Source organism: Nicotiana attenuata, chromosome 10 (genome assembly GCF_001879085.1).
Source record: "Nicotiana attenuata strain UT chromosome 10, NIATTr2, whole genome shotgun sequence".
Classification (NCBI taxonomy): Eukaryota; Viridiplantae; Streptophyta; class Magnoliopsida; order Solanales; family Solanaceae; genus Nicotiana; species Nicotiana attenuata.
The window spans coordinates 33,680,133-33,752,221 of NC_031998.1; positions in this window are offsets into that span (position 1 = coordinate 33,680,133).

The window sequence follows — 72,089 nt, forward strand, 5'->3', positions numbered from 1 at the left end:
CCGATAGTCCGAGCGAGTCCGTTTTATGATTCCAGACTTGTGGGTATGTTCGGGCGGGGCCTCGAGTGTCGATCAGACGAGGGTCAGACCATTTTTTGGGAGCTGAAGCAACAACTGAAGCTCCCAGATCTGTCAAGAACGCACCTGCGATTGGCCAGCCACAGGTGCGAGCTCGCAGCTGCGGGCCAAGTCTCGTAGATGCGGCCAAGGGAGGGCAGCCCAAATTCCGCAGGTGCGGCCCCTCCTCCGCAGAAGCGGTAAAACACTCGCAGAAGTGGCCCCAGCCGGCCCAGGAACTTCTGTAGAAGCAGACCCTTTGTCCGCAGAAGCGAGGGCGCAGGTGCGGCCCTATGACCGCAGATTCGGAAATCACTGGAGGCAGATAGCCTCATTTATTATGGGTTAGGGCCATTTTTATCACATTTTCCTCCACTCTTGGGCGATTTGAGAGCTTCTACGGAAAGGATCTCGACCTAGCTATGTGAGGTAAGTAATTTCTACTAAATGTGAGTTTAATACATAGATTATGGGTAGATTTCAACATGAAAATTGGTAGAAATCATGGGTTTAGATGAAAAACCTAGGGTTTAACAAAAATGAGATTTTACCAAGAAAATGATCATGAAACTTAGTGAAAATCATATATTTATGTTCCTTAGGTTGTGGGTAACAACTTCCTTCGAAAATTTCCGAAATCCGGGCACGTGGGCCCGAGGGTGAGTTTTAGGAATCTTGCAATTTGGGTTGGGAACTCATTTTAATAGTGGAGATATGAACTTTTGAGCATAGATTAATTAATTTATATAATGTTTAACTAGTTCCGAGTGTTCGGCACCAAATTTGGAGGTTTGAGCGCATTCTTTAATTGGGAAGTAGGCTTGGAGACGAGGTAAGTCTCCTTTCTAACCTTGTAAGATGGAAATCTCCCCATAGGCAAATTAAATATTGTGTGTGACTATTTGTGGGGGGCTACGTACGTACGAAGTGACGAGAGTCCGTGCGTAGCTACTATTTATGTCAAGTAGGGGTAGTGTAGGACCCCTATCATGCTATATTTGAAATAATTGCGCCATTTACTTGTTAATTTAATTGCTTAAACCATGATTCTGTAAATTGTAAAAGAACTCTAAAAGGATAAGTCTTCACTCAATCGAGGTTATGAAAAGAACTCTTTGGCTGTTATGGAATAATTGTGTTATCTAAGTGTTTCTATTGCGGAGCGTGCCGAACGCCTCGGCAGATTAAATAGATGCATCTATGGTTCGTGTCGTTCAACCATCGGCAGTGCACATTTAAATATTATCGTGTTGGTTCGGGCCGTACAACCTCGGCATTATTTGCGCATGTTGATTCTTGGTAATAATAATTGTGAAAAGATATTTATCATCTCTTATTGTAGAGTTAGTACATTCTTTGTAAACCATGTTTAATTATGATCTTGATTTATTATCATTAGCCCTAGTAAGTGTCAAGTCGACCCCTCGTCACTACTTCTTCGACGTTAGATTGGATACTTACTGGGTACATATTATTTTATGTACTCACTCTATACTTCTACACTTAACTGTGCAGGATCTGAGGCAGATGCATCTGGATACGCATCCGCCGTGCTTCCCTGACTTGATTTGAGATTCCACGGTGAGCTGCCCCTTCTGAGCCGTCCAGCAGTATCCCGGAGTCTTCCTTTTATTTTGGTTTCTGTCTAATCCTTTTCAGACAGTAGGATAGGCATTCTTTTGTTTAATCTACTAAGTTGCCCATACACTTGTGACACTAGATCTTGGCATGTATTAGTAGACTTATGGCTTTTGGGTTTTATCCATTTAATTATGATTATTTCTACTAGTTTCACCTATTAACCTAAATGGGTCTCATATTATATCTTCTAAATTAAGGAAAAATAACCATATGGATAATTAGGAAAAATGGAAATGTTAATAAGTTATTCGTTGTTGGCTTGTCTAGCAACGGTGCTGGACGCCATCACGACCTAATATGAAATTGGGTCGTGACAGTTAGCGAGGTGGATATAGCTGTTAGTAAAGTCTTGTATATATACATAGCTTGTACAAGTAATGAGATACAGAGTATTCATTTTGTTCTACTGTTACATTCATCATCATGCTCTTCTTCTCTCTTCTCGCTCGTTAGTTAGGGTTTCTATCTTATCAAATCTCCATTTCAGCAAAAAGCTGATGTGGCACATCTCCTCATCTAGGAAATGCAATTATCTATTTTCTTATATTTTTTAGAGTTTTCTCTCATTTTAATACAATATGTAATACATTATATAGATAAATGCATTTAAAGTGGAAGACTTTAATAAACAACCGTTTATTATAACAGTTCGTTTTTAGGAATTCTTGAAAAAATAATAAACTTTCTAAATGCATTAAAGGAAGAGACTTTAATACTAAACCGTTATGATGATGTTTTGTTTTCCAAAAACCAGTTCAGTTTCAAGAATCCTATATAATATATATGTTTCCATGGAAGAGAACATATAGCTGCTAACTAATTGCTCCTCATATACCTTGTCTACTTCTGGTTCTCATTATTTGCTTGTGCAGTTGTGCGGGTTTTTTTGTTTAAAAAAAAAATATAAAAGTGATATAGGTAATTTATTTTCTTTTGCAGATATTGGGCTTGGGTTCTAACGGCTATGCATTTACTTACTATTTCTTTGATGAGCTATTTTCTCTATTTTGTTTTTCCCTAGCTATACTGTTTGCTTTTTAAAAAAAATTATCTTTTCTTCGCTAATCAACTTTTGTGAACTTCTTGGATGGGTTAGGGGATCCTTCTTACAGGGCAACAGCCAGCAGCCAGCAGTGGAGAGTGGAAGGACAATGGAGGGAGACAATACAATATTTTGGAAAACTCCTCCGTACTTTGTTTTATATGCTTTCAATAAAGACAGATTAGCGGCAATCGCTATATGATCTACCCTATGTTATGTAATAACTAAACTTCTTATGCTTTAATATAAAGTATCCCTTTCATTAGCACAAAAAGAAAGCATTGTTGTTTATCACTTCTTTTTCAAATTAGAAAGAAAGTTATCGTTGGCATGCCAAATTCTTCAAACTATATGTGGATAGATATCTTATACTTATGTCTTTCTTGTATTTTTTTTAATGAAAATTAAAAGGATAGACTTTTTCTTTTTCTTTTTCAAAGTTAGGTTCGTTATTTAAAATTGTTGCTATCTGTACTTGTAACAGATAATAAGATTTTTATGACTTTTTTGTGTTCTTTTCTTTTTATGAAATTTCATTGGATGAATATATTTGGAATATTAATGACCATATTAGTTTTTGAGCATCTGATATGTTCTTTTTTTCTCTACTTCTAATAAAAATATCTGTAATATTTTGATGGACGCTGTTTAATCTAATTCATTGTAATAATGCAGATATTATCCTTGCCAATCCATCAGAACCCTCTCAGAACGCTGTTAATTTTTATCTGTTTATATCTGGTTGTAATACTTTCTTATTAACAAGATATTGTTTGATAAATTCACTCAACCTTTGAGAAATGTGTTTAACTCTTTAAGGGAGAGCATAATACATAAATATTATGATCGTGTTCCTCTTTAAGAGTCTGGGCATAAAACAAAAGGCTATGGAATGCAGCGCTAGAGGTAGACCTTCTTCAACTAGCGGAGCGCCAAAGTCCAAAATAGACTGCAAATACCTACATAAATTGTAATATCTTTGTGTTAGCTTTGTTGTAGATTAGAAAATTTCTCTTCCTTATCATTTATTTCCCATGGAAAAGGGAAAAAAAATAAAACAGTGTTCCATACTTCCATCAGAACAATAAAGAGAATACCTGACGTCCACTTTTGTAAGTTTAGTAGTAGAAAAATTATGGTTTTTCTACATTTTGTAAATAAACCATCTTATTTGGCAATTACGTCGAATATGCATAGTTGAAAGATTATTGTACTCTTGTTTGCTTCTTTTATGAGATTTTGGAGCACCCTTACTTATTCCGTGGAAAGAAAAATAAAAGTAAAATAGAAATCGAAAGAGAAAAAAAGGAAAGAAGAAGACAAGAGAATAGAAAAGATAAGAAAGAAGTCAAAATTTGTTTCCCCTTTTCGTTTCTTTCTATTTCTTTCTTTTCTTTTCAATAATTAGTATATAGGAAATTTGGTCGTTAACATCTTAATACTTCGATCATCATTCTCTTGCCATCGATCTAATATATCTATGTTCATCACTTAGTAATGACAATCTTAAAATGATACAAGTAAAAACAAAATCACTTTATTACCTTTCTGATCTTACTCTATTAATGTTATTACAAGTAAGACATCAAAATATTTTCATTCGTTATGCTTCTAAAAAGAAAATACATTTCACTAGATAATCACACAATCAGTATCAAAATATAACTAAGATATGAATAGGGGTTTTTGGTCTTTTTTTTTTTTTTGATAACTGGATACCAATATATATATATATATATATATATATTATTATTATTATTATTATTATTATGAAAGCATGAATACAATGTTGGATTACAAAAATAACCTTTTAATATTAAGCATAATAGCTCACAATAAAAGGACATAATCGGAATTCTAGACATTAGCATTATAATCCTATTAGTTTTAGGACATACATGTATACTATACGTTAGTCATATAAACCAATTACCTTTAGGAATACCAATTACCTTTATTAGGGAACACGTACCATGTAAACATATTACCTTTTGGATCCTAAATTCCTTCTTAATCCTATTAGTAATTTCTTGTCAAACATAGACATACTTCTTTTTGGACCGTATACCTATAATCCTATTCATGTCTGGACAACAACGATAATAAGTACCCATATCAATTTAAATAACTTAATTTCCTTTCCCTTTTTTATTTGAACTATATTTTCAATTTTGTTTGAGAACGTATTATAAGAATTCATTCAAAAAAGAAAAGAAAAAGATGGACCAAACACTTCTAATAAAGTCACTTACTCCATATTCTCCATCATAAACTTTTTAAAGGTTATTTATTTTTATTAAAATCGACATGATTTGGAATTTATGTTATTTATTAAAAAAGCATGAATACAATGTCGGTTTACAAAAATAACCTTATAATATAAAGCATAATAACTCACAATGAAAGGACATAACTGAAATTCTAGGCACTAGGCTTATAATCCTATTAGTTTTAGGACACAATACTACACGTTAGGAATCCTATTAGTATAAGTACTTTCGAGCATAGACACGTTAAATTTTTCTTTTACAAATTAATTTGAAAACATATTATAATGTCCTATTACTAATTCATATTGTCCAAATCTATTTAGAAAAATGAGAGCCTATATTATTATAAAAGTATGAATACAATATTGAAAGATCAAAATAGTCTTAAATATTAAATAGAAGAACTCATAGGTAGGATATAACTAAAATAACCTTCTTCTTTTTTGGACTACCGGACCTTCTATGTTGATTTTTTTAATATTTAAGATTTTTAAATTAATAAAATTTTATCTATTAAATTCTTATTAAAAGTATGTAAAAATTAAATTAATTTTATAAGAATCCTCCATATTGGCAGTACATTACCACTCCATAACATCCAATACCAAGAAAAAATAAAAATACTATTAAATAAATTGCATAAAGCGTTGGAATTGAGAAAAAAATATATCCCCATAATATACTCTTATACTATATTTGAATTATTTTTATAATCAAATAATATATTTTTAATTGATTTTTCGTGTCATATCAACAACTAAGAAATTATTTAAGAATATAAATTTGTGAGAAAGAGAAAAAAAATGGTTGTTAAGAGTCAATATCACTAATGAGTCTGCAAACATAAAGATCTAAAAGTGAAATGTCAGATCATCTATTTACTCTTTGAAAATAGCATTTATGGTGGATAAAATTATAATTATGATTAAACTTTAACTAATAGTAAGAATCTAAATCAACATAAAATAGATTATTTGTGGTGTTAAGACCAAACAATAATAAATTTTAATTAATTATTTAGCAAGATAATCCAATTTAATTATTTTTTAAACTCATCATGTGAGAAATTATTTTTCAAGTTAAAAAAAAAATCTTAGGGTAAATACCTTTATTGCATAAAAAGAGCGTTATAGATTAAAATTTAGAACACAAACTAAAAAATGTTAGTATAGTATTAAGAATCAAACGACCATACAATTGTCTGTGGAAACATAATCAAAAGCTAAATCCTGAACAAGAATAAGCTTTCAAGACTATATTATAAAGAGTTGACTTTGGTATAGCGGAATTATCCTTTGTAGATGCCTCCAACGAAATCGAAATAATATTTCTATGTCATGCATTACTTGAAAATGTCAATCAAGAGGCATGATATATTGTTAGCAAAATAACAAATGGTGTACCAACAAGAATTTTATTATGAGGTCACTCACTTTAGATTCGATATACCTTTTCAAACAACTGAAATAACCATCACAAATATATCAAAGCAGAGCAAATGTTGCTAAATTTATAAGGAAAGTAAAATTGATAATATGGGATGAAGCTCTTATGGCTAAGTGTCAAACGATCGAAATAATTGCCCGGAGTTCTATAGATATATATTGAATATCAATGAAGTGCTTGGTGAAAAGTTAATTATTTGGTAGGTGATTTCTGTCAAGTACTACCAATAGTTCCAAAATCGACAAAAGCAGGGACTATAAAAACTAGCTTGTCAAAATTATACTTATGGCCTCAAATGAAAAAAAGTCAATTAACAAGAAATATAAAGTAAGAACAAATCCAGTTTTCGGTGACTTCTTGATTCGTGTCGGAAACGAAGAAGAGCATCTAATAAAGATGATTTTATAGCAATAATGCATTTAATAAGAAAAATATTTCTATCATTATATTAAAACACACTTTGTGAAAATTGCATGATAGAAATTAAAGGTATCTTAGCTGGCAGAAATAAATATATTGATCAACTAAATAAAAGGGTGATTGCAAAATTTTATGGTAAAAATAAAATATTTTTTAGTTTTTGACTCAGCAGAAGATGATACCAACAATTACTATCATAAAAAATATTTAAATACTTTAATACCAAATGGCTTTCTACCACAAAGGTTTGTTGTCAAGTTTATTAATTCTTGCTTATGTTACTATCACCATATGTCACACCTCCTTTTTACCTACACCCCCGGAAGAGCGTAAAGGAGTTTTTCCACTTAAAGGACAATCAGAACGGGATTTATTATTAAGATTTCAGAGTCGCCACTTGGGAGATTAATGGTGTCCCAAGCCACCGGTCGAATCCCGATCCGAGAAAATTATGACTCTGTTAACAGTCCGCGAACCAGAAATCCGAGTAAGGAATTCTGTTAACCCGGGAGAAGGTGTTAGGCATTCCTGGGTTCCGTGGTTCTAGCACGGTCGCTCAACTGTTGTATTTGATTTTATCTGATTTCACAACGTGTTCTAGCTTATGTGCTTTTAATAGTAAACCGCTTTTAATTTATTTTTAATAAGAATTGCAACGTCGTGAAAATGTATCTCGAACCACGTCACACCAGTGCACCCGTGGCTTTTGACGCATTTCGACTTCGTTGAGATTTAGATTTGGGTCACATAAATGTGCACCCGTGTTTAGGAAGGTAATATTATTAAAATACGCGCCTAAAGCAACTACGCGTTTATTATCTTTGGGGAAAAACCGTGAAATTCGCTAGACGGTTCACCCGAATTCTAAATATTTTTATAGCATTTATGAGGCCCGCGCAATTTGCAGTTCATTCGGCGAGGCTAGTCACATTTTAGTTAAGGGTCAGTCCTAGAACAATCTACAATCCTCTACTCAATTTGTCTCTAAAAGTAAAAGAACTGCTAATCAATTCAAAATTCTGAATTTGCTACTGGGCCTCGACGCCAGTTCCTGGACAGGAAGTCATTTGGGCCCAACGTGGGCAAAGACAGGCCCAGAAGTTGGGCGTCTAGACCATGGTCGATTTCCAGGCAAAGATGGGAGATGCCATAATTCAACTATGAACCATTTAAGAAGTTTGTCAGAACTCAAGCCATTCGTGAACTGAACCAATTTTTCAGAGTATTCAGATCATTTTGAGACACCTACACTCTAGCTGCTTTTAATCCTTGACTTTGGATTAATGTGTGACAGTAGCACAATTCAATTATGATTTCACTTAACCTTGCATACACATATCAACGACTTCAATAATCATGAACTAATTTTAACAATGCTGGAAACTGGAACTGCATCATACTACATTATACTAGTAGCACACATTAAACTCATACAACTATTAACTACTGAACTCCACATATACGTACTCGACTAACTAAAACTTACACATAGTAACTTNTGAAATGGCCCAAAACTGAGTATTATTAAAGCACCCTTTTTTAAATGCTTTTGTTTTCATTTTTATTTCCTTTGTTTTTTTTTTGTAATTCGTTTTATATATATATTTTTTTTCTGATTTTATAAAAATGCAAAGATTAAAATGAGACCTAATTTATTTCCCAAAATTTAGCTAATTAATTCCTATTTAAAGTAAACTCAAGACCAATTCAACAACTATCAATTAAAATGCAAAAAATAGACTATTTTTGGTTATTTTCCTTAAAAGAAACAACTTGACCACTAAGTAATCCTTAAATATGAAATTAGATCCTAAATGCAAATGTCGGGCATATATTTTTTATATTTTTAATATGAAATAAAGATGCGCAAATAAAATGCAACAATTAACAGAAAATGACACAAAATTCACAAAAGTGTAAAATAATGAAAGAGAAATTATTTTGTTTGAATTTTTGGGAATAATTCATATATAGGGCAAAAATCACGTGCTCATACCATATATATAATATACTAAGTTAAACTTGATCTTCCATTGCATATATATTGATTCTGGAAAAAAAAAATATGTCTGTCATGCTACTGAAAAACTTCCGCCGAATAGCTTATGGCATATAGAAGTTTTGACAATAACGTCATACATGGAAAAATTATGATACTGGTCAATGTACTTCTAAGTATATTTTTATCCCTGAATTCAACTTTCGTCTTCCGAAACTAAAGAATATCTTTTTACATTTGTGTGAAAATAATGTTAGATATATTTATATTTTGCAATTATAATAAATAAAGCACAAGAAAAAATATACTAAATATAAGGGTATATTTATTGCAATATGTTTTCTGCACGAATAACTATATGTTGAATATGAATATCGACAACAAGAGTTCTGGTTATGGCAGAGCAACCAAGACATTAGAAGGAAGCATACACAAAAAAAACATCATCTACAAAGAAGTATACGGTAAGATACCATCACATTAAATACTTTTAAACTATAATACATAGTTATCTAACTAACATTACTAAATTGATCATTTGTGTAAGTTCTAATGATGTCCTTTCATTTTGAATTCACATATTATGTTAATGCAATAATATTTTCTAACTGTTAGATGATTTAAATGTTTAAACCATCACGTGCCATTATTAACGTGCAGCGCACGTACATAGATACTAGTATATATAAACATTCAAAAATTTACATCATTATAGGGTAGGGATGAGAGGGCTGTCATCAATGTCTAGCATTGTATTAATATTACAGACGTTATTTTTCCTTTCAAATATAGTTCCTATAGTGTCTTCCCACACTGTGTCGTTTGTAAATATCGGAGGAACTGCCAAAAACTGGGTTATTTCAAAAATTTCTTTCCTAGCTCCTTCCTTTGCGAGGAGATCCGTTACTGGTTCTACTCCCTGTAGCTATGGTCTATTACTGGATTGCTCAGTTGCTCCATAAGATATCTGCATTCATAGATGATGGGATTATGAGTCAAGTTACCATGTTTTAACATTTTTAGCACCATTTCAGAATCTGTGTCTATCAGAAGTGGTGTTAAACCCTACTTTAAGGCCCATTCATAGGCCCTGGAGTTATGCCCTTAAACTATCAGTATTTGAGAGGCCCCTCTTGTAGCCCAAACCCCAGTAACCTCTGCTATTTCTGAAGACGGACCCCCCCCCCCCCCCCCCACAAAAATCCCCTTTTCCTGTAGTGGTGCTATCATCCCCATCAGTATTCAACTTGTAAAACCCAACATTTGGTGTAAAACCCAACTTGTAAGATCTTAGTATTGGTGGTTGTTTTGTGTGTGATAGCCACATGATGATATTCAACTTCCCTAGCAATAGTTTGGTTCACATTAATGTGGTTCTTCTTCTTATCAAAAATATTAGAGTTTTTGGTTAGACAAATGCTCTAGAGACAGAAAGGCAGGAGTTGTTTCCAACTAATGCAGGCATTGAAATCTATATGTTGAAGCTTTTTCCGGGTGTTCTCCAAGTTTGGCATTCAAAAGGGTGCGACGGGAAGGTTTTCCAGATGGGTGCACAGCTGCAGTAGTTGCTGCCAGAATTCATTTGCATTAGTGCAATCAAAAAAGATGTGGTTAATGTCTTATATCTCAGGTCCACATCAATAGCATATTTGATTGATTCTCAGGCCTATGTAGTGTAGGTGATTCCCTATAGTCTGTTCTGTTGCATGATCCAAATAAAGAATTTGATATTATTAGGGGTCCTTAGCTTCTAGAACTAACTGAAGTGATCTTCCTGGGTAGGGTTGTGGTCCATGTGTGAGTCTAGAAATGAGTTGGCAGACTTAGCACTAAACAGCCTATTGGAATTGAGATTCCAGATGAGCTTGTCATTAGCCATGGTAGAATTGGGATGAAGGTGCTTTCGATTATGGTGTTGATATGATAAAAGATTGGGTAATGGATGATGGTGAAATCTCAAACCCTATTGCAATACATGGCATTGATCTTTGTGTTCAGGTCATTCTGCTACCATGATCCCCTAAGGATTTAGTGATTTCATGTTAGGTAGCCAGGTGTCATTGAGGAAATTAACCATATCCCCTTTGTGAACCACCAACTTATAAGACTTTATGCAAACCTTCCAACTTTTTTGGACACACTACCAAGTTCTAGTTTTTACCTTAACCCTATTTCCCGTTCCACTACAGTGCTTAACCATAGCCCAAATGAAGTTTGTGTTGTTATAAAGCCTTCATGCTAGGCTGGTGTGGCAAGTCCTATTTTTTAATTGATCTTGTTGAAGACCTAAGCCCCCCCTCCCCCTACCCCCCCCCCTCCCCCCCCGATTTTATGGTTTGGTAATAGTATCCCATTTAACCATATGGAGCTTTCTTTTGATGAGGTAGTGCCCCAAAAATTCCTTTGGATTCTGTCAATTTGGTTGGTAATATGGGAAGACATTTGGATGTATTGCATTACATGGTTGGGGATACTACTCATGCAAAACTTGACTAAGATAGTGCTCCCAGCCATGTTTAGAAACTTGGTTTTCCAACCTGCCATCCTGCTGTTAAGGTTATCAAGAATAAATTGTAAGTCACTATTGGTAGGCATTTTATGAAAGATAGGGAATCCTAGATATTTGCTAAAAGCATTGGCATTCTTAATACCTAGGATGGTGCTGCATGTTTTGGCCCACTTTTCATTACAATTGGAAGAGAAGATCACCTTAGATTTTTGGAAGTCCACCTTTTGCCTAGAGGAAGCATTGAAATCATCCAAGATAGTTAAAATGATTATATCATTTTTCCTGTTGGCCCTGGCAAACATAGCTTATCAGCAAAGAACAGATGAGAGATTTTTGGCCCTCTCCCTGTTGATGCTGATAGGGAACCAATCCTTGTTAACTACATCACTGTCAATATTTCTGGATAGTCTTTCTATGCATATGATGAGCAAGTATGGAGATATGGGGTCTCCCTCTCTAATACCTTGTAACAATTCGATCGGTCGTTTTGAGAAATTGCACTTTGCTTCGTAGTTTACGGGAATGAGTACCTTTGTATGATGTATTATGACTTATGTGAATTATTGGTTTTGGTTTTCAGGTTATTTAGAATCGAATTGGAAGAATGTATTTTATTGTTGAAGCTTTAAGTTGGGAGAGTTGACCAAGTTTGAGTTTATGTGAATTTAACCTGGAACGGAGTTTTGATGGTTCCGGTAGGTCCGGATGGTGATTTTGGACTTGGGCGTATGCCCGAATTCGCATTAGAATGTTTCTAGAAGGTTTCGGTACAAATTGACGAAAATTGGAAATTTGAAGGTTTGAAAAGTTCAAAAGTTTGACCGAGAGTTGATTTTGTGGATATTGGGATTGTATTGTGGTTTCGGGATTTGGAATAGCTTCGTTATGTCATTTGGGACGTGTGCGCAAAATTGGGTTCATTCCGGGTCTGTTTGCTATGTTACGGCATGAGTTATGAAAATTTAAAAGTTCAAAGTTCATTAAGTTCGATTATGTCACGACCCAAACCGATGGGCCGCGACGGGCACCCGGTACCATACTCCACCGAGTACCAACATAACGTATCTTTTCATATCATACTATCATAGATAACTGAGCCGAAAGGCTGCCGTGAGATAATTAGAATACAACATGTGATACCAACTTTTACATAAGACATACGGGCCTATAAGACCAAAATAACCACTCGTATACTGAACATAGGCCGACAAGGCCATACAATCTTTTACGTACATGACATCTGTCTACAAGCCTCTAAGAATACATTATTTTCATAAAGGTTGGGACAGGGTCCCGCCATACCAAACAATACACGTCTAAATCACACTACCTACACAAGCAACTCCGAAGCAAATGGAGCGCACCAACATCATTCGCTGAGATGATAGCCTACTTGGAGGGCTCTTGACCTGTTTATCGGGACCTGCGGGCATGAAACACAGTGTGCCCAGGTAAAAGGGACGTCAATACGAATAATGTACCGAGTATGTAAGGCACATAAAAAAAGTACATAACATACATGGAAGAAATATATAGTAAATGACTCAACCTGTAAGTCTGGATAACTCTGTAAATCATAAAATAATTATAGTGTCATGCATATGCGTATGAATATCATGTCGTGCATAGGTACATGTTTCATAACATCATTAGGCCTCTGAGGGTATCCCATCATATCATCTCAGCCACTGTGGGCAAAATCATCAACGTATACCAGCTGATCAGGTGGTGGTGCGTATATAACGCCATAACCTCTCCCATATCCCATATACATATATATATATATATATATATATATATATATATATATATATATATATATATATATACACGTATATATCGCCATCTGGTCATGGGTCAATGTGCATATATAAATCCATGATATGCATATGAAATACATTAATAAAATCTCTCAGTACGCATAAGGCCATTATGCTTCTGATTAATATCATGAAATAAACTTTACCAACATACGTATTTTTGAGACCCATGAACAGATGATATAATAATAAGACACATGGGAATTCAAGAACATAGGCACCTCTAATACTTCTATGAATAGAGTCATTAATGAAAGTTGTGGATTTTCTCGTTTCGCTCATTTTGTATAGATCATGCCGAAAGAAAGAAGGGATAATCACCATTCCTTCAAGGCATTGCTGCTACGATGGTTGCTTAAATTCTTATCCAATTAATTAATCAACCAAAATTATTAATTAACTAGGTAATTTCTCATTGCCCAATAATTAACCAATTAACCACATAATTAAGAATTATCTCCACTTACTTTTAACAAACCTTATACACCTTATGTCACGACCCCAGTTCGCCCTCCGTGAACTATCGTGACGGCACCTAGTCTCTATGACTAGGTAAGCCTAACAAATTGCGAAAAAAGAAACAACAGAATAAAACTAGTCAAAAGCTGGGGAATAACATAATGAAACATTTAAGATGCCGCTCGTTATATACAATACAAACTCTCAAACTGATACTACATTTCCCAAAACCCGGAATCTCATGAAATAACAAGCTATGGAATAACTACAAAGTGTCCTAGCTCCAGAGTGTCTAAACAAAAGAAGAAATACAGAAGGGCAATAACGAAAAAAGAGAGTAGATAGGGACTCCTCAGTCTGCGGACGTGGCAGATATACCTCAAAGTCTCTAGAGATCGGCTCACCTCGCTAACGATATGGCTGAGTCGATGTACCTGGATCTGCACACGAAAAACATGTGCAGGAAAGGGCATGAGTACACCACAGCGGTACCCAGTAAGTGCCAAGCCTAACCTCGGTTGGGTAGTGACGAGGAAGGTCAGGGCCCTACCGGTTATAAAATATAAAGCAAGATAAGACAGTGTAAGGTGCAACAGTATAATCAAAACAGTATCAGGAGAAGAAATCAGAGACAAATATACACTCAGTACATAGAAACATCGACATGGGAGCTGCCGGGATCCCGTCCCATAGTCCCAAACGTAAATACTCGGGGATCTCTCAGTATCCTCAATATATGTGCTAGGGATCTCTTGGTATCCCGAGGATCTCTTGGTATCCTCAATATATGTACTGGGGATCTCTTGGTATTCCGAGGATCTATTGGTATCCTCAATATATGTGATGGGGATCTCTTGGTATCCCGAGGATCTCTTGGTATCCTCAGTATATGTCCTGGGGATCTCTTGGTATCCCGAGGATCTCTTGGTATCCTCAATATATGTGCTGGGGATCTCTTGGTATCCTCAGTATATGTACTGGGGATTTCTTGGTATCCCAAGGATCTCTTTGTATCCTCAATATATGTACTGGGGAACTCTTGGTATCCCGAGGATCTCTTGGTATCCTCAATATATGTGCTAGAGATCTCTTGGTATCCCGCACTACAGTCAAAATCAATATATGCGCAGGGGATCTCCCGAAATACTCATCCGTAGTCCAAAAATAAAAAGACAACAATATCAAGGAAGGAATCCACAATTTCATTCAAGAGCAAAACAGTATGAAGTAACACAGTATAATGATAAGAATAACAACAATTACAATAGAGAAAGTATCGCGGAAAGAATACAGCTCAACACAGAGATAGCAACCGGGGATCTATCGTCTTGTAGCCCCCAAATGTAAATATCTAGCAATCGGGGATCTACTAGGATACCGTCCTGTAGCCCCCAAATGTAAATATCCAGTGGATCTCCCGGGATACCGTCCTGTAGTCCAACTCATAGTGCGTGGGGATCTACCGGAATCCCGATCCGTAGTCCCAAATGTAAATACCCAGTACTGGGGGAATCTACCGGGTGCAGTCCCGTAGTTCCAATATAAAAGTGCAGGGGGAGCTCCCGGAATACCACATCCGTAGTCCCAAATAAACAAACAAGGGGGATCTACCGGGAACCGCCCGTAATCCCAATGTAAACACGCATCAACACAAGGATAATCAACTCAAACCAATTAATATCAAAATGGACAGGTAATTCTAACCTAACATGCTGCATAGAGTTCACATAAACAGTTTAAGCAGATAGGACAATTGATACACTTAAGCATGTTTCCCTAAACTACGCAGTAGGCTTAAAATACAAGTAATGTTCAAGAAGAAAGAAACACAGTTAGTTTACTTAATGAAAAACGGGTTTCCAACAATTAGCACGTGCACACACTCGTCACCTCACGTGCACGACATTCATATAACAACAATACCAAATCCTAGGGGGAATGTCCCCCATACAAGGTTAGACAAGCCACTTATCTCGAACCAACTCAATCAAATCTATACCACGTTCTTGCCATGCGTATCCGACTCTGAATGGTCCAAATCTATTCAAAGTAATTGCATAACGTAAATAACACTTCAAGTAACTAATTTAACTAATAAATTCTAAGCTAATACGCGAAATTAGGAAAAATGACCAAAACGCCCTCGGGCCCACGTCTCGGAATCGGGTAAAATTTACAAATTCAGAATCCTCATGCTCTCATGAGTTCATTTATACCAAAATTATTCCAATCCGACATCAAAATCTAGGTCAAAACCCCAAAATTAGGCCTAAGAATTTTTCTCCACTTTTCCTCAATTTTTCATCCCAAATCCGAAATTAAACGACAAAACTAAGATTAGATTATAGGATTACAACTAGAAAGGGATTAGGAATCGTTACCCACTGATTTTCTCTTCAAAATCCTCCCAAAATCGCCCTCAACCGAGCTCCAAATCGTTTTTCCAAGTTTTGATTTCAAACCCTCGAAATTTCCTATTTCTGCCCAGCTATTTCCGCATCTGCGATCCACTGACCGCACCTGCGGTCCCGCACCTGCGGAAAAGGCATTGCAGGTGCGTAAATCACTTAACTGGCTGGGTCCGCATCTGCAGTTCGTTGGCCGCATCTGCGGTCTCGCATTTGCGGTCACCCAGCCGCACCTGCGGTTTCCTGGAGCCTAGCCAATTCCGCTTCTGCAGTCCATAAGTCACTTTTGCGGCGCCGCACCTGCGGTCCTATTCCCGCAGGTGCGGTTATGACAGAAAACTCAGCAGCTTCAGCTGCAATTCCCAACTCCAAACTTCCCGTTAACCATCCGAAATCACCCCGAGGCCCCCAGGACCTCAACCAAAAGCTCGAACAAGTAATATACCACTATCCAAACTTATACCAATATTCAAAACACCTCAAATAACATCGAAACACCAAATCATCATCGAATTCAAGCCTAAGAATTTGAAAAAACTTCCAAATTCCGCTTTCGATCAGAAAGTCTATCAAACCTCGTCCGAATGACCTAAAATTTTGCACACACATCACATATGACCCAACGAACCTACTGCAACTTCCGGAATTCCATTCCGACCCCTATATCAAAATCTCACCTATCAACCCGAAACTTTAAAAATTCGACTTTCGGCATTTCAAGCCTAATTAAGCTACAGACCTCCAAAACACAATCCGGACACGCCCTAAGCCCGAAATCACCCAACGGAGCTAATGGAACCATCGGAATTCCATTCCTAGGCTGTCTTCACACTGCTCCGACTACGGTCCAAATTTTAAAGCTTACTCTCTCTCCTTTAGGGACTAATGTTTTGATTTCAAACCCTCAAAATTTCCTATTTCTGCCCAGCTATTTCCGCATCTGCGAACCACTGACCGCACCTGCGGTCCCGCACCGGCGGAAAAGGCATTGCAGGTGCGTAAATCACGTAACTGGCTGGGTCCGCATCTGCGGTCCTTTCGCTGCATCTACGGTCTCGCATTTACGGTCACCCAGCCGCACCTACGGTTTCTTGGGGCCTAGCCAGTTCCGCTTCTGCGGTCCATAAGGCGCTTCTGCGGCGCCGCACCCGCGGTCCTATTCCCGTAGGTGCGGTTATGACAGGAAACTCAGCAGCTTCAGCTGCAATTCCCAACTCCAAACTTCCCGTTAACCATCCAAAATCATCCCGAGGCCCCCGGGACCTCAACGAAAAGCACGAACAAGTCATATACCACTATCCAAACTTATTCCAATCTTCAAAACACCTAAAACAACATCGAAACACCAAATCATCATCGAGTTCAAGCCTAAGAATTCCAAAAAACTTCCAAATTCTGCTTTCGATCAGAAAGTCTATCAAACCTCGTCCGAATGACCTGAAATTTTGGACACACATCACATATGACCCAACAAACCTACTGCAACTTTCGAAATTCCATTCCGATCCCTATATTAAAATCTCTCCTATCAACCGAAAACTTCAAAAAACGACTTTCAGCATTTCAAGCCTAATTAAGCTACGAACCTCCTAAACACAATCCGGACGCGCCCCTAAGCCCGAAATCACCCAACGGAGCTAACGAAACCATCAGAATTGCATTCCGAGGATGTTTTCACACTGCTCTGACTATGGTCCAAATTCTAAAGCTTACTCTTTCTCCTTTAGGGACTAAGTGTCCCAAAATACTCTAAAACTCAAAACAAAACCTCCCAGCAACTCAGGATAGCAGAAATAAACACGGGGAAAATAGTTAATAGCGGATCGGGGCGTTAATTCTTAAAACAATCGGCCGGGTCGTTACACCTTACTATCATGGTCATGTGGTACCTTGTATAGCACTAGTCCATAAATACCGAGTATTTTAGCTCGGGACGTATTTTATTCCAACATGTCAAACTTGTACGAAAATTCATTTTCTTTGACTTTGCTTTCTATCTTACCTTCACGAATTTACTCATCACTTGTTTGAAATAGCATAATGTTTATAATCTCAAAATAATCTCATTCCCGAATTTCCATTAATTTACTTATGGCGTACTTTCACGAAAACATGGGGTGTAACATCATTCCCCCCTTTGGAACATTCGTCCTCGAATGTTGACTGATGTACTTATCATTGTCATAGCCTATAGCTCTTGCAAATGCTTTAGTATTTTCCTTGCCATCTAGGCAACTGTTCTGTGAAGGAATCCCAAAGGCTAAGGCTTTCCCCCCTTTAGGCCTCTTTCTCACACCACAACTCGTGGTCGGAATCTTTCCAATCTCGTAACTATGCTACCTTCTATCATGCAGCCTGTACGACACTGACCTTGTACGTGTGCCTATGCAACTCTTTTCTCTCTTTTGCTCCAGCTTCTAGCCAATCTCTAGGCCTCACTTTGAAAACATATACAGAGCATGATAAAATGTCCCTCTGGGCATCTATAGGTATACTGAAGGTCTTCACTCGGTACTCTATTGAACATACGAATATTGCTATACCTTATTTCCTAGATCTGTTTTTCCATCCGTATGACTTTACTGCATCTAAGTGGGTCATACTATACCATAACTTTTACTTTGACTTGTGTCACGACCCAAGTTCGCCCTCCGTGAACTATCGTGACGGCACCTAGTCTCTACGACTAGGTAAGCCTAACAATTTGCGGAAGAGAAACGAAATACGAAAACAATGAAAACTGAAGATAAAACAGAATAAAACGTTTAAGATGCCGCTCGGCATAAGCCAATACATGTTCTCAAAAACTGAAACAACTCCCAAAACCCGGAATCTCATGACATCACAAGCTGAGAAAGATTACATAAAGTTCTAACTCCAGAATATCTAGTCAGCAGAAAGTACAGAAGACCTAAAGCAAATAGAGGGAATAGAGAGAGACTCCTCGGTCTATGGATGCGGCAGATATACCTCAAATTCTCTAGAGATCGTCTCGCCTCGCTAACAGTATGGCTGAGCCGATAAACCTGGATCTGCACACGAAAAACATGTGCAGGAAAGGGCATGAGTACACCACGGCGGTACCCAGTAAGTGCCAAGCCTAACCTCGGTCGAGTAGTGATGAGGAAGGTCAGGGTCATACCGGTCATATACATATATATATATATATATAAAGAAATGAAACAGTATGAAGTAACACAGGATAATAAGGATAGCAACAAATACAACAGAGAGAAAATCACAGAAAGAATGTAACTCCACACAGAGATAGTAACCGGGGATCTACCAGGGTACCGTCCGGTAGTCCCCAAATGTAAATATCCAGCAACGGGGGATCTCTAGGATACCGTCCTGTAGTCCCCAAATGTAAATATCCAGTGGGTCTACCGGGTGTCGTCCCGTAGTCCAATACATAGTGCGCGGGGGATCTACCGGAATCCCGATCCGTAGTCCCCAACTATAAATACCAAGTACTGGGGGAATCTACCGGGTGCAGTCCAGTAGTTCCAATATAACTATGCAGGGGGATCTACCGAAATACCAATCCGTAGTCCCAAATAAACAGGCAAGGGGGATCTACCGGGATATCGCTCGCAGTCCAAAAGTAAACACACAGCAGCAACACGAAGAATATTCAACTCAATCCAATTTCATACCAAGGTAAGACAGGTATTTCTAACCTAGCATGCTGCACATAATTGAAATGAAGCAGTTTGAGCAAGAAAAGCAATTAAGTCACTTAGACATGCTTCCCCAAGCTAACAGTAGGCTTAAATTGCAAGTAGTATAAACAGGAAAGAAAACACAGTTATAGTTACTTAATGAAAATAGGATTTTCAACAATTAGCACATATACGCACTCGTCACCTCACGTACAAGGCATTTCATGTATCAACAATACCATATCCTAAGGGGAGTTCCCCCACACAAGGTTAGTCAAGCCACTTACCTCGAACCAGCTCAATCAACTCGATATCACATTCTTGCCACGAGTACCCGACTCCAAATGGCCCAAATCTATTCAAAGTAATTGCATAATGTAAATATAAATTCAAGTAACTAATTCAACTAATTAATTCGAAGATAACACGCGAAATTAGGAAAATCCCCAAAAAGTCCCCCGGGCCCACGTCTCGGAATCAGATAAAATTCACAAAACTAGAATCCTCACACTCTCACGAGTTCATACATACCAAATACACGAATATTGGACCACAAACAACCCCTCAAATCCCCAATTCCAAGTCTCTAATTTCAAACCCTAAACCCCCAAATTTAACCCTTATTTTCCATAAATTTCTTGCCAAATTAGTAGAAAAATACCATAATAACGAGTTTGGGTTCCAAAAACCTTACCTCCTCGAAGCTCCCTTGAATTCTCTCTCAAAAAGCTCCCAAAAAGCTCAAAATTCGGATGAAAATGGTGAAAGAATGGGCAAAAATCACGACTGAAACCTTATATAGGTTCTGGCCCAGGGTTTCCGCACCTGCGGCCTTGAGCTCGCACCTGCGATCCCAGGTGCGCATCTGTGAGAATTCACTTAAAGCACCAAGCCACAAATGCGTTTCTTCTACCGCACATGCGGTCTCGCAGGTGCACTCCAGCTCTCGCACCTGCGACTTCAGAGGTACAAACGCCCAGCCACATCTCCGGATTCTCCATCGCTTCTGCGGGGCCGCACCTGCGGTCCCATGCACGCAAGTGCGGTTATGACAGATCCAGCCAACTTCAGATTTTTTCTAAGTCCAATTCAACTTCCGTTAAGCACCCGAAACTCACCCTAGGCCACCGGGACCTCAACCAAACATGCCAGCCAATCCTAAAACATCATACAAACTTATTCCAACCCTTGAAACACATCAAACAACGCTAAAACCACAAATCACCCTCCAATCCAAGCTTAAGGATTCCAAAACTTTCAATTTCCGCTTTCGATCAAAAATTCTATCAAATCTCGTCCGAGTGACCTGAAATTTTCCACACACGTCCCAAATGACACAACGGACCTACTCCAACTTCCGGAATTCCATTCCGACCCCGGTATCAAAATCGCACTATCGAACCGAAAACTTTAAAAATTTGACTTTTGGCATTTCAAGCCTAAATAAGCTACGGACCTCCAAAACACAATCCAAACACGCCCCTAAGCTCGAAATCACCCAACGGAGCTAACAGAACCAACGAAATTCCATTTTGAGGCCGTCTCCGCACTGCTCCGACTACGGTCCAAATTCTAAAGCTTAAACTCTCATTTAGGGACTAAGTGTCCCAAAACTGTCCGAAACTCCAAACGAATCCTCCCGGCAACTCACAATAGCAGAAATAAACACGGTGAAAGCAGTTAATAGGGGAACGAGGCATTAATTTATAAAACAACCGGCCGGGTCGTTGTAACTTGTCGTTACTGAGGTATGCTACCAAACTCCAAGTTACTTTCGTTGCGTATCCTTAACACTGATGGCCTAATCTCGTTTCATACTTTGTAACTTTTATCCATCCATTGTTGATTCACCTCAATATTGATCTACAATCTACCACTGGTAACTTGAAATTTCTTACGTAATCACTAGGGGTGACATCTCATCGGGGGACATCTGAAATGACTAGACTAATCCATTCGGGGCGATACCATGCATAGCACCCCAATGTGATTTACCTTACGTGAGTATTCATGAATACCTTCTTTTACTTTTTTTTCTTCAAATCATTACTCAATCTACGACCCAAATGTCATCCTTTAACTACCACAATTACACCTTTATTCTACTATCAGGGCAGCATTCCATCTCTTTTAAATGCTACTTATGATGAGTAACTCTTTTGAGTTAATTCAGGATATACTGAGCTTTCTATAACTTCGAGAAATCATCAGTTCCCTTCTTTTCATGGGCTTAATCCCGAGAACTTATCCGCTTTCTTCACCTTCTCACTTGCCTTTTTGTATCCTTACTCGTGTCTTCCTAAAACTTTGTCCCATTGCCATACTTAAGCTTGCGACCTACCCACATCTATTTATATGTCATTCTAGAACATCAAGCGAGACATCACATCGCCTCTAACTCTTCTTTGCTGTCCTAATTAGCCTCCTCGATACCTAGAAGCCATAGGCTGGAAGATATGCCACTGACGACGCTGCTATCATTCCTGGATACTGAATCCCAGTGCTTCTAGCATTCTATCCGAAGCATGGTCTATTCACGGTATCCTGCCTTTGAGTATCTTGTATGTTGTTCACCTTTACCTTACTTACCTTAAAATCTCGCATCACATCTTCTATCTCTTTCATGACCTCCCTTCCACATAGGTATAATTCACGTCCGTAACTTGAAGCTCTATTATAATACTTGCACCTCTGGTGCATACACAATCCGGTGGGAGCTTCGTACTGACTTCTTATGAGGCTGGTACTACCGACTTTGCCGTAGGGCCGTTATAGAATATAGTTGTTTTACTATCCCTTTGGCATCTCTGATATTAAGAGTGATCGTGTAATGTTCTCAATCACGATTTTTATAATTTTCTGGATCCAATAATCAGATTCCTAATTTACTTCGTTGATGTAACTCTTTAGTTTCCTCCTTCTTCTAATCAGCCTTTATGTAGGCTTAAGCTACCTCCCGATCTGCGATGCATGGTATTAGTTATTACGTTTAGCCTTTTTATACACGCTGAGGAATATCCATGATACAATCCTTTAATAATTCAATCCTTCGTCTATGACCTGGGCTCAATTCTTTCTTTTAACTTATACCGATATCTTCTACGGTTGTATATGCTGCAAGTATAAAACTCCAAACTCTTAAGTGCATTCATAACGTTACTAACTTTGGATCATGATAATTCATTTTGTTCCATCTCGGCTTTCGTCAAACGTAAGCTATTAATTTTCTTTATCTTTCTGCCCCCTTTTTGCGTGCAAACTTAGCTTATCTTGGTGCCTATGCATATTGGAATTCCATACAACTCATATGATCTTGAATATCACTTTTGATTTTACTTCCCGTTCATCAGCCATGGTAGGTGCCATTTTATTATAGAGTGGATACAATGTTGTTGTGAGACTGTTGTTATAAGACCATTTCCTCCTTAGGTCACCCAGCTTAGGTTAAAGCTTCCTTCCTTACTTCCTCAGCCAGTTTTTCATTGTAGTACTTAGGGAGGACCCTCTGATTCTTGCAAGGCTGCGAGCTTATTATATCGTATACTCGATAGAGTTTTTGCTGCCCTTCCTCGCCTATAATTGTCTGTAGTTACTTACCTCCACACCCTTGTACTTGTAGGGTTGATTCTGAGCTGATATTTTGATTGTCTTTCCGGTGGCCCTCTCTTTTATTCTCGTAACATTCATACGGTACCTTTAACTACCCCGACTCCTATCTGAATATATCTCAAGTATGATAATGATATTACTGCGAGGCTGAATTCACTATATTGGGTTTTACTATGTTTATCTTGCATGGTCTCCTGATTCGTCGGTAACCACCTGTCTAGCCATAACTAGGCTCTTCCTGAATCAACTGCTAATTACTTGTTGGCCCATTCTCATATTAATATTCCACGTAATCTTTCTTGGGTTACTCCTTTTTTCTTAACTTACTTCTCGCACTGGCTCCTTGTTTATCAAAAACATCCCGGGCCAGAACCCTTACTTCCTCTCCTTGACGTTGTGCTTGCATAATGTTCTGGAATCGTAGCATATCTTTAGGCTTTGAATAAGTGCAATCTCATCCCTTTCTCATTTTTATTGCATTCTTCCTTTACCATTCCATAGTTACTAGAACCACTTAATTCTGACTTAATGACATATCACTCCATATTCCCCCCTTTAGGGGAGAACTAAGAGTTGGAGCCACGATGATCTACCCATAGATGTTTTACCTCTTTATCTTTGGCTTCTTTTCACATCATCAATGACCCTTACTCGCCTTGCGGTAATCCTTCTGCACCAAGGATAACGAAATTCCTTACTCACCAGAGTGACACTTAGTATAACTGGAAATACAGTCCCTTGAGCTTAACTCCGCTCACATTGCTTGCTTTAGGGAAGCGTCTTCCTGAATGACCATTCTCTGAATTTCTCATGAATCTTCTTCGGTTGTACCTTCTACTATCGGCGGAACGCAATCTAAAATTCTCATAATGCTGACTATTATCAAAGCACTTAGTCCCTAATTCATGTTTAGTTCATCTTGTTCACCAGCCCATACTGATTTCTATTACTCTGGGTTTAACTCTCCTTTCTGGTAGTCGCGTTGGAGTCACGAACTTATTCCTCGAAATGAGGATATGACTCTATGGCCTATACTCTTTTGTTGTCTCAAGGCCTGTCACCTTTCATCTTTTCCTTCACTTGACTGTAGACTCTGTAATACTGTCATTTTTTGACCTATCATTGTCATTCATGTATCACATCTTGAGTATCATCCATCACATCTTACTCATAATGCTTCATTAACTCTCTTCTTATTTCCCGCTAACATCTATGTGTATTACTTTATTCTGAAAACTCGAACAGAACATTCTTTTGCTTTTAGCTCCCCTTGCTCCATCCACTAGCTCTTTGAATCGCCTAACATTCTCTCCCGACTAGGGACGGGAGCCATACTAAGGTAATGTTTATCCCTTCAAGGCTTCCAGTGCCTATCTTTGTAGTACTCATATCTAGTTGTACTATTTTATAGTGCACCATCTGGGTGTCTCACTAGGAGATCTATGAGAACATTTAAAATATCCTTCGGAAATGTCAATTAACACAAACAATCTATTCACCATTCTGGGTTACTCTAACCCTTAGCCAGATCCTGATATCTGTCCTTCTCTTATACTACTTCTGTTAGCCCCCATAGGGCGTAGCTGAGATGGGTGTGGCCAATTTTACATACCTCTGTTATTGTTGAAGGTAACTCAAAAGTCTTATATTCCTCTGCCTGAATTGTGAATACTGATAATCTTTATTAACTGGGCGCCTCGTACCCTTCTTCACCTTGCTTCTTTTACTTGTTGAAACTTGTATCTACCTTCTGAATCTCTCATTATCTTTCACCATATGGGTGGATAGATATTCTTACCTTAAGGTTCCTTGTCAAGAAGCTTACACGTGTTAGTACACACATGTTCTGCTGAATACCTCATATTTATCCATCATAAGCATGATGCAAAAAAATCGAGTTCCTTTGACTCAACTCTTCCACAGCTATATCTCTTATCAACCGTCTTTCTAGATGTAGGAATCATCCTATTATGAATAATATAGAGTTTAGGAAATTGAGTTCTTACAACTGAGCTCTACCACATGATCTAGAGTAAGAAGAAAGAGTGACAGTTCTAAATGCCCTGTAGCCACCTGCTTATAAGTGTGGTGCACGACACACCCATAAATAAGACTCTACTAGACACAGCTTGTAGACTCCCTAGGACAGAACTGCTCTGATAACACTTTTGTCACGACCAAAACCGATGGGCCGCGACGGGCACCCGGTACCTTACTCCACCGAGTACCAACATAATGTATCTTTTCATGTCATGCTATCATAGATAACTGAGCCGGAAGGGTGCCATGAGATAAGTAGAATATAACATGTGATACCAACTTTTACATTTGACATACTGACCTATAAGACCAAAATAACCACTCGCATACTGAACATAGGCCAACAAGGCCAAACAATCTTTTACATAAGTGACATCTATCTACAAACCTCTAGAATACATAATTTTCATAAAGGTCGGGACAGGGTCCCGCCATACCAAACAATACACGTCTAAATCACACTAACTACACAAGTAACTCCGAAGCAAATGGAGCGCACCAACATCTTTCGCTGAGCTGATAGCCTACTTGGAGGGCTCTCGACCTGTCTATCAGGACCTGCGAGCATGAAACGCAGCATCCCCAGGCAGAAGGGACGTCAGTACGAATTATGTACCGAGTATGTAAGGCACATAAATAAGTACATAACAGACATGGAAGAGATATAGAGTAAATGACCCAACCTGTAAGTCTGGATAACTCTGTAAATCATGAAATAATTATTGTGTCATGCATATACAAATGAATGTCATATCGTGCATAGGTACATGTTTCATAACATCATCAGGCCTCTGAGGGCATCCCATCATATCATCTCGGCCATTGTGGGCAAAATCAACTATGTATACTAGCTGATCAGGTGGTGGTGCATATATAACGCCATAACCTCTCCCATATCCCATATACATATATATATATATATATATATATATATATAACGCCATCTGATCATGGGTCAATGTGCATGCATAAATGCATGAAATGCATATGAAATATGTTAATAAAATCTTTTGGTACGTCATAAGGCCATTATGCCTCAGATTGATATCATGAAATAAAATTTACCAACCTACGTATTTTTGAGACCCATGAACAGATGATATAATAATAAGACACATGGGAATTCAAGAACTAGGAGCCTCTAATACTTCTATGAATAGAGTCATTTATGGAAGTTGTGCATTTGCTCGTTTCGCTCATTTTGTATAGATCATGCCAAAAGAAAGAAGGGATAGCCTTAACATGCCTAAGCCGATTCTCCTGACGACCCCCTAACACACGTCAATTGCGATAACACATAACGGCGAACCATTGTAGGAAAATAATCCATATGATATTCTTGAGAAAGATTATACCGGGCTCTCTTAAAATTGCAAATCCCGTTACTATTATGTCGTATAGCTTTGCATGAATTCCTTGTTGGAACAGTAACGTTTCCATTCTTATCTTCATGAATTGTTGAAGATGTTGAAGATGCTTAATGAATTGTTGAAGACGTTGAAGATGTTTCCTTAAAATTGTTGAATTGTTGATGTTGAAGACGTTTCCTTTCCATTGTTCTTTGCAGAATGTCTTTTAAGAGTTTAGGGAAATGATTCTTGAACTAGGAAGGTTATATTTACATTCTTCTTAGGTGGTCCCCACTTTTGGAATTTAATTAATCCAAAATTGCCCTATATTGCCACCTAACTTTCAAGACCAAATAGTTACCATTCCTTCAAGGTATTGCTTCCAGGATGGTTGCTTAAGTTGTTATCCAATTAATTAATCAACTAGAATTATTAATTAACTAGGTAATTGTCACGACCCAAACTGGAGGGCCATGACTAGCACCCGGCCATACTTACCGAGCACCAATATACATTTTATCTAACCTTCTTTATTAACTTTTAGGGCTGACGAGATCAATATAAATGGTAGACAGGGGTCGTGGACAACCAACAATAAAATATGATGGCATGAACATACATAACATGGGATGACTAGACAATCAAGAAACTATATATAAGGTACGAGCTACCACGCTACCATGAGAGACTATACAACAAAAATCAGCCGACAAGGCCTACCAAACTATACATGAGTTGACACCTGTCTATGAGCCTCTAAAGGAACATAAGTGTTGCAACATAGCCGGAACAGGGTCCCGACATACCCATAATGTCTATAACAAAAATGCATACCAAGACCACGACAAGTCCGAAGAAGGGATCTCGCCAACCACCGCTGAACTGGACAGCCTACTATGGTGGGGGAGCTGCGCCTGCCTGTTTATCAGGACCTGCAACACGACATGCAGCGTCCACAAATAAAAGGACGTCAGTACGAATAAAGTACTGAGTATGTAATGCAGGGAACCATAAGTACGAACAGTAATGTAAGCAGGGATAGAGAATAAACAACCTGTAACATCTCGTACCTCCGAGGGCTACTGACATGAAATGCGTGATACATATGTATATATACATAAACTTTTAAAACATAAGCCTCTGTGGGCATCATCATCATCATATCGTACCCGGCCGTAATAGGCTCAGTAAAAACGTACCCGGCCATCAAAGGCTCGGTAGAATCGTACCCGGCCACGTCGAGCTCGGTAAAACCCAATTGATCAGTGGTTGCACAATAGGTGCCATACCCGGCCGTCTATAGCGCGGCTCGGTAGAGTAAAATAGATACATATATATAATGTATGCTCGACACATGGACTCACGTTCTAAACTTTTCGGAGTGACGTAAGGTCGGTATCCTGTGTACACGTTATTAGGACTAACTCTTCACCATGAACCTTATGAGAATCAGGAAGTACCAATAACATTGATAACATAAGAATAAGAGAAGCAACATCAACATCATTCATTCCATAAGAGGGGAAACAATGTAAGTACTGCTAGCTTCTAAGAGTATAGTATCTTTGGAAGCTCGTTCATTACATTATGTACAATCGGAGTCGTGCAAAGGAAGGAAAGGGACAGCCTCACATACCTTGTATATACTGCCCCAATCTCAAGCTATGCAATTTTCACGACTCCTTAGTCTACAATAAGAGAAACGATACTATAGTTACCATTCAAGCGTCATAACTATTATGTATCGACCACAACCTATTTCACGATGAAACGGACAGCACCTCCCCTATATATATGACTTCACACAATTCTAAACAATCACCAAACAGCCTAAACAACATCAATAATAATCATATTGAGCCTCCCAAAATAGTCCACGCACAACCTAATTACTTCATACATACGACGGCCACCGTAGTCGTGTCAAACGGCCCGGAAATGTTACGAAGAACTACCAGCCCACAACCCTACATCTATATGGTGTTTCTCCACACCCTTCCTCCTCCAAAACTCCACAAAATAGTAGTAAAACATGCAGCCTAACAGCAACACAAAACAATCCACAAAACAGTCCGCTACAAGTGAATAACTCGAACTCACGGCTTCCGATCACCGTCCCGTGAGTTCTTACATGTATAGAACGAATTACCATGAATTCACAGCAGAATAAATGTATGAAAGATAGCAGTAAACTCACCTTACTTGTTGGATAACTCAGCCCTTCCCTTGGTTCTTCAAATTCTAGGTTTTACCCCTAATTAGAACTTGAAAGAGAGGGAAAATCGATTAGGGTTTGTGGATAATTTTTAGGAGGAAGTTTGCAGGGGTTCAGGTCTGGTTATTTGTGAAATATAATGAGGGATATATTGCAGAAGATAAGCCTTTTAATGGGCTCTTTGTCTGACCCGAAATTGCCTCTTTTTGGGCTATCATTTAACCAAGTAGGTGACCCACCTACTTGTCACCTAGCAGCTTGTGCAGTCTCGCAAAAATGTCTATATCTCTCTACTCCAATGTCGTATTGATAAACGGTTTAATGCGTTGGAAACTAGACTCATAGATATTCAATTTGGTAGGTAGATCACCCCGTAATTCCAAGTATATTGGGAGAAAAGCTTAATAACATTTGACCTAAAGTTTAAGTAAAACTATGAACCTAAGTTGCAACAACTCTTGTCGACTTTTGTTTCATAACTCGTTTGACTTCAAGACTATGATACGGATATTTTATAATTCATATACCTTAAAATACGACCTCTTGAGAGTATTAAGCACCCCTAGGTTTACCCAAAAATACGGCTGACAACATCCTTATTTCGTTTAACTTCTAATACTTGTTAACCACCCTTATACACCTTTGTATCATTTAAGACCAATAGGATTAATCTCTTATCATCTCAAAGATAATCTCCTCATGGATTTACGTCGACGACCTTATGGCATGAACTAACGTATGTGAATATGGGTTGTAACACCCTCCCCCCTTAGGAACATTCGTCCTCGAATGTAAGGGTTTATGGGGAGTCCAAATCATCGTGGATTCCAACGGAAATTCCCGGTCAATTTTCCCCTATAAAATGGTTACTAGCAAAACTTGCAAGCAGTTAAGCCCAACGTATGGCCTCACAAGGCTACACAAAGCATTATGGACATGTACATTATCTGCATATCACCATTTTGTATTAAGGAAGAGTATTCTCAAGTTATTGCTTACCTCATAGAGCCGTTTCACCTTCTAATGTATCATGCGTTCCACCAGCATCCTTGTTATCTTCATTCTGGAATAGGTAAGGGTATTTAGACCTCATCTCCTCTTCCGCTTCCCATGTCATTTCTTCCATATTCTTGTTCCTCCACAATACTTTGACAGAAGCTACATCTTTTGTTCTCAGCTTGCGGACTTGTCGATCTAATATAGCCACTGGCACTTCATCATATGATAGATCCTCTGTAACTTGTACATCTTTGATAGGGACAACTCGAGAAGGGTCTCCAATACATTTCCTCAACATAGATACATGGAATACTGGATGGACAAATTCCAATTCGGATGGCAATTCTAACTCATAAGCAACCTGTCCAATTCGTCGAAGAATTTTGTACGGACCGATATACCGTGGACTCAGCTTACCCTTTTTCCCAAAACGCATAACACCCTTCATCGGCGAGATCCTCAGGAAAACCCAATCACCAACCTCAAACTCCAGATCACGACGTCGGACATCAGAATAAGACTTTTGCCTGCTTTGTGTCGTCCTCAATCGCTCCTTTATCACTTTCACCTTCTCAATGGCTTGGTGAATCAAATCTGGCCCATATAATTCTGTTTCACCGACTTCGAACCATCCAACTGGTGATTTACATCTCCTCCCGTATAGTGCCTCGTATGGGGCCATTTTAATACTGGAATGGTAGCTATTATTGTAGGCAAATTCTATGAGTGGAAGATGGTCATCCCAATTTCCCTTAAAATCTAGAACACATGCTCGTAGCATATCTTCAAGTGTCTGAATGGTACGTTCAGCCTGTCCGTCAGTCTGTGGATGAAATGCAGTGCTGAGATTCACTTGTGTGCCTAAACCCTTCTGAAAAGACCTCCAAAAGTTAGCCGTAAATTGAGTTCCTCGGTCTGATATAATAGATATTGGTACACCATGAAGCCTAACAATCTCCTTGATATACAACTTCGCATAATCTCCAGCCGTGTAAGTTGTCTTAACTGGCAGAAAATGGGCACATTGTGTAAGTCGATCAACTATCACCCAGATGGAGTCAAACTTATGATAAGAGCGAGGTAACCCAATAATGAAGTCCATATTAATCACCTCCCATTTCCAGGTCGGAATCTCTATATTCTGAAGCAATCCACCGGGTTTCTGATGTTCGATCTTTACTTGTTGACAATTAGGACACTGGGCTACAAATTCTGCAATAGACTTCTTCATGTTATCCCACCAATACTGCTCCTTAATGTCATGATACATCTTTGTCGAGCCGGGATGGATGGAATATCGGGATTGATGAATCTCATTCATAATCTTCTCTCGCAACCCTGCCACATTAGGCACACATAATCGACCCTGGTATCTCAGTGCCCCATCTCCTCCGATCTCAAAAGCCGTAATTTTACACTGCTGAATGCTCTCTCTCAATCGTACTAAGATATGATCTTCATATTGCCGTGCTTTTACCTCGGCTACCAAAGATGATTCTGATGTATTATGTACAGTAACACCTCCGTCATCAGAGTCTAACAATCTGATTCTCATATTGGCTAGCTGATGAAGCTCTTTAGTCAACCCCCATCTACCTGCCTCAATATGTACTAAGCTTCTCATTGACTTACAGCTGAGAGCGTCTGCCACAACATTGGCTTTACCGGGATGATACAATATCTCGACGTCGTAGTCTTTCAGTAATTCAAGCCACCTACGCTGCCTCAAATTCAACTCTTTCTGCTTGAAGATGTATTGTAAACTCTTGTGATCTGTGTAGATGTCAACATGGACGCCGTATAAGTAGTGCCGCCATATCTTCAAAGCATATATTACTGCAGCCAATTCCAAATCATGGGTTGGATAATTCTTTTCATGCTTCTTCAATTGTCTTGATGCATAAGCTATCACCTTCTCACGTTGCATCAATACACACCTTAAAGCTATACCTGAGGCATCACAATATACCACATAACCTTCTGGTCTTTCAGGAAGAGTGAGCACCGGTGCGGATGTCAATCGATTCTTCAACTCCTAAAAACTTCGTTCACAAGCGTCGGACCACTGGAATTTAGTAGCTTTCTGTGTTAACTTAGTCAATGGTGCCGATATAGAGGAAAACCCTTCAACAAATCGCCTATAATATCCTGCTAGCCCCAGGAAGCTGCGGACTTCTGATGGTGTTGTAGGTCTCGGTCAATTCATTACTGTATCGATCTTCTGAGTGTCGGCACTAATACCCTCGTCAAATATCACATGGCCAAGGAATGCTACTGAGTTCAACCAGAATTCACATTTGGAGAGCTTAGCATATAACTTACCATCCTGAAGTGTCTGTAATGCTATCCGCAAGTGGCCCGCATGTTCAGCCTCCGAACGAGAATACACCAAAATGTCATCAATGAATACGATCACGAACACATCAAGATAGGGCTTGAATACAGTATTCATGAGATCCATAAAAACTGCTGGGGCATTTGTTAGCCCGAACGACATCACTAAGAACTCAAAGTGCCCATATCTTGTCAGGAAGGCCGTCTTTGGAATATACTTCTCCTTGACCCTCACCTGATGATACCCTGAACGTAAGTCAATCTTGGAGAAATACTTGGCACCCTGGAGTTGGTCAAACAGGTTGTTAATCCTTGGAAGTGGATACTTGTTCTTTACAGTAAACTTATTCAACTGTCGATAGTCGATACACATCCGTAACGACCCGTCTTTCTTCCGCACGAACAGGACTGGCGCACCCCAAGGTGAAGTGCTAGGCCTAATGAAGCCCTTATCCAGTAAGTCCTTCAACTGCGCCTTCAACTCTTGCAACTCTGCCGGGGCCATTTTGTATGGAGGGATAGAGATCGGTTGAGTGTCATGCAACACATCAATGCTAAACTCAATCTCCCTCTCAGGAGGAAGGCCTGGGAGTTCATCTGGGAAAACATCTGGAAATTCATTGACCACGGGGATTGATTGTAGAGTAGGAGGCTTCGTCTCCGCATCCCTAATGCAAACGAGATGATAAATGTAACCTTTTGAGATCATCTTCCTTGCCTTAAGATAGGAAATAAACCTACCTTTCGACGTAGCAATGTTCCCCTTCCATTCAATGACGGGTTCACCAGGAAACTGAAACCTAACCATCTTCGTACGACAGTCAACATTTGCATAGCATGAGGCCAACCAATCCATTCCCATTATCACATCGAAATCAACCATTTATAACTCAAATAAATTTGCCGAGGTTTGACGACTGCAAATCATCACAGTGCAACCTCTATATACCCTTCTAGCAATCACAAAATCTCCTATCGGAGTAGATATGGGTTTACTTATCAATTCAGGTTCAATGCCAAACTTATTAGCCACAAAGGGTGTAACATATGATAATGTAGATCCCGGATTAATCAGCACGTATACATCATAAGAAAACACAGACAATATACCTGTAACAACATCTGGAGATGACTCAAGATCCTGTTGACCTACTAGAGAATAGGTTCGATTTTGAGCACCACTCGAACTCTGCACTGCACCTCTACCTCTACCTCGACCTGTCGACTGCTGAAAACCCCGTGCTGGAGGTCGAATTGATGAGGAAGAACCAGACACAGATCCAGTCGGCTGAGCCATACCACCACCTCCTCTGTTAGGACAATCCCGTATCATATGGCCAGGCTGTCCGCAAGAATAACATGCATCAGAACCTCGACGGCACAGTCCAAAGTGGGCCTTACTGCACTAATCACAACGTGGTGTTGGGGGTCTCGTCTGATTAGTATCTCTGTGATATTGCAAGTCTGATGCCCGCGAACTCTGACCTGGACCTGAATAGGTAAATCGATCATATCGAGGCCTCTGGAATTGTGGAGGAGCACTAGCTACAGATGGCGCCGAACTCCTCAAAGATTGGGGCCTGACATTGCCTCTGAAGTCATCAGAATACCCTGCAAATCTCGCCCGTTTATGCTGGCCCCTATCCTGCTCCCTATCTGCCCTTTGCTGGTGCTTACGATCCTCTAGGGTCTGGGCATAAGCCTGAATACGGGAAATATCCATGCCCTCCACCAAGGAGGCTGTTGTGCACTCATTTATCAGATGTGGTCCCAACCCGTTTACGAATAGATGTACCCTATCACTCATCTCTGCTACCATATGGGGAGCATACCTTGCTAAAGAATCAAACTGCATACTATACTCTCGCACACTCATATTACCTTGTCTAAGGATCAAGAACTTATCAGCTCTAGCTCGTCGTATCTCAACTGGCAAGTAGTGACGAAGAAAGGCCTCAGAAAATTCCTTCCACACAGCTGGAGGAGCATTCGGACCCTTGGATCTCTCCCAACTATCATACCAGAGAACTGCTAAATCCCGTAGCCGATAGGAAGCCAACTCTACTGCCTCTGTATCACTAGTATGCATAACCCGCAGTGTACGATGAACCTGATCAATAAAAGTCTGCGGGTCCTCCTTCGGATCTGATCCGGTAAACACAGGAGGGTCTAAATTAATAAAATCACGAACTCTCATACTAACTGGTTTATCAACAACACCAGTATTCTGCCTCTGAGCCTGAGCAGCTACCAACTAGTCAACAACTACACCGCACTCCGCATATCCTGGTCTATAGGGCCAGACGGAGGAACTGGTGGTGCTGGGTTCCTCCTAATATCCTCTGGAGGAGACGGAGTAGATGAGGTATGAGACGGCATCTCACTCTAAGCCTCACTTTGGCATGCTCTGGCATGGGGCACCTGACTGGTACCCTCTCCCGCAGCTGTATCAAGCCGTCTACTAATTGTTTGCTTCCTAGTTGAAGGCATCGCTGAAAGAAAACAAGGTGAATATTAAAGATGAACACTTACGACTCAACTCTACGCACGATCTAGATTCAGGAAGAAGGTAACAACCCTAGACGTCATGTAGCCTCCTGATTATAAATGTGGCACGCTACACATCCATAATCAAGACTCTACTAGACACGGCTCATAGACAATCCCTAGGACAGACTTGCTCTGATACCAAGTTTGTCACGACCCAAACTGGAGGTCCATGACTAGCACCCGGCCATACTTACCGAGCACCAACATACATTTTATCCAATCTTCTTTATTATCTTTTAGGGCTGACGAGATCAATATAAATGGTAGACATGGATCGTGGACAACCAACAATAAAATATGATGGCATGAACATACATAACATGGGATGACTAGACAATCAAGAAACTATATATAAGGTACGAGCTACCACGCTACCATGAGAGACTATACAACAAAAACCAGCCGACAAGGCCTACCAAACTATACATGAGTCGACACCTGTCTATGAGCCTCTAAAGGAACATAAGTGTTGCAACATAGCCGGAACAGGGCCCCGACATACCCATAATGTCTATAACAAAAATGCATACCAAGACCACGGCAAGCCCGAAGAAGGGATCTCGCCAATCACCGCTGAACTGGACAACCTACTATGGTGGGGGAGCTGCGCCTGCCTGTCTATCAGGACCCGCAGCACGACATGCAGCGTCCACAAATAAAAGGACGTCAGTACGAATAAAGTATTGAGTATGTAAGGTAGGGAACCATAAGTATGAACAGTAATGTAAGCAGGGATAGAGAATAAACAACCTGTAACATCTGGGTACCTCCGAGGGCTACTGACATGAAATGCGTGATACATATGTATATATACATAAACTTTTAAAACATACGCCTCTGTGGGCATCATCATCATCATATCGTACCCGGCCATAATAGGCTCGGTAAAAACGTATCCGGCCATCATAAGGCTCGGTAGAATCGTACCCGGCCACGTGGAGCTCGGTAAAACCCAACTGATCAGTGGTTGCACAATAGGTGCCATACCAGGCCGTCTATAGCGCGGCTCGGTAGAGTAAAATAGATACATATATATAATGCATGCTCGACTCATGGACTCACGATCTAAATCTTTCGGAGTGACGTAAGGTCGGTATCCTGTGTACACGTTATTAGGACTAACTCTTCACCATGAACCTTATAAGAATCAAGAAGTACCAATAACATTGATAACATAAGAATAAGAGAAGCAACATCAACATCATTCATTCCATAAGAGGGGAAACAATGTAAGCACTGCTAGCTTCTAAGAGTAGAGTATCTTTAGAAGCTCGTTCATTACATTATGTACAATCGGAGTCGTGCAAAGGAAGGAAAGGGATAGCCTCACATACCTTGTATATACTGCCCCAATCTCAAGCTATGCAATTTTCACAACTCCTTAGTCTACAATAATAGAAACGATACTATAGTTACCATTCAAGCGTCATAACTATTATGTATCGACCACAACCTATTTTACGATGAAACGGACAGCACCTCCCCTATATATATGACTTCACACAATTCCAAACAATCACCAAACAGCCTAAACAACATCAATAATAATCATATTGAGCCTCCCAAAACAGTCCACGCACAACCAAATCACTTCATACATACGACGGCCACCGTAGTCGTGTCAAACGACCCGGAAATGTTACGAAGAACTACCAGCCCACAACCCTACATCTATATGGTGTTTCTCCACGCCCTTCCTCCTCCAAAACTCCACAAAACAGTAGTAAAACACGCAGCCCAACAGCAACACAAAACAGTCCACAAAACAGTCTGCTACAAGTGAATAACTCGAACTCACGGCTTCCGATCACCGTCCCGTGAGTTCTTACATGTATAGAACGAATTACCATGAATTCACAGCAGAATAAATGTATGAAAGATAGCAGTAAACTCACCTTACTTGTTGGATAACTCAGCCCTTATCTTGGTTCTTCAAACTCTAGGGTTTACCCCCAATTTGAACTTGAAAGAGAGGGAAAATCAATTAGGGTTTGTGGATAATTTTTAGGAGGAAGTTTGCAGGGGTTCAGGTCTGGTTATTTGTGAAATATAATGAGGGATATATTGCAGAAGATGAGCCTTTTAATGGGATCTTTGTCTGACCCGAAATTGCCTCTTTTTGGGCTATCATTTAACCAAGTAGGTGACCCACCTACTTGTCACCTAGCAGCTTGTGCAGTCTCGCAAAAATGTCTATATCTCTCTACTCCAATGTCGTATTGATAAACGGTTTAATGCGTTGGAAACTAGACTCATAGATATTCAATATGGTGGGTAGATCACCCCGTAATTCCTAGTATATTGGGAGAAAAGCTTAATAACATTTGACCTAAAGTTTAAGTAAAACTATGAACCTAAGTTGCAACAACTCTTGTCGACTTTTGTTTCATAACTCGTTTGACTTCAAGACTATGATACGGATATTTTATGATTCATATACCTTAAAATACGACTTCTTGAGAGTATTAATCACCCCTAGGTTTACCCAAAAATACGGCTGACAACATTCTTGATTCGTTTAACTTCTAATACTTGTTAACCACCCTTATACACCTTTGTATCATTTAAGACCAATAGGATTAACCTCTTATCATCATAAAGATAATCTCTTCATGGATTTACGTCGGTGACCTTATGGCATGAACTAACATATGTGAATATGGGTTGTATCAGTAATGTCCCATTACCCAATAATTAATCAATTAACCACATAATTAAAAATTATCTCCACTTGCTTAAAATACTACTTTCTTTTAACATACCTTATACACCTTGCTATCATGGTCATGTGGTACCTTGTATAGCACTAGTCCATAAATACCGAGTATTTTAGCTCGGGCCGTATTTTATTCCAACATGTCAAACTTGGACAAAAATTCATTTTCTTTTACTTGCTTCCCATCTTACCTTCACGAGTTTACTCATCACTTATTTGAAATAGCATAATGTTTATTATCTCAAAATAATCTCATTCCCGAACTTCCATTAATTTACTTATGGCGTACTTTCACGTACGAAAACATGGGGTGTAACAGATTAGAGGTGCGATTCATCGTTTCGAAGTTGTCATGCGTGATTTGAGGTCTCGAGTAGGTTTGTGTTATGTTATTCGACTTATTTGCATGTTCGAACGGGGTCTCGAGGGGCTCGAGTGAGTTTCAGATAGATTTGGGTTGTGTTGCGTTCGTTTTTTATGTTTCGACGTCGTTTCTTCAAGCATAAATGACACCACAGTAAGCAAATGAGCTTTAATTTCTATTTTGATTGAAGCATTAGATCCGTATCGTAATGACGGAGCCATAGAAAAAAAGAGTCATCGAATTTGGACATCGTATGAGGGATTTATGCTCATTTTAGTGTCGGAGAAGATAGCTGGTACGGGTGCTTCGCAGATGCGAAGTTGGGTCTGCATCTGCGGCCAGGTAGGTGCGAAAAATGGTCCGCAAAAGCGGAAAAGATAGCTGAAAATGCGCAGGTGCGGAGTTTTTGTCTCTAAAGCGAAAATCCTTGTGTATAAAAAACCGTACTGCGTTCTTTTGGTATTTTGAGTATTTTGATGAGTTGTAGAGCTTCAATTGAGGTGATTTTTGTGGCGTTCTTCTCGTTTTTTCATGGCGGTCAGTATCCAACTACAGCTTTTGTATTTTAATATGATCACAAAAGTTTATTTTTGAATTAGTCCATATTTTTATCGGAAATGGATGAAATTAGTATGGTTGGACTCGTAATTGAATGGGTTGACGGATTTTGAGAGTTTTGTCGAATTCCGTGGTGCAGGCCCGGGTTGGGATTTTTGGCTAATTTTGGGCTTTTGATTCAAGATTTGATCTTTTTCGATCGAGATTGGTTTCTTTAGCATTGATTGATGTATTTGAGTTTTTTTTGGTTAGTTTCGAACCGTCCGGAGGTCGGAACGTGCGGGATGGCATTTTTAGAGCATCGCCTGCATTGCTCGGCATTGGAATTGGCTTGTTCGAGGTAAGTAACTCTTTTAAACTTAGCGCTGAGGGTATGAAACCTCGAATTACGTGTTGTGTGATTTGTATGGAGGTGACGCACATGCTAGGTGACGGGACTGTGGGCGTGCACCCTGTGAATTGTTACTCCATTGTTTCCATGGCTGTAACGACCCGACCAGTTGATTTGAGCTGTCACGACCCAAATCGATGGGCCGCGACGGGCACCCAGTGCCTTACTCAACCGAGTACCAACATAACGTATTTTTCATATCATTCTATCATAGGTAAATGAACCGGAGTAAAGCATGAGGGAACACAAACTTATACATACGATGTACGGGCCTATAAGGCCGGCATGATTCTTTATATACTCGAAACATAGGCCGACAAGTCCATACAAGAATCCGTATACATGACATATGTTTACAAGCCTCTAAGAGTACATACTTATCACAAAGGTCGGGATAGGGCCCCGCCATACAAAACAATACGCGTCTAAACTGACCAACAAGCAACTCCGGAGCAAATGCCAACATCTTCCGCTGAGCTGATACCCCACTTGGAGGACTCTCGACCTGTCTATCAGGACCTATGGGCATGAAACACAGCATCCCCAAGCAAAAGGGACGTCAGTACGAATAATTTACTGAGTATGTAAGGCACATAAATAAGTACATAAAAGACATGGAAGAAATATAGAGTACATGACTCAACCTATAAGTCTGGATAACTTTGTAAATCATAAAATACTTATAGTGTCATGCATATGCGCATGAATGTCATGTCGTGCATAGGTACATGTGTTCATAACATCATCAAGCCTCTGAGGGCATCCCATCATATCATCTCGGCCACTGTGGGCAAAATCATCAACGTATACCAGCTGATCAGGTGGTGGTGCGTATATAATGCCGTAACCTTTGCCCATAACCCATATACATATATTAACATATATACACGTATATAACGCCATCTGGTCATGGGTCAGTGTAAACGAATGCAATGCATGATAAGTATGTCAATAAAATCTTTCGGAGTGTCATAAGACCATTTTGCCTCTGATTAATATCATGAAATAGACTTTATCCACTTACGTATTTTTAAGACCCATGAATAGATGATAGAGTAATATGACACATGGAGAATCAAGAACATACGTATCTCTAGTATTTCTAATAATAGAGTCATTTATGAAAATTGTGCATTTGCTCGTTTCGTTTGTGTCGTATAGATCATGCCAAAAGAAAGAAGGGATAGCCTTAACATACCTGAGTCAATTCTCTTGACAATTCTTCTAACACACGTTAATTTCGACAAAACACGTAACGGCAAGATTGTAGTAGGGAAAAAAATCCATATGATATGCTTGATAAAGATTGCACCGTATTCCCTTAGAACTGCAAAATCCCGTTGCCATAAGTTATGAAATCTCGTATGGATTTTTGTAGAAAATTCCATATGATCACTTTGTTAATTTGATCACAACATAGCAAGGTAGTTACCGAAGCAATACATTAGAGCCTTTATGGCTTTTCTTGTGAATTCCATCCTTTTATGAGTAATGTAAGGCTTGGATTTAGAAAGTAATTTTTCAATCCCTTCTTTAAGGATTGCCACCTTGCAAAATTGATCAAGAGTCACTTAATGACTCATGCGTTTGGCTGCCACGTTTTGGCTAAGTAACCTTATCCAATATCTTTAGAAATTTAATCCCTAATTCCTTATTTAATTGTTAATCTCCCACTAAAATCAGTAATTACCCGATTATCTATATAATAAAAAATTATCTCAAATTATTTAAAATACTACTCACCTTTAACATACCTTATACACCTTACTACCATGGCCATGTGGTATCTTATATGGTACTAGCCCATAAATACCGGGTATTTTAGCTCAACCCGTATTTTTATCCTAAAATGCCAAACATCGACGAAACTCATTTTTTTGATTTGCTCACCCTCTCACCTTCACAAATATACTTATCCCTTGTTTGAAATAGCATAATACTTATAATCTGTAACGACCCGGTCGGTTGTTTTGAGAATTTAAGCTCCGTTCAGCGGCATAAGGTCTAGAATAGCTTCACATTCTGTGTATCGACTTCCGTGCATGGTTGAATTCAGTTAACGGATGATTCGGAGTCGAATTGGAAGAAGGATTCTAGTTTTAGAAGCTTGAGCAGTGAGAATTTGGCCGGAATTGGATTTTTGAGTAAATGGCCCTGGAATGGGTTTTTGGTGATCTCAACAGCTTCGTATGGTATTTTGGACTTAGGCGCGCATCCGGATTCAGATTTGGAGGTCCGTAGGGTAATTTGAGGCGTTTCGGCGAAAGTTGGAAAAGTTGAGGTTTGAAAAATGGAGAAGTTTGACCCATAGTTGACTTTTGCGATATCAGGGTCGGAATGCGATTCCGAGAGCTGGAGCAGCTCCGTTATGTCATTTTGGACTTGTTTGCAAAATTTGGCATCATTCCGAGCTGATTTGATTGGTTTCGGCACAAGCTTTCGCAGTTGGAAGATTTGAAAGTTCCTAAGTTCGATTCATGTTGTGATTCGTCATTTTGGTGTTGTTTGATGTGATTTGAGACCTCGAGCGAGTCCGAATTAGGTTATATGACTTGTTGGTATGCTTGGACGGGGTCTCGAGGGCCCTGTGTGTGTTTCGGACGAGTCGCGAATGATTTTCCATGGTTTTGGGGAGGCTGAGTTCTGGTGTAATCGCACCTGCGGACCCTGGGTGCAGGTGCGATCATCACAGGTGCAAAGGAGGAAGCGCAGCTGCGAGAGGAGTTGGTCTTGGCAATCTCCGCAGATGCGGAGAATTTGGAACGCACGTGCGATGCCGCAGAAATGGATCCCTGGGCACATAAGCAGAGTGGAGCGCAGGTGAGATTGGTCAGGCGCACCTGCAGTTGTGCAGATGCGGTTAAGTTGGTCGTAGGTGCGAAAGCTCTGGCAGAATCATATAAGTCGACGGTTTCACCATTTCTATCATACTATGACTTGTAGACCTTGGTTTTGAGCGATTCTTGCTGGGATTTTCAGATAATTCGATTGGGTAAATGCTCTTCACTTAGACTTAAATATATTCCATGAATTAGTCTTTGTTTTTATCATTTAAATTGTGTTTTTAGTTAGGGAAAATGTTGGTTTTTGAAGAAAATTTTCAAAACGAAGATTTTAGGGACGAAATGGTATCGGGATTTGGTAATTTTTGTATGGTTGAACTCATATTGGAATGGGTATTCGAATTTCGTAAAATTTGTCGGGTTCCGAGGTGCGGGCCCGGGGGTCGAATTTTGGACCAATTTTTAGATTTTGTTAAAGATTGAAACTTTGGGATCCGGAATAGTTTCTTATGTGTTTTATTTGTGCTTTGGAGTTAATTTGGTCAGATTTGAGCCATCCAGAGATCTTTTCACCCGAGAAGTGCATTTTAGAGTATTGGTGTGTCGTCTTTGAGGTAAGTATCTTGCCTAACCTTGTGTGGGGGACTTCCCCTTAGGATTTGAGTCTTCTATGTGGATTGTAGTCCGTGTATGCGAGGTGACGAGTGCGTGTTCGAACTTATTTGTGGAAAGTTGGCCTTTTAGGGTTCTTAAGTCTTTATATTCACTGTGTATGAATAAGTTCTTGACGTAACTGAGTTTCCTATCTACTAGTTTCACCTCTAAATGCTTAATTGGAATTAATTGCTTCGTGATTCAATCTTATTGCCTAATTGACCCCTATTTGATTAAATTGATGAATTTCGCATCTCCTATTGTTATGCTATCTTTTTCATAGCTGTTGTCTTATTTGAGAATCATCATTATCCTTCCTAAAATTTGTTTAGTCTTAAGTGGAGCTAAAGATCATCTCTCCCTAATTGAATTGTCGAATATCCTCGAAATTGTCCAATCTTAAAAGAAGTTAGATAACCTATGTCCTTGTTGACTTGCCCTTATTTGGGACTATCTGACTCGTGTTGATTTTCTTGTTATTGACTTGTATATTGTGGGATCGTCGCTATATATTAGTTTTACCGTTGTTGAATTATTCCCTTTATGCCAGCATTCTTTTCTGTGGTTATTCCTTGTGAGCTGGTTCTGCCGTTTCCTTGCGATTTACAGTCCTTAAGTTGATTTACTTGTCTTACCTTGTATTATTGTTATTGTTGTTGTTTTATGTATTGTGGTGATGTACGAGCTTTCTGTTGTGTTGTGACTGTTGTTTCTGTTGGTTGCGCTGCATGCTTACTTTGGGACTACGGATCGGTATTCCGGGAGATCCCCCTGCATATTTACTTTTGGGTCTACGGGACTGCACCCGGGAGATCCCCCTGCATATTTACTTTTGGGGACTACGGGACTGCACCCAGGAGATCCCCATGCATATTTACATTTGGGACTACGGGACTGCACCCGTGAGATTCCCCTGTACACATATATTGATTTGGACTGTAGTGCGGGATACTGAGAGATCCCCAGCACACATATTGAGGATACTAAGAGATTCTCAGGATACCAAGAGATCCCCAGCACATATTGAGGATACTAAGAGACCCTCGGGATACCGAGAGATACCCCGTGCATATTGAGGATACTAAGAGATCCTCGGGATACCTAGAGATCCCCAGTATATATTGAGGATACTAAGAGATCCTCGGGATACCGAGAGATCCCCCGCACATATATTGAGGATACTGAGAGATCCCCGAGTATTTACGTTTGGGACTACGGGACGATATCCTGGGAGATCCCCTGTTCAAAATCATTGCATTCTAGCGGATGTTTCATTATTCCTATCCCTGTGTATACATTATAGGTGCTGTCCATTCTATTCCTCGTACTTACTAGTTGGTACGAACTATGTTAGGACACTTGCACAAGCATACGCATGGTTAACCACCCTTATTGGATAAGAGGCTCCTTGAGATTTCTAAGAATAGAGCACACCCTTGTTAATTTCCTTCCATGTGAGAATGACTCTTTTTAGGGCACGTGAGTTGTCAGTATGATCCGGAGGTGTGATGAGGGCACAGGATGCCAAGTGTTAGGGTTCAGGTATTGAGACCCGTATTGTATGATTATGAGATGAGGTGTCACAGGGTGACTGATATGCGGAGGTTATATATCTGAAAAGATTATATTCGAAAAAGCCTTTATTTTGAAAGAACTCTTTTTTTAAAAGAACATTTATTTGAATGAAGTTTTTTTTGAAACATTTTTTTTATCACTTAAAAGGTTTGACTATTTGATTGACGCTTGCTGGTTAAGACTTAAGGTGAAAACTATCGGATTTGTTGAGTTATGACTTGTCTTTACTGTATTTGTGATTTTGGATTTGGGTTGTACTCTCGCTTACCTTTCCATGTTTTCCTTACGGTGTTTTCCCTGAGTACTTGCTGTTTTTCCTTCCTCATTTTAATTACTGCATTGTTAGCCGTATCACGTAGTCTCTATTAAATATCATGTTCTGTATATTAGACCAGTAGGTGTCTTGACTGTTCCTTGTCACTACTCCACCGAGGTTAGTCTTGATACTTACTGGGCGCCGCTGTGGTGTGCTCATACTACACTTCTGCACATTTTTTTGGTGCAGATCCAAGTATTGTTCGCTAGTAGCTGTGCGGATTCTTGCCGAGGAGACTTAAGGTAGTCCTGTTGCTGCATTCGCAGGCTTCGGAGTCACCTTCCTATTTTATATTCACAATGTTATACTTATTCCCATACGGTTGTGCTTAGAAGTTGTAGCGAAACTCTGTAGAGCTTATGACTTGTACTATCGGGTTTTGGGAATTATAAATTTTGTAGAGATTTCTGTTTCAAGACTGTTAAATTTCATTTATTATTGTGGTATTTCAGCATGAGTTAGGCTTACCTAGTCCCTAAGACTAGGTGCCATCACGATACCCAAACGGAGGGAAAGTTGGGTCGTGACATAATCCCAAAATAATCTCATCCCCGAGCTTACGTCGATTAACTTACGACAAAACTTTAACGTACGAAAACGCAAAATGTAATATCTCATTTTCGGGCTTTAATCAGTTTACTTATGTCGTACTTCCATGTACGAAAACATGGGGTGTAACATGAGCATTTACACTTCACTCGCTAGTTCTCGGGCATGGCTAGCCCCGTATGATGTATTATTACTTATGTAAATCATCGGTACTGGTTTTCAGGTTAATCGGAACAGATATGGAAGAATGATTGTCAGCTTGAAGCTTTAAATTTGAAAGGTTTAACACGGTTTTGACTTTTTAGTATTTGATCTTGAATTTGGATTTTTATGATTTGGTTTGCTCCGTTAGCTCATTTTGGACTTGGGAGCGCGTTCGGAATGTGATTTGGAGGTCCGTAGTAGAATTAAGCTTGAATTGGTGAAATTGGAATTTTGGCATTTTCCGGTTGGTAGTGGAAATCTTGATATCAGGGTTGGAATGGAATTCCGGATATTGGAGTAGGCCGTTGTGTCATTTGTGACGTGTGTGCAAAATTTCAGGTCATTCGGATGAGGTTTGATAGGCTTTTTGATCGTTTTCGAAATTCAAAAGTTTGGAATCCTTAGGCTTGAATCAGAGGGTGTTTTGATGTTTCGATGTTGTTTGATGTGTTCCGAAGGTTAGTATAAGTTTGAATAGTGATATGTGACTTGTTCGTATTTTTTGTTGAGGTCCGGAGGCCTCGAGATGATTTTAGAAGGTTGTCGGAAAGTTTGGTTTTTGTTATTGAGCAGCTTCAACTGCTGTTCCTATCATAACCGCACCTGCGAAGCGGGAACCGCAGGTGCGACGCCCGCAGGAGCGAGGAAGCAGCCGCAGATGCGGCTATGAGCGAGAAGGCCAGAAGCCGCAGGTACGGAAGCTGGAATGCACCTGCGTGATTGCAGGTGCGGGTAGGGAGGCACAGGTGTGGTTTAAGGGAAATAAGTGAAAACCGCAGATGCGGGTGGGTAGACCGCATACCGCAAAAGCATGAAAAGGACCGCAGGTGCGGAATCCCTGGGTCAGAAAGTATATAAGCTTCCCTTCGCGAATTTTTGACCATTTCCACCATTTTTGAGACGGGCTTGGAGCTTTTTGAGAGGTTTTGAAGAGGGATTCGAGGGGTAACGCTTGGAGGTAACATTTTCGAGCTCAATACTCGATTTTATGGTGATTTCTAACTGATTAGACATGAAATTAGTGGAATTTAAGGGTTAAAATTGGAGAATTAAGGCTTGAAATTGGAGAGTTTAAATTGGGGATTTGAGGGGCCATTTGATGTCCGATTTTGATGTTCTTGATATGTATAGACTCGTGGGAGGATAAGGATTCTAGTGATGTGATTTTTATCGAATTCCGAGATGTGGGCCCGGGGGTCGGGTTTGACCCATTTCGGGATTTGTTGATGTAATTTGATTATTTTCGCATGGGCCTTGTTCCTTTGGCATATATTGATGTTATGATTCTAAATTTGGATAGATTCAGGACGATTTGAGGCCGAGTCGAGAGGAAAGGTTGTTGCGGAGTAGATTTTTGTCCGGTTCGAGGTAATTAACGATTGTAAATCAAGACCCGAGGGTATGAAACCCCGGAATTTCGTACTATTTTGATAAATGAGGTGACGCACATGCTAGGTGACGGGTGTGTCGGCGTGCACCCGTAGGGATTGTGACTTGGTCCGTCCCGTGGCAACTGCAGAGTTTCTTATTTTGATAAACTCTTTATGATATCTATGTGTTTTAGAAATGAATCTGTAAATTTGGACTGAATGCCATGTTTGGGGCCTTGTGCCGAACTGTTTGGACCCTCAGGGGTATTTTACTACTTTCCTCTCACTGTTCTGATTTGAAAACATATCCTTAGTCATGATTTATACCTGTTTACTTTTGATTCAGCTTCATTGCTCTGTTTTAAATATATGAAAGTTGTTTGGGCTGAGTTCCCTGATTTTTCATTGAAAAGCCCGAGTGGCTGTGAGGTTGATGACTGAGAGAGGTTGAGGACTTGATGGTGAGGATTATATATATACTTATGGATCGGGCTGCACGGCGCAGCGATATATACATGTATATATATATATATATATATACACGCACACACACACACACATATATATATATATATATATATATATATATATATATATATATATATATATATATATATATACATTTATGGACCGTGCTGNATATATATATATATATATATATACACGCACACACACACACACATATATATATATATATATATATATATATATACATTTATGGACCGTGCTGCACGCTGCAGCAATATTTATATGTATATGGATCGGGCTGCACGCCGCAGCGATATAGCGCTTGGGCTGTAGGAGCCGCTTCGGAGTCTGCACACCCTCAGTGAGCGTAGTCGACTATATATATTTACGGATCGGGTTGCATGCCGCTTCTGTTATTATAATGAGATATCTATTGAGTGGGAGTGCTGAGTGAGGATGCTGATTGACGAGAGTTGAGTCACGAGTGACTGAGAGGCTTGCCCGAGGGTATATANATTTTTATGACATTCCAAGAAATCTTAACGTATTTCTTATGCATTTCATACATTTATACATGTACATTAACCCATGACCAGATGATGTTATAATATATATATATATATATGAGTGATAATTTTCCCGAGGGGCTTGTTTATGAACTTAGTGTTTTTTACCCTTCTTTTATGCTGAGCCTCTATTGAAAAATATTGAACAAATGTTTAATTAACATTCATTGAAACTAGAGTTTTTACGAGCAGTTTGGAAATTGAACTACGGATTTGACTTTGATATTTCTATTGAGATTCTATATTAGTTTATGTATATCATTTAAATGCTCGTCACTGCACTCAGCCTTTATTTACTTTGGTTACTTACTGAGTTGCGTAGTCATTTTACTCCCGGCACCTTATGTGTAGATTCAGGTGCCAGAGCTTTAGAGTGAGAGCTTTTAGTAGATTCTGAGTATTTAAGGAGATAGCAAGGTAGCTGCATGGCGTTTGCAGCCTTGCCTTTCCCTTCCTATCCTTAGTGTTGTTTATTTCAGTCTTTTCTTGTATTGAGTAAACAGTAAGGGACAGTATCTTAGTGGCTCATGACTAGTGACACCAGGATCGGGCAGTGTGGATGTATTTGTGTATTTTGTTCTTTCTTCCGCGTATTTTGTTATATTAAATGAAAGACTTGTGTTCATAACTGATTTGGAAAATGAATTTGCAAAAGACCTTTATGTTATCTGTGTTGAATCGGCTTGTCTAGTACTGTGATAGGCGTCATCACGACCGGGGTGGTTTGGGGTCGTGACAGTTGGTATCAAATCCTAGGTTACATGGGTCTCACGGGTCATGAGCCGGTTTAGTAGAGTCTCGCGGATCGGTACGGAGACGTCTATACTTATCCTCGGGAGGCTACAGAACCTTTAGGAAAAATCTCACATTCTTGAATTCTTATCGTGCGAATCTATTTATTTATCCAAAAGTGTAACTCTTTGAATTCCTTTCATGTATTCGAATGCGCCCGTGAGTGCTCGGTATCAGCTGTGCATCGAGGACTTGTGATTTCCTTGGGTGAGGTGCGAGATGTGATTTTAGCATGTTGATAATGGGTCAGTCTGGAGCACTTCAGGCCCGGTTTTGGTCTATGGCTGGAGTGCTGCGATTTCAATTGTGTGAGCATGGGCATTTGTGACTTATATGTCCATTTGTGTCCTTATTGGTGGGTTTTTTTGGTCTCTGTATGACTATGTGGTGAGTGTAATATGTCGGTGTGATGTGTTCAGATTGTTTGACTGTGACAAAAAGAATTGGCTGGAGGTGTAGTACGAACTATTGAGTATTTGACTTCTGTCTTAAGTTGGCATATGGCCTCGAGTTGTGAGTATATTGAAGGACCTCTCATGTAGCTTAGTTGAGAAGTGAAGTGGACCTTCCTGTTGTGTTATGAGTTCCTAGTGATGTCTTTTGGGCTGATCAATGCCCGAGCAGCATTCATATATTTGATTAATAGTGTATTTCAGCCATATTTGGATTCCCTTGTTATTGTGTTCATTAATGACATCCTGGTGTACTCTCGTAGCTAGGAGGAGCATGCTCTGCATTTGAGAGTTGTATTGCACAGATTGGGGGAGGAGAAGCTTTATGAAAAGTTCTCCAAGTGTGAATTTTGGCTCAGTTCAGTAGCATTCTTGGGGCACGCGGTGTCTAGTGAGGGTATCCAGGTGGCCAGGCGAGTGTGGAGAGAGCTTTCAGAAGCTCAAGATTGCGTTGACCATAGCTTCAGTGTCAGTTCTGCCATCAGCGTCCGGTTCGTATACCGCATATTGTGATGCCTCGACGGTAGGTGTCGGTTGGGTTTAAATGCATGAGGGTAAAGTGATTGCGTAATAGCTATGACTATAGGAGGGGTATAGAGAGGTATCAGTTTGAGGCTAAGCAGGCAGGGTTATTTCCTGCGGGGTGTCCTGAGGGCGTGTGATCCCTATGTTGTTTGTGGTAAGTCCTCTTTTACCAGTGAAATATGTGTGTTGCAATTTGAGGTTGGATCGTGTATGATTGTGGGCTTGACCATTACAAGGGTGAATGCAAGATTTGCAGGTGATTTGAAGTACTAGATGGTTTGTGTTACGCGAGCTTACAAAAGATTTAGTTTAATTCACTATGGCAGTATGACAGTAATAGAACATGGGTATAGTAAGTTATTGTGTGCTTTGATCTATGGCTTTGAGCCAAGTGGCGGAGTCTGCTAGTGATCACTTGATTGCACGGTTATGTGTTGTACAGGTTTCAGTTTGAGGTATACTTGAGGATCGATTATGACTTGCAGCGGTTGAGATCGAGGATGACTCGAGTAATGGAAATTCCGGATAAGAGTTGTGTTATTCTTTATGTGTATATGAAAGACGTTGGATGGATTAGTTATTGTTGTAAGGAATGTAATGGGTATGGAGTAGGATATCACTCGACTTCTTAGAAGGAAGAGTTACTTCCTAGGGTATTGGAGTGCTAATGGAGCACAGGTCGCTTGGACCGTTTGATCAGTCTAATTGAGACCTGAGTAGAGTGGATGACTCTCGAGAATGTTTTGACAAAATCAAGATTTATATGTAACAATTGGGAATTTTCAGGATGTGTATTTGGCTAGAAATTGGGACTTACAATGGAAAGCGTCAAGGTTTGTGGCATTTCTACACGTAGAGGATCCTACATTTCGGTATCAAGGAAGGAAAAGAATAGCTTAAATCCATAGGAAGTCTCTTTAGAGTAAGTAATTGAGTTGTGTTACTTTTCGGATGCTTAAGAGGAACATTCAGCGGCTTATGAGCCTTAGACAGTGTGGTTTTACATTTGGGTCTCATGTGGTGAGTCTGGGCCGATGATTGCGGTATTATGGCGAGGAGATGTATCAATTTGGAAGTAATTCAAAACGAATTTAAATAAATAAGACAGCTTGGTAGTAGGTCGGATCGGTATGGTAAGGGGTATGATTAGTTCTCTAGGTGCTTGTGAGGTAATGAGTTTCTACAGGTGCATCGTGGCATGCTCTATTGTTGGTGACCTGTGTAGCCGGGTTGAGTTAGAAGGAATCGATCTTGACGGTCTAGTTTTGGTGCGAGTGGGATTCAGAAAGTTCGTGATGGTTTCTACCATGGTTAGCGATGTATATTTTCCATTGGCGTGAGGAGCAGGTGATGTATAGTGATCTTCTTCTAGATGGGATCAAATGGAAAGTTCTTGTCTAGTTGAGCATGTAGTTGCTTGTGGCTCGGAAGAGATTATGAAGTTCTCATATTTAGCATAGGATGGCATGGTATGTGCGGTATGTTGTGTAGGGTTGAGATTGGCATGTGTGAGGTCACAGTTTAGTTCTGGAAGGAAGGCCATAAATTCTTAGGCAGCATGGGCAGTTTCAAACGACTAGGTAATGATATTACTATTGGTGTGACTTGATGAAGGTATACATTTCAGAAAGGAGCAATGTGCTCGAGTTAAGGATACTTCATTAGTATTGCGGTACTCTCTTATTTTATTGACGGCTGATATTCGAGGTTACTTGGTGCACAGAGGAATTATAGGAGTATCCCTCGTGGAATGATTGGGTATTAGAGGTGTGTTATATATTCGAGCGGGGGAGTTGGGATCAGATATGGTGATTCGTGCGCTTTATGGATTTCGAGACTAGGAGTTCTCATAAACAGGTTGTTTCGTGGTTGTGAACTGTGAAGATGTTGGCAAAGCTAGTCTGGTGATGGTATGTGTCATGATTCAGTCATGGTGAACTTTGAGAGAGTTAACTATCCATTGTGGTTGTCCAGAGTTGATTTAGGGTTCATTGGTAGGCCCAATATGGATGTATGTTCTGCACCAAGTCAGAATTGTTGACTCCGAGTTTCTATTGTTGAGGGATGTACCGTTCAATTGTCATTGAGCTTATTCGTGTTCTGGAGTGATCTATGAGTTACCCTTCTGCGTTACGAGGAGTTGTGATGTTGGTTCTATGCACATATGGCGCGGTTCTATTTGGGCTTCATAGCGGGATTTGAGTGAGACGGATATTTGGGTGTTGCATGATTGATTGCGCATTGGATATGTTCTTTCGGGCTGGTATGGCATTGCGTCATTTTCTTCTCTGTGGTTATGGTGATTTACTTTTGGTACTAGACATCAAGTTACGTGTGATTGTTGATTTTTAGCATGGTGACTTGAGGTGTTCCATGAGGATCAGTGTTTGGATAGGGTCGCACATTGCAGCGAAGTTATGTGGAGGTATGATCCTTCGGGTTAGACTCGTGTGTTCTGGTTTTTCGAGGTGTGAAGGGTTTTTTTTAGTGTTGTATTGTGGTGGTACCGGTGAGCTTGCGGTACAACTCTCATTTAAGTCATTTTTCCATGATTTAGGTACATTTGGACTGTTGCTTATTGGTGCGCGGGTCGTGCGGGTTGTGGTTTTAGATTGTATCGATGTGTCATGTGACTAGAGTAGCCGTGTTGGATGAGAAGAGGTCATTGGGATCTAGAATGAATACTATTGGATTCGATTTTAGCATGTAGGAAGGATAATATCGAGATTCGGCTTAGAAATTTACTATGGTCCTTGCTGAAGGAGAGGGAGCTCCATGACGGGTTGATCTGAGGAATGGTTATGACCTTCTGCGTGTTTCTTTCATCATTGACAGTATGCGAAAGTGTTGGAATGAGGCTTTGTTTGATAAGAGGGTTTATTACCGGTATTGGGTTGTTTGAGCAGCCGCTGTGATTAGAATTTATCGCTACGAGTGGTTGAGTTATGTGGTATAACATGTGATTACATCTTGGGTTACAGTTATGGTTTGTTACAACTTGTTCGGACTTAAACAGTGTATAGATGTGAGATTCTGATCTTATAGATAATTTCGGAAATGGAGATTTGGTTCTAAGGTTATGGGCTAGGGTGAATTGTAAAATTCCAGTTATGTTGTGTGATCGGACCTATATGGGATAAGGTGACGTGGGATGACCCCCGGGTATGTGCACGGTAAAGTTATTCAGCGATTTGATGGTCTTCGGAACAGCTCTGGGCACGTTCGAGGACGAACGTATGTTTAAGTGGGGGAGGATCTTACGACCTGACCGGTTGTTTTGAGAATTTACACTTCGCTCGACAGTTCTCTAGCATGGCTAGCCCCGTATGATGTATTATGACTTATGTAAATCGTCGGCTTTGGTTTTCAGGTTAATCGGAACAGATATGGAAGAATGATTCTCAGCTTGAAGCTTTAAATTTGAAAGGTTTGACCAAGTTTTGACTTTTAGTATTTGATCTCGAATTTGGATTTTTATGATTTGGTTAGCTCCGTTAGCTGATTTTTGACTTGGGAGCGCGTTCGGAATGTGATTTGGAGGTCCGTGGTAGAATTAGGCTTGAATTGGTGAAATTGGAATTTTGGCATTTTTCGGTTGGTAGTGGAAATCTTGATATCGGGGTCGGAATGGAATTCCGAAAATTGGAGTAGGCCCGTTGTGTCATTTGTGACGTGTGTGCAAAATTTCAGGTCATTCGGAATAGGTTTGATAGGCTTTTTTTAATCCGAGGGTGTTTTGATGTTTCGATGTTGTTTGATGTGTTCCAAAGGTTGGTATAAGTTTGAATAGTGATATGTGACTTGTTCGTATTTTTGGTTGAGGTCCCGGAGGCCTCGGGATGATTTCGGAAGGTTGTCGGAAAGATTGGTTTTTGTTATTGAGCATCTTTAGCTGTTGTTCCTGTCATAACCGCACCTGCAGAGTGGGAACCGCAGGTATGACGCCCGCATGAGCGAGGAAGCAGCCGCAGATGCGGCCATGAGCGAGAAGGCCGGAAGCCGCAGGTGCGGAAACTGGAACACACCTGCGTGACCGCAGGTTCGGGTAGGGAGGCGCAGGTGCTATTTAAGGGAAATAAGTGAAAACCGCATATGCGGTTAAGCAGACCGCAGAAGTGAAATCCCTGGGTCAGAAAGTATATATGCTTCCCTTCGCGAATTTTTGCCCATTTCCACCAGTTTTTAGACGGGCTTGGAGCTTTTTGAGAGGTAAGAGGGATTCGAGGGGTAACGCTTGGAGGTAAGATTTTTGAACCCAATACTCGATTCTATGGTGATTTCTATCTGATTAGACATGAAATTAGTGGAATTTAAGGGTTAAAATTGGAGAATTAGGGCTTGAAATTGGATAGATTAAATTGGGGATTTAAGGGGCCATTTGAGGTACGATTTTGATGTTCTTGATATGTATAGACTCGTGGGAGGATAAGGATTCTAGTGATGTGATTTTTATCAAATTCCGAGACATGGGCCCGGGGGTCGGGTTTGACCAATTTCGGGATTTGTTGATGTAATTTGATCATTTTCGCGTGGGCCTTGTTCCTTTGGCATATACTGATGTTATGATTCTGATTTTGGATAGATTCGGGACGATTTGAGGCCGAGTCGAGAGGCAAGGGCATTGCAGAGTAGATTTTTGTGCGGTTCGAGGTAAGTAACGATTGTAAATCTAGACCTGAGGGTATGAAACCCCGGAATTTCATACTGTTTTGATAAATAAGGTGACGCACATGCTATGTGACGGGCGTGTGGGCGTGTACCCGTAGGGATTGTGACTTGGTCTGTTCCGTGGCAACTATAGAGTTGCTTATTTTGATAAACTCTATATGATATCTATGTGTTTTAGAAATTAATCTGTTAAATTGGGCTGAATGCCATGTTTGGGGCCTTGTGTCGAACTGTTTGGACCCTCAGGGGTATGTTACTACTTTCCTCACACTGTTCTGATTCGAAAACATATCCTCAGTCATGATTTTTACCTGTTTACTTTTGATTCGGCTTCATTACTTTGTTTTAAATATATGAACGTTGTTTGGGCTGAGTTCCCTGATTTTTCACTGAAATGCCCGAGTGGCTGTGAGGTTGATGACTGAGAGAGGTCGAGGACCTGATGGTGAGGATTATATAAATACTTATGGATCGGGCTGCACGCCACAACGATATTTCTATGTATGTGGATCGGGTTGCACGCTGCAGCGATATGTATTGGATCGGGCTGCACGCCGCAGCAATATAGCGCTTGGGCTGTAGGAGCCCTCCGAGTCTGCACACCCCTAGTGAGCGGAGTCGACTATATATATTTACGGATCGGGCCGCACGCCGCAGCGATTATTATTATGAGATATCTATTGAGCGGGAGTGCTGAGTGAGGGTGCTGATTGACGAGAGCTGAGTCACGAGTGACTGAGAGGCTTGCCCGAGGGGCTATATATATATGAGCGATACTTTGCCCTATGGGCTTGTTTAGGAACTTACTGTTTTTTACCCTTCATTAATGTTGAGCCGCTATTGAAAAATATTGAACAAATGTTTAATTAACTTTCATTGAAACTGGAGTTTTTACGAGCTGTTTGGAAATTGAACTACGGATTTGACTTTGAAATTTCTATTGAGATTCTATATTAGTTTATGTATATGATTTAAATGCTCGTCACTGCATTCAGCCTTTATTTATTTGGTTAATTACTGAGTTGGCGTACTCACGTTACTCCCTGCACCTTTTGTGCAAATCCAGGTGCTAGAGCTTCACAGTGAGAGCTTTCAGCAACTTCTGAGTATTTACGGAGATAGCAAGGTAGCTACATGGCGTTCGCAGCCCTGCCTTTCTCCTTCCTATCCATAGTGTTATTTATTTCAATCTTTTCTTGTATTGAGTAGACAGTACTGGACAGTATCTTAGTGGCTCATGACTAGTGACACCAGGATCGGGCAATGTGGATGTATTTGCGTATTTTGTTCTTTCTTCCGCGTATTTTGTTATATTAAATGAAAGACTTATGTTCACAACTAATTTGGAAAATAAATTTGCAAAAGGCCTTTATGTTATCTGTGTTGAATCGTCTTGCCTAGTACTGTGATAGACGCCACCACGACTGCGGTGGTTTGGGGTCGTGACAATGGCACTGTATAGTAGCCCTATTTTGTTGATATATGTGTTTTTACCATTTGATTAAGTAATTGAGCTGTCAATCATGCTAGATATCATGCTTAGGCGTTATGTTGATACTGTTGGGATCCATAGTGGTTGTTTCTTATTGTCATTTCACTTATTTCATTGATATTTCGTACTCAGTCATATTGATGCATTCATATCATATCCCAGTCTCAGTTGTTATTTATTGATACATCATATCATTGTTGTCGAGCTAGTTTCATGACATTGTGAGCCCGCGAGTGAGACTGGAGAGATTGATGACTGAGTGAGGTCGAGGGCTTGAGTGAGAGTGATACGTTGGGATCGGGCTGCACGCCGCAGCATGTTATATTGATTACATTTTATGGGATTGGGCTACACGCCGCAGCGATATAGCGCTTGGGCCAAAGGAGCCCCTCCGGAATATCCAGACCCCTAGTGAGCATAGTTGATTATATATATATGTATATGGATCGGATTGCACGCCGCAACAAGCCTTATGGCTATTTATACATGGATCGGGTTGCACGCTACAACGAGCCTTATGGCTATTTACATATGGATCGGTTTGCACGCCGCTACGAGCCTTATGGGTATAAATATATATATATATATATATATATATATATATATATATATATATATCTGTGTGTGTGTGTGTGGATCGGTTTGCACGCCGCAACGAGTATTATATAGTGCTGAGTGGTTGAGTGTGCTGAGTATGGAGCACGATAAGAGAGAATGCGAGACAGTGAGATTGAGTATTCTAAGAGAGTGAGTACACGAGTTTATCATTGAGAGGCACTTTGGCATGTGTAATTGAGATACGTGCATAGTGAGGCATTTCCTTCTATTACCCGGTTTGGTGACATTTATGATTTTACCCATATCTTGACATGTAGGCATAGAGATGTGCTTTCCTCATGCTATCTGAAAATGAAAAATCTTACTTATTGTGTTACATCTCGCATTTTTGTACGTTAAAGCTTCCTCTTCAGTTAATCGATGTAGACTTGGGAATGAGATTATCTTGAGGTTAACGTATCTATGCTATTTATAACAAGCGATAAGTAAGTGCTATGAAGGGTAAGGGTACACAAATTAAATAAAATGAGTTTCGTTGAAGGTTGTTGATTTGGGATAAAATACGATCCGAGCTATAATACCCGATATTTATGGACTAGTACCATACAAGGTACCATACGACCATGATAATATGATGTATAAAGTGTATCAAAAATAAGTAGAATTTTAAGTAATTTGAGATAATTCTTAATTATGCGGATAATTGGTTAATTAGCGGGTAACGAGACATTACCTAATTACCTAATAAATGGATAAAGATTAAACTTTCCCACCCCATCCCCACGTGGCAGCAAGCCACATCCAAAAGAAATGACTCTTAGTCATTTGTTAGTTGGTGGCACAATTATTTAATGTGTTAGTTACACATTGACTTCATTCCCTATATCTTGAATACAGTCACTACAATCTGAAGATTAGCCATTCTTACAATTAGTAACGTTAGCCATGAATTGATAACTAATAGGCATTACAAATCAGAACGTTAGCCCTTCTTCAAGATTTCAGCAAAACGTCTTTCAACCAAAATCCAACGAGAATTATTAGAAGCTTAACAATGTAAAATTTTTGCGGTTTTAAAGGAGTACGGTGCGATCTTTTCCAAGAGTATCATATGGATTTTTCCCTACTCCAGGTATGTTAAGGCTATCGCTTCTTTCTTTTTGGCATGATCCATACAACACGAACGAAACGAGTAAATTCACAACTTCCATAAATGAATCTATTCATAGAAATACTAGGGGTGTCTATATTCTTGATTCCCCATGTGAATTATTATTATATCTTCTGTTCATGGGTCTCAGAAAATACGTATTTGATAAAGTTTATCCAACAGGCATATTATTTTTATGACATTCCGAGAAAACTTAACGTATTTCTTATGCATCTCATACATTTATACATGTACATTGGCCCATGACCAGATGGCATTATATACGCGTATATATATGTATATGTGATATGGGAAAAGGATACGTCGTTATGTACGCACCACCACCTAATCAACTGATATATGTTAATTATTTTGCTCACAGTGGCCGAGATGATATGATGGGATGCCCTCAAAGGCTTGATAATATTATGTACACCTATACCTATGTATGACACGACATTTATGCGCACGTGCATGACATTATAAACATTTTAGGATTTACAAAGTTATTCAAACTTACAGGTGGATTTCTTTATTTCATGTTTCCTCTATGTCTTTTATGTACTTATTTTCATGCCTTACATACTCAGTACATTATTCGTACTTTACGCCTTATTTCCCGGGACCTGCGTTTCATGCTCGCAGGTGCAGGTAGGCAAGCCGACGGTCCCCCTTCTTAGGGTCCTTGATCAGCGGGAGTTGGCGTGCTCCACTTGATCCAGAGCTGCTTTTGATTTTAGTAAGATATGCTTGTATATACATATGGGTATGACGTGGCTCAGTTCCGTCTTTGTACAGTTGTATTTCAATTAGAGGTCTGTAGGCAGTTATGTATAGTTGGATAGTTTGTGTCCTTGTCGGCTTTCCATTTTGGGTATATAATTGTCTATAGCAGCCTTGCCGGCTCGCCCATTGTATTCCGCATGTATATGCACATATGTCTTTTTGATAGATTTCCCTCACGTATGTTATTCACATTTATATCTTAAATGCATGCTTAAGGACGTTCGTGATGTAGGATTCGGGCTCCTGTTGCGGCCCATCGGTTTGGGTCGTGACAAAAGTGGTATCAGAGCAATTCTGTCCTAGGGTTGTACAGACCGTGACCAGTAGAGTCTTGTTTATGGGTGTGTTGTGCACCACACTTATAGACAGGAGGCTACAGGACATATATGATGTTATCCTCTCTTTTTATCTTAGATCGTGCGATATAAGAATTCATGTTCCTAACGATATGTTATATTTTCAACAATGCCTCCAAAGTCTACAGCCGCCCAGAAGGAATAGTCCGTGGCTGGTGAGACTACTAGTCGAGCGCCTTGAGTTACCATGGCTCGGGGAGAGTCTCATAGTGAGATTCCATCTCAGACTTCACATACTCCGCCCTCTCCAGAAGAGCCCCGAGGGGCACCAGCTCTAGCGCCCGCCCCTGTACGTTCAGCCCCTCAGCCAGATGCACCGGGTTAGGAGATGAGAGATGCAATTCAGCTATTAACTCGATTAGTAGTTGCACAGGCTCAGCGTCAGGAAGTAGGTATTGGTCATGCAGATAGGTCCGTCAGTGCAAGGGTTCGTGACTTCATTAATTTAGACCATCCGGTATTCAATGGGGCAGACCAAACGAGGACCCTCAGGTATTTATCGATAGAATGCAGAGGACGTTAAGTTGAGCTAGCTTCCTGACTCTGAGATGTTGCAGTTAATTGGTACGAGTCTTGAGAATTTTCCAGAGGTGAGGATGCCCCTCCAGCAGTATGGCAGGAGTTTACAGAAGCTTTTCTTCGTCATTATCTGCCACCAGAGCTTAGACGGGCCAGAGTTGATAGGTTCTTGACCCTTCGGCAGGGTAACATGAGTGTTCGGGAGTATAGTCTTCAGTTTGATTTGTTGGCTAGGTATGCTCCCACTATTGTATCTAAGATGGAGGATCGGGTTCACCGGTTCATGATGGGATTAGAGCCGCACTTGCTTAACCATTGTATGTCGGTCTCACTTCAGCCAGACATGGATATTTCTTGCATTCAGGCATACGCTCAGGGTGTAGAGGAACGTAAGCAGAAATAGAGGGCCGGTTGTGAGCATGATAGGGCCCAGAATAATAGAGCGAGGTCTTCGGGTCCTTCTGATTAGTTTCGAGGTTGTCAGAGACAACACCACCCGAGGTATCCAGCCTAGCAATCGGCTAGCGCACCCTCTCAGTTTGGCAATAAGAGATTTGATCGTTCCACATATTCAGGGCCCAGTAAGAATTCTAAGGCCTTAGGTTCTCACTATGGGGGTGAGTCAAGTCAGATGAGGCCACCCTTGCCACGATGTGCTCAGTATGGTAAGCAGCATACTGGGTAGTGCCGTATGGGATTGGGTGTTTGTTATACTTGTGGTTATCCGGGCCATGTTATGAGGGATTGTCCGACAAGAGGTGATGCAAGCATAGATCAGCCAGCGGGATCTGTAGTTCGTTCGTCATCATCAGTACGCCCCCATGGGCAAGGTTCACAAGCACTAATGAGTCGTGGTAGAGGCAGAGGCAGAGCATCTAGCTCGAGCGGTCCTCAGAACCGCATTTATGCGTTCGCATGACGATAGGATCAAGAGTCATCACCCGATGTTGTTACAGGTATATTATCAGTCTCCTCATATGATGTATATGCACTGATTGACCCAGGTTCCACCTTATCATATGTTACTCCGTTGGTTGCTAGTTAGTTTGGAATAAAACCTGAATTGGTTAAACCTTTTGAGGTGGCTACACATGTTGGGGACTCAATGATAGCTAAGCGAGTATATAGGGGTTGTATAATAGTAGTTCATAATCGATCTACCGTAGCGGACCTAATAGAGTTAGATATGGTAGAATAGAGTTACATATGGTAGAATTTGATGTTATAATGGGTATGGATTGGTTAGCTTCTTTTCATGCTAACGTTGACTGTAGATCAAAGATAGTTTGAATTTCTAGGGGAGCCTATTTTGGAGTGGAAAGGTAATACGGCATTGCCGAGAGGTAGATTTATTTCCTATCTCAAGGCAAGGAAGATGATCAGAAAGGGTTGTATTTATAACTTAGTTTGGGTTCAGAGTGTGGAAGTAGAGTCACCAACCATTCAGTCCATCCCTGTAGTTAATGAGTTTCCCGATGTTTTTCCCAATGAGCTTTCGGGTCTTCCGCCAGAGCGAGAAATTGAGTTTTCTATTGACCTACTACCAGATACTTATCCAATATCTATTCCTCCCTATAGAATGGCCCCCGCAGAGATGAAAGAGTTGAAGGAACAACTAAAGGACTTACTTGAAAATGGCTTTAACAGAGCTAGTACGTCACCGTCGGGAGCGCCTATGTTATTTGTAAGGAAGAAAGATGGTTCCTTGTGGATGTGTATTGATTATAGACAGTTGAATAAGGTGACGATCAAGAATAAGTACCCGCTCCCAAGGATTGATGATTTAGTTCGGGTACCATCAGGTAAGGGTTAAGGAGGAAGATATTCCAAAGACAACATTTAGGACCGGATATAGGCATTTTGAGTTTCGTGTTATGTCGTTCGGTTTAACCAATGCCCCAGCAATATTCAAGGATTTGATGAACCATGTGTTTAGGCCCTTTTTAGATCTGTTCGTAATTGTATTTATCGACGATATATTGGTGTATTCTCATTCAGAGGCTGAGCATGCAGATCAATTGCGTACTGTGCTCAGAGTTCTACAAAAAAGGGAAGTTGTATGCAAAATTCTCTAAATGTGAATTTTGGTTGAACTCTGTAGTTTTCCTTGGGCATATCATTTCGAGTGAAGGTATTCGGGTTGATACACAAAAGATTGAGGCAGTAAAGACTTGGCCTAGACCTACGACACCGATAGATGTTCGTAGCTTTCTCGGTTTGGTAGGTTATTACAGGAGATTTGTAGAGGGATTTTCTTCCCTTTCAACACCTTTGACAAAGTTGACTCAGAAGGGAACAAAGTTTCAATGGACTGATGCTTGCGAACGGAGTTTCCAGGAATTGAAGGATAGATTAACTTCAGCACCGGTTCTAACGCTCCTAGAAGGGACCGATGGTTATGTTATTTATTGTGATACCTCGGGCGTTGGGTTGGGTTGTGTACTGATATAGCATGGTAAGTTTGTAGCCTATGCTTCTAGACAATTGAGAAAGCACGAGAAGAATTAGCCGACCCACGATTTAGAGTTAGCCGTAGTGATTCATGCACTAAAGATGTGGAGGCACTACTTGTATGGCGTTCATGTTGATATCTATACGGATCATAAGAGCCTCCAGTATATCTTCAAGCAAAAGGAATTAAATTTACATCAAAGGAGGTGGTTGGAGCTACTTAAAGATTATGACGTTGATATTTTATACCATCTGGGGAAAGCGAACGTGGTAGTCGATTCCCTCGGCCATAGATCTATGGGTAGCCTGTCATATTTACAACCAGAAAAGAGAGGAATACCCCATGAGGTTCATCAGCTAGCTAGTCTTGGAGTTCGGTTACTGGACTCAGGTGATATTGAAATTACTATTAGGATACGGCAACATCCTCTTTAGTAACTGAAGTAAAGGAACGCTAGTACGAGGATCCTATGTTAGTTCATTATAAGGATACCACCCCTTAGAAAGAGAAGCCACTGTTTGAGATTACAGAAGATGGGGTCCTCAAATGTCGAGGACGATTATGTGTCCCTAATGTTGCAGGGCTGTGTCGGCAAGTTATGGGAGAAACTCACTATTCTCGTTATTCTATCCATCCAGGAGCAACAAAGATGTATCAAGATATCAAGGAAGTATATTGGTGGGACGGAATGAAAAAGGATATAGCAGAGTTTGTTGCTCAGTGCCCTAACTGTCAGCAGGTCAAGATTGAGCATCAAAAACCCGGTGGATGATTGCAGGCTATAGAGATTCCGACTTGGAAGTGGGAAGTAATCAATATGGATTTCATCGTAGGCTTACCTCGTACCCAGTGTAAGTTCGATTTTATATGGGTGATTGTTGATAGGCTTACAAAGTCAGCCCATTTTCCACCCGTTTGACTACATATTCCGCAGAGGATTATGCAACGCTTTATATTAAGGAGATAGTACGATTGCATGGTGTCCCTGTATCTATTATCTCGGATGGAGGAGCTCAATTTACAGCTAATTCTGGAGGTCCTTCTAAGAAGGATTGGGGACTCAGGTAAGTCTTAGTACATCATTTCATCCCTAGACAGACGGACAGGTTGAGCGTACTATTCAGACACTTGAGGATATGTTACGAGCTTGTGTGATAGATTTCAAAGGTAGCTGGGATGATCATCTGCCGCTTATTGAGTTTGCATATAATAATAGCTACCATTCCATTATTCAGATGGCTCCATATGAAGCCCTTTACGGACAGAAGTGTAGGTCGCCTATAGGGTGGTTCGATGTTGGGGAAAATACGTTGGTAGGACCAAAATTGGTACAACAGGCAATCGAGAAAATTAAGCTTATACAAGAAAGGCTATTAGCAGCTCAAAGCCATTAGAAGTCTTATGCGAATAATCAATGACGAGACTTAGAGTTTCAAGTTGACGACTGGGTATTCCTAAAGGTATCACCAATGAAAGGTGTCATGAGGTTCGGTAGGAAAGGAAAACTTAGCCCTCGGTACATTGGACCATATAGGATCATACATAAGGTAGGCCAGGTAGCATACGAGTTGGACTTGCCTTCGGACTTGGAATCCGTACATCCAGTGTTTCATGTGTCTATGCTCCGTAAATGTATCGGAGATCTTTCTAGGATCGTGTTAGTTGACGACGTTCATCTCACAGAGCAGCTATCATATCAAGAAACTCCTATTGCTATATTAGAAAAACAGGTTCGGAGATTGAGGACTAAAGATGCAGCTTCGGTGAAAGTACTTTGGAGAAACAGCAATGTGGAAGAAATGACTTGGGAGGCCGAGGAAGACATGAAGTCTAGATATCCCAACTTATTTCCTCCTCCAGAGAAGGGTCCGACTGAGACATCACAACCTTAAGGTACGTGTACGAATTCTTGTGTTAGTTATTGTCATTGGTTGTGTGAGGCAATTGTCGTTATTGATGATTGTGGTCCTATATGGCATTGAATTATTCAGTTTCTATAGGAAGCGTTGGTAGTAGTATTGTTACAAAGGCAACTCTGCCAAAGTTATATAGATCCCAGGGAGTTAATCATTCGAGGACGAATGTTTCTAAGGGGGAAGGATGTTACATCTCGCATTTTCGTACGTTAAAGTTTCGTCTTCAGTTAATCGATGTAGACTCGGGGATTAGATTATCTTGAGGTTAAGTATTTATGCTATTTATAACAAGCGATAAGTAAGTTCCATGAAGGGGAAAGGGTACGCGAAATAAAGAAAATGAGTTTCGTTGAAGGTTGTCGATTTGGGATAAAATACGGTCCGAGCTATAATATCCGATATTTATGGACTAGTACCATAAAAGGTACCATATGACCATGATAGTATGATGTATAAAGTTTATCAAAAATAAGAAGAATTTTAAGTAATTTGAGACAACTCTTAATTATGCGGGTACTTCGTTAATTATCGGGTAACAAGACATTACCTAATAAATGGATAAAGATTAAACTTTCCCACTCCATCCCCACGTGGAAGCAAGCCACATCCTAAAGAAATGACCTCTTAGTAATTTCTTATTAGGTGGCACAATGATTTAGTGTGTTAGTTACACATTCGCTTCATTCCATATATCTTGTATACAGTCACTAAAATTTGAAGATTAGCCATTCTTACAATTAGAAATGTTAGCCATGAATTGATAACTGAGAGGCACTACAAATCAGAACGTTAGCCATTCTTCAAGCTTTCAGCAAAACGTCTTTCAACCAAAATCCAACGAGAATTATCAGAAGCTTAACAACGTAAAAAATTTTGCGGTTCTAAAGGAGTACGGTGCAAGCTTTTTCAAGAATATCATATGGATTTTTCCCTACTCCAGGTATGTTAAGGCTATCCCTTCTTTCTTTTTGGCAGGACCCATACGACACGAACGAAACGCGCAAGTGCACAACATCCATAAATGACTCTATTCATAGAAATACTAGGGGTGTCTTTTTTCTTGATTCCCCATGTGAATTATTATTATATCTTCTGTTCATGGGTCTCAGAAAAATACGTATTTGATAATGTTTATCCGACAGGAATATTATTTTTATGACATTCCAAGAAATCTTAACGTATTTCTTATGCATTTCATACATTTATACAGGTACATTAACCCATGACCAGATGATGTTNACTTTAGTTAACTACGGTAACGTACTTAACCAACTACGTACGACGAGTAGATGTTATATACGCGTGATATATATATATATATATATATATATATATGGGATATGCAAAAAGGTTACGGCATTATATACGCACCACCACCTGATCAGCTGGTATATGTTGATGATTTCGCCCAAGTGGCTGAGATGATATGATGGCATACTCTCAGAGGCTTGATGATGTTATGTACACCTATACCTATGCATGATACGACATTTATAGGCACGTGCATGACATTACAAATGTTTCAAGATTTACAAAGTTATTCAAACTTACAGGTGGATTGTTTATTTCATGTTTCATCTATGTCTTTTATGTACTGATTTTCATGCCATACATACTCTGTTCATTATTCGTACTGATGCCCTATTTCCCGAGGCCTGCATTTCATGCCCACAGGTGCAGGTAGGCAAGCCGATAGTCCCCCTTCTTAGGATCCTTGATCAGCGAGAGTTGGCGTGCTCCACTTGATCCGGAGCTGCTTTTTATTTTGGTACAATATGCTTGTATATACATATGGGTATAATGTGGCTCAGTCCCGTCTTTGTACAGTTATATTTCTATTAGAGGTCAGTAGATAGTTATGTATAGTTGGATAGTATGTGGCCTTGTCGACTTTCAATTTTGGGTATATAGTTGTCTATAGCAGCCTTGCCGGCTCGCCCACTATATTCCGTATGTATATTTACATATGTCTTTTGGATAGATTTCTCTCACGTATGTTATTCACGTTTATATCTTAAATGCATGCTTAAGGATGTTCGACATGTAGGATTTGGGCACCCGTCGTGGCCCATCGATTTGGGTCATGACATATTGTTGAAAGGATTTTTGTGGAAAATCACAGTTTTCAAACCTACTCGTATTTTTGGCAAATTTTCGGTAAAAGATTTGGGTTTTCACTGAGATACTTGAAAAGCATGCCTATTTTTTTGAACTGTGAACGAGCTGAGCATTTTATTTCTGAGATAATTCATTGTACTATGCTGTTATGAAATGTTGTGGAATATTGGTATTGGACTTGACCTTGTGTTAGCTTGTTACTACCTTTAACCTAAGGTTAGGTTTGTTACTTAATGAGTACATGGGGTTGGCTATACTCATACTACACTTCTGCACCTTGCATGTAGATATTGACTGATGATGTTGCTGTGATCGACGGAAGCTGGGATTGAAGATCTACTTGCGTTCCTGTTGTAGCTGCCTCTTTTCATGGTAGCCTTAGATTCATAAAACTCGGTTTATATACTTTTCAAATAGAAAATGTATTTAACTCATATCAGCTTTGTAAACTCTATTCTTAGAAGCTCATGATTTGTACTACTAATCCTTGGGAAATGTATAAGATTTAGAAAATTCCTTTGTTTAACTTTCTTATTTATTTTATTGGAATTGGATAGTTATTAGTTGGCTTACCTAGCGGGTTGGGTTAGGTGCCATCAGGACTAGTGGATTTCGGGTCATGACAATTTGGTATTAGAGCTCTAGGTTCATAGGTTCTACAAGTCATGAGTAAGTGTCTAGTAGAGTCTTGCGGATCGGTATGATGACGTCCATACCTATCTTCGAGAGGCTACATGGAATTTAGGATAAACTTCCCATCTTTCTTTCCTTATAGTGCGGTATTAATTCAGCTTGAAGTGTAACCCTTTCAATTCCTTCCACGTATTCGTATGCGCACATGAGCGCTTGGTATCAGCTCTGCATCCCTGGCATGTGATTCCTTGGATGAGGTGCGAGATGTGATTTCGGTGTGCAGATGGTGGGCCAGTTTGGAGGACTTGAGGCCGTGTTTTGACTATAGCTTGAGCATGAAAATTTGGGTTGTGTGAGCATGTGCTTTTGGACTTATACGTCCGATAGTGTCTCTATAAGTGGAATTTGTGACCAGATGAGTGGTTGGATCGCTATATAATGAGTATGATGTGACTGCGAGATGTGTTCAGATAGATCAAATTTGATGAGAAGAGTTTGCTTGTGATGTAAAAAGGACTATTGGGTGCTTGATTTCCATCTTGATTTGATGTATAGTCTCGAGAGTCTCGAGTTATGAGTATATTGGAGGATCTTTCATGTTGCTTAACTGTGGGACGATTAGGTTCTCATGCCTTATTGGTGAGTTCGGGCTCGGGAAGATTAAGTGATTGCATAGTAGTTGTTCTGTGAAAGGGTATAAAGAGATGTTAGTTTGAAGCTAAGCAGGTGGGTTATAACCTGCGAGGTAATCTACGGATGTCTAATTTTTATGGTGTTGTGAGGAGGCTTTCCTTTCTACCAGTGGGTTATATCGTGCAATTTGAGTTTGGATTGATTGTAATAGTTGGCCTGACTGTCACGAGGATGAATGCGAGCTTAGCAGATGATTTGACGTATAATATGGGTTGTGTTACATGAGCTTATGAAGGATTTATTTGAATTTTAGTGCAGGATTATGGCAGTAATAGAGTACGGTTATTATGAGTTATCGACTGCTTTGTTTTATGGCTTTGAGCCAAGTGGGGGAGCCGACTATCAACAATTTTATTGTATGGTTATGTGTTGTATCAGTTTCAGTCTAAGGCATACTTGTGGATCGGTTATGGCTTGCATATGTTGGTTTTGATGATGAATTAAGCAAGGAATTTCTAAACACAGGTTATGTTACACTAAGGGTATAAGGGAATCATGGGATGACTGAGTTGTTATTCGAGAAGGAAGATGTAGTGCTCATAGAGTAAGAATTTGTTTGGTTGCATTAAGGTGAGGGTTACTTCCTTGGGTGTTGGTGTGCTCATGGGGCACGGGTCGTTCGGTCCGTTTGGTCGATCTAATTGAGATTTGAGTGGAGTGGAAGACTTTCGTGAATGGTTCTAATGGATGCAAGATTTAAATATAGCAATTGGTAACTTTCAGGATTTGTAAATGGCTAGAAAGTGAGATTTCCATTTGATGGTATCAAGACTTGTGGTATTTCTATATCCTTATGGATTTTACAATTTAGAATCAGAAAGGTAAAAGGAACAGCTTTAAATTCACAAAAGGTCTCTTCGGAGTGGGTATATCGTTTGAGGTACTTTGGGGGCATGTGGTTTTATGTTAGGACCTCTTCTGGTGAGTTTTGGTTGAGGATCGTAGTGTTCTAGCAAGAAGAAGTATCAATTTGAAGGCAATTCAGAAGAAACTCGGAGAATTAGGACAACATGATAGTAGGTTGGATCAGCACAGTAGTGGATGTGATCGGTTCTGTGGGTGCTTATGTGTAAGGCCAAGGCCCCGTGAAAATTTCTACTCAAAAACCCGAAAGCTCGTAGTGCCAAGTTCGGACCCTTTGGACTGATCTATGCGTTAAAAAGTTAAGGAAAAATGTTTTCCAAAAAAAAGCGTTATGCGGTCCATTATGCGGTCGCATAACAGCTATGCGGACCGCATAGTCGCCGCAGAGTCAGACAGTTTGATGGTAATTTTGAGGTCCACTATGCGGCCCATTATGCGATCGCATAATCAATATGTGGGCCGCATAGTCATCGCATAATCCCCTTGGAATTTTGCGAGGGGTAGTTCTGCGGTGCATTATGCGACCGTAGAACAGGTATGTGGACCGCATTCCTGTCGCATACCCGGGCAGTTTGTTCAGGTATTTGAAGCCATTTTTGTGGTCCCTTTTGCGGGCCCCATGTCCATTATGCGATCGCAGATTGTGTCGGGGCTCCTATTTTCTAACTTTTAAAACCGACCTCATCCCATTAAAAACACCCCATTAGACCCTTTTTATGTTATTTTACTGCATTTATAGTGAGAACAAGACTTCTAGAGGGAGAAAGTGATCCCCACCAAGCTTCAACTCAATTCTTGCCCCAAATCCTTGAAGATTGTCAAGTGAAATTACTAGGTCTTCACCCTAAGAGGTAAGAACTTGTGCCCTAATCTATGATTTCGAAATTTCTATTAAAATAAGTGATTAGCAAGTGTGTTCATGGGTATAAGGGTTGATAATCTTGCATGCATGAGTGACAATAGAGTATGAGGAGGTTGTGAGTTAAAAGATAGCAATTGGGGTGTAAGATGATAAAAATCTCTCACAAAAGGGTCCTAAGATCACAATACACACTTAGTGCTTGATAATATGCTCAAATAAGCTAGAATCTTAATCATGTCTCTAATTCTTGGTTCAATTTGTAATTCCCACAAAATAGATTGAAGTTGTTAAGAGTCCCGAAATTTTGTAAGAATTTAAGGAAAGCTCTATTGAGGTATGTATGGCTAAAACCCCGTCTTTTTAGAAATTGAGCTCCATTGGTGATTGTGTACATGTGGTAAGATTAAAGTTGGATTGATGCATTGATTGTTAATTTCACATGAATTGGTGTTGCAACTCTATATACGTGAAAGGTGTGTCTCAATATGATCTATGTGCTATTATTGATAATTTGAAAAAGTGCGAAGAATATGAATCATGTATTGAAATGCCTAGACCTCAAACTAAGATTGAAACTGCGATTGTTGTGCCATCTATGTGAAATCTTATTTATATTTTCAACTTAAATTGCTTTTGTGTGCACCTATTATCCTAAATTGCAAAGCTAACATTGAAGATGGAAATGTTGTGAAATGTGGCCTAGTGCCAAGAATGATGTGACAATTGTGGCCCCAAGTTACTATGAATTGAGATATGTGAAACAAAGATTGAAACGAGATGATTAATGAGAAAGGAACAACGCCTTGGTAGGGCGGCCTAGCCGATCGGGCCGAGATCAGATGCCATGCCGCACACGTGGTATTGTGTTGATATTGAATTCTGGAAAAGGAAAATGAGATTGTGATTGAGGTATATGTCTGAGGCAACTTAGCCGATTGGGTCGAGATCGGACTCCGCTCAAGATAGCGGTGGTATTGCGAATAATGATGAACAATATGAAATGCCCTAAACTAGAAGCAATGGAAAATTATGTGAAAGTTGTATGATTCTTTTATTTGATGATGTGGTGATCGTTTAAAGCTTTTGAGTTATACTTGTGATTTCCTTATTCTTGTATGATAGCTCTTTCTAACTAGATGTTGTTTAGTTATACATACTAGTACTATTCCATGGTACTAACGTCCCTTTTGCTGGGGGCGCTACATTTTTAAATGAATGTAGGTGGCTCTATAGCGGACAGTGCCGATCGCGCGTAGCGGAGTGTCCTCCTCTCAAGTCTTGGTGAGCCCTTTTTTACTTCAAGGGGTTATGTTGTACATCTTTTGTTGTAGACTTCCACTTTTGAGGTATAGCCGGCGCCTTGTTGCCGGCGTTGTCATAATTGTCTTTTGTATCCATAGAGGCTCCGTAGACGTTTGTGTGGGTTATGTATGGGTGTTGGATAGGTCAATGAACTGTGTTGTAAGTCTATACCCTAGTTCTTTTAAACTATGACTGTATGAAATCTTGGAAACTTAGCCATGATTTAAGATTTGTAATATAAAAATTAATTAACAATGTGAATGTTCGATTTTGCTATTGTCTAAATAAACGAAAGCATGGTTTCCTTAATCTTATTGAGTTGGGTAGAAAGTGTTAATAAGGCTTGCTCAGTTGGGTTACTCGATTGAGCGCTGGTCGCGCCTTCCGAGGTTGGGGCGTGACATTATGATGTGGTGGGTTTTTACAGGTGCTTCGTGGCAATGCTCTTGGGTTTTGGCAGCCTGCATGGCTTGGTTGAGTTAGAGAGATTTAGTTTTGATGGCTTGATTATGTGAAAATAGGTTTCGAAGAGTTTTCAATGGTTACTACCATGGTTCGAGGTGTATATTTCCTACCGGTGTGTGGAATATGTTGCGAATAGAGATTTTCTCCTGGATTAGATCAAGTGGAAGGTTTCTAACTAGTTGAGTATATAGTTTGCTATGACTCAGAGTGGACTATGATTCTCGTATTTTTCATATGATGGCATGGTATATGCGGTGTGTTATGTGGGATTGATATTTACGTGAGCGGAATCGCAGTTCAATTTTGAAGGGAAGGTCATAAAACTCATAAACAACATGGACGGTTTCAGATGACTAAGTGAATGATATTACCATTTGGTATTGCTTGAGGAGAGTATACATTTTAGAAGGCGCACTGTGTTTTGATCTATGGATACTTCATTGGTATTGTGGTACTCTCCTGGTTGATCGACTGCTGATATTCAGATATTGCTATGTGGCACGAAAGAATTAGAGAAGTATTCCTCGTGGGATGATCATTCATGAGAGATGTGTTAGGCATTCGGGGGTTGGAGTTGGGATCAGATAAGGTGATTCGCTGGTTATATACACACATGGTGCGGTTCTATTGGAGCTTTATAGCAGAATTTGAGCGAGATGGGTATTTGGGTATTGCATGATAGGGTGCGTATTTTGGTTATGTTCTTTCGGGTTTGGTGTGGCATTGTGTCATTTGCTTCTCCGTGGTTACGGTAATGAACTATGGGTAATTGATGTCGAATTTCGCGTGGTTATCGATTTTGAGCAGGGTGGCTCGATGTATATAATATGGACCAGCGTTTAGATAGGGTCACGCATTGCAGCGGGGTCATGTGAGGTATGATCGTTTGTGATAGATTCGTGTGTTACGATTCTACGGTGTGTGATGGATTTTCAGCATTTCGTTGTGGCGGTACTTGTTAATCTTGCAGGACAGTTTCCTCTTTTGAGTCATTTTCTAGGATTTAGTGCATTGGAATGTTGCTCATTGGTGCACAGATTGCACGGGTTGTGGCTTGAGATTGTATTGATGTGACATGTCACTAGAATGGTTAGGTGCTATCGAATCTGATTGTGGTATAGTTGGAAGGATGTTGTTGTTGATTGGCTTAGAAATTTGCTATAGTTTTTGCCTAGAAGAGCGAGCTCCATGACTTGTTGATCTAATGAATGGTTATTAGTTGCATGTTTCATTTAGCATCGATAGTGTACAACAATTTTAGAATGAGGTTTTGTTTGACATGAGTTTTATTACCGGTATTGAGTTGCTTTATGCAACTACTGTGATTAGAAATCACTGCTACGAGTATTTGAGTTATGTGGTATATCATGTGATTGCATCTTGGGGTATGGTCCAGCTTGGTACAGCTTGTTCAGACTTATACGGTGTGTAGATGCGAGAGTCTGATCTTATAGGAAATTTATGATGTGGAAATTTGATTCTAAGGCTTATGGGTTAGGTTGAATTAGGAAATTTCAGTTATGTTGTGTTAGCAGACCTATATGGGATAGGGTGACGTGGGATCACCACCGGGTATTTGCATGGTAAGGTTATACGGCGGTTGATGTCTTTGGGAACAACTCTTGGCACGTTCGAGGACGAACGTATGTTTAAGTGGGGGAGGATGTAACGACCCGACCGGTCGTCTTGAGCAATTGCACTTTGCTCGGTAGTTTGCGTGCATGAGTAGATCTGTATGATGTATTATGACTTATGTGAATCGTCGGTTTTGGTTTTCAGGTTATTCGGAATCGAATTGGAAGAATGGATTTCATTGTTGAAGCTTTAAATTGGGAGAGTTGACCAAGTTGTCCAAGTTTGACTTTTTGTGAATTTGACCCGGAATAGAGTTTTGATGGTTTCGGTAGGTCCGGAAGGTGATTTGGACTCGGGCGTATGGCCCGATTTGCATTTGGATATTTCTAGAAGGTTTGGCAGAAATTGGCGAAAATTATAAATTTGAAGGTTTGGAAAGTTCAAAAGTATGACCGAGAGTTGACTTTGTAGATATCGGGATCGGATTGTGGTTCCGAGAGTTGGAATAGCTTTGTTATGTCATTTGGGACTTGTGTGCAAAATTTGGGTTCATTCCGGGTTGGTTTGC